General features: G+C 67.5%; 1 protein-coding gene across 1 annotated transcript; it reads left to right on the forward strand.

Annotated features, from left to right (window-relative positions):
- Window positions 1–6,811: 6,811 nt before the first annotated feature.
- On the forward strand, window positions 6,812–59,395 carry AHDC1 (AT-hook DNA binding motif containing 1). Its single transcript, XM_075722073.1, has 4 exons — window positions 6,812–6,947; window positions 52,694–52,862; window positions 53,932–53,972; window positions 54,363–59,395. Exons 1-4 carry the CDS (start codon window positions 6,812–6,814, stop codon window positions 59,393–59,395), a joined length of 5,379 nt encoding a protein of 1,792 aa, XP_075578188.1.
- The last annotated feature ends 8,454 nt before the right edge of the window (window positions 59,396–67,849 follow it).

A 67,849-nucleotide genomic window follows, 5' to 3' on the forward strand; every position in this document is an offset into this window, starting at 1 on the left:
AGGCTCGCTGGTGCCGTGGAAGCGGCGGCAGTGGGCGCCGAGGTCTGGCCACAGCTTTCGGGGCTGGCCCCTTTGGCGTGGGAGAAATCCCCGGACGTTCGCAAGCCCCGTGCCGGCTCCGGGCAAAAAAAAACGCTGCCGAGCGGGCCTCACACGTCGGGGCCTGGGCAGCACAGGGGAGACCGCAGCCCCAGGCTCGCTGGTGCCGTGGAAGCGGCGGCAGTGGGCGCCGAGGGCTGGCCACAGCTTTCGGGGCTGGCCCCTTTGGCGTGGGAGAAATCCCCGGACGTTCGCAAGCCCCGTGCCGGCTCCGGGCAAAAAAAACGCCGCCGAGCGGGCCTCACACGTCGGGGCCTGGGCAGCACAGGGGAGACCGCAGCCCCAGGCTCGCTGGTGCCGTGGAAGCGGCGGCAGTGGGCGCCGAGGGCTGGCCACAGCTTTCGGGGCTGGCCCCTTTGGCGTGGGAGAAATCCCCGGACGTTCGCAAGCCCCGTGCCGGCTCCGGGCAAAAAAAAACGCCGCCGAGCGGGCCTCACACGTCGGGGCCTGGGCAGCACAGGGGAGACCGCAGCCCCAGGCTCGCTGGTGCCGTGGAAGCGGCGGCAGTGGGCGCCGAGGGCTGGCCACAGCTTTCGGGGCTGGCCCCTTTGGCGTGGGAGAAATCCCCGGACGTTCGCAAGCCCCGTGCCGGCTCCGGGCAAAAAAAACGCCGCCGAGCGGGCCTCACACGTCGGGGCCTGGGCAGCACAGGGGAGACCGCAGCCCCAGGCTCGCTGGTGCCGTGGAAGCGGCGGCAGTGGGCGCCGAGGGCTGGCCACAGCTTTCGGGGCTGGCCCCTTTGGCGTGGGAGAAATCCCCGGACGTTCGCAAGCCCCGTGCCGGCTCCGGGCAAAAAAAACGCCGCCGAGCGGGCCTCATACGTCGGGGCATAGGCAGCACAGGGGAGACCGCAGCCCCAGGCTCGCTGGTGCCGTGGAAGCGGCGGCAGTGGGCGCCGAGGGCTGGCCACAGCTTTCGGGGCTGGCCCCTTTGGCGTGGGAGAAATCCCCGGACGTTCGCAAGCCCCGTGCCGGCTCCGGGCAAAAAAAACGCCGCCGAGCGGGCCTCATACGTCGGGGCCTGGGCAGCACAGGGGAGACCGCAGCCCCAGGCTCGCTGGTGCCGTGGAAGCGGCGGCAGTGGGCGCCGAGGGCTGGCCACAGCTTTCGGGGCTGGCCCCTTTGGCGTGGGAGAAATCCCCGGACGTTCGCAAGCCCCGTGCCGGCTCCGGGCAAAAAAAACGCCGCCGAGCGGGCCTCACACGTCGGGGCCTGGGCAGCACAGGGGAGACCGCAGCCCCAGGCTCGCTGGTGCCGTGGAAGCGGCGGCAGTGGGCGCCGAGGGCTGGCCACAGCTTTCGGGGCTGGCCCCTTTGGCGTGGGAGAAATCCCCGGACGTTCGCAAGCCCCGTGCCGGCTCCGGGCAAAAAAAACGCCGCCGAGCGGGCCTCATACGTCGGGGCATAGGCAGCACAGGGGAGACCGCAGCCCCAGGCTCGCTGGTGCCGTGGAAGCGGCGGCAGTGGGCGCCGAGGGCTGGCCACAGCTTTCGGGGCTGGCCCCTTTGGCGTGGGAGAAATCCCCGGACGTTCGCAAGCCCCGTGCCGGCTCCGGGCAAAAAAAACGCCGCCGAGCGGGCCTCATACGTCGGGGCCTGGGCAGCACAGTGGAGACCGCGAACGTCCGGGGATTTCTCCCACGCCAAAGGGCCAGCCCCGAAAGCTGTGGCCAGCCCTCGGCGCCCACTGCCGCCGCTTCCACGGCACCAGCGAGCCTGGGGCTGCAGTCTCCCCTGTGCTGCCTAGGCCCCGACGTATGAGGCCCGCTCGGCGGCGTTTTTTTTGCCCGGAGCCGGCACGGGGCTTGCGAACGTCCGGGGATTTCTCCCACGCCAAAGAGGCCAGCACCCAAAGCTGTGCCCGGCCATGGGCCCCCACTGCCGCCGCTTCCACGGCACCAGCGAGCCTGGGGCTGCGGGCTCACCTGGCCCGCCTATGCCCCGACATCTCTGGCAGGCTTGGCCCTGTTTTTTGCCCGAGTCTGGCGCGGCTAGGGCAAAGCTCAGCATCCAGACCTGGATGCTCTGGCCCCTTCCCCTCCGAGCTGACCGGTTCCTGCAGTATCGCAGGCAGCGCTGCAGCATCGAGCCCTGGCTGCAGTAGCTTCGGGGTAGGAGGCAAAAGCAGCTCAGCATCACCTCCCCTGCCCTCACTCTTCCTGCAGCCGAGGGCCGAATCCAGCACCAGGCTGTGGCATCAGGTCCCTCTGATGCTCCCCCAGGACCCGCTGTCCCCATCGTGCCCAGACCTGCCTTCCCTCCTCCTTGCCTGCAAACCCTGCCCATGCCTGCCCGGCCCACGCGGTCCCGCTCCGGCTGTCTGCTCTGCCAGCGCCGTGCCAGCATCGGTTCCTGCAAGCACGGCGGGAGCTCGTGGGTGGGGGGGTTCTGGAGCGAGCACGTCCACCCGGTGCCAAGCGGGCGGTGGGCACAGGTGTGAGACCGCTGCAGATGGCCAGCGCTGCAGACCCTGGCACGAGGGAGCCGCGGCATTGCCACTCTCCCCGGGGCGGGGGGGTCACCTCAGCCATAGCTGCTGCCGGGAGCTGTTTCTCCCATGTCGTGGGGAAGGAGCCATCCCCACCCAAAGCAGGCCTGGGCACCCGGTCTGTCCGTGTCCCCTTTGGCCCAAGCTCCCCAGGGATGGGCAGAGCCCGCAGAGCTCCTGGGTCGTGGATTGGAGCCACGTCCCTGCAGTGGCAATGGCCAGACAACAGTGGAAGATGGCCAAAAATGTGGTTTTAGGCTGAACCAGGCTTGGGACTGCTGGTCCAGGCCTGCAGGGACTGTGTCCCCACAGGGGAAACTGAGGCACGGAAGGATTTATCCACAGTCACGCAGCAGCCCAGCACCACTCACTGGGAGGGGACACCTTTTTCCATGGAAAAAAACAACTGAGGTTTGGGAAGAGCCATGCACCGGCCACAGCAGGATCTGTGATGGCAACTGGGGAGCAGCAGGATTTGGGGACAGAGGTTTCTTGGCTGAAGCAAGCCGTGGGGACGGTGGGGTCACGGCGCAGACGCGCGTGGGTGGGGAGGAGGCGCAGGGGGAGCCTTGCTCTGCCCAGGGCACAGTGCTGCTCGGGGCTGCTCAGGAATGGTTGCGCTGGGGAGAAATCCGGGATGGTTTTGCTGCTGCTCTGGGGCAGCACAGGGCTGGAGTTCAAGGATGGATGGATGGGTATCTTCTGCTGCTTACATTTATCGGGGTAAAATCCGGATGGCCCCAATCCTCTGCAGATGCTGGAGGCGCAGGATCCCCCCAAACCCAATTGGTGTCTCTGGACCGCACTCTTCCCAAAGGCAGCTCCTGTATCCCAGCAAGGTGTCAAACACTTTTTGCATTCCCCCTCGACCCCCTTGCCCCCCCTGTGCCTGCGCACCCCAGCTCTCCCCCGCTGCACCCCGCTGCCTCCAAACTCCCTGCTTCCACCCCAGGGAGCCGGTGGCTTTCGGGGTGACGACTGCTGCCACCACCCAGCCAAGCCAACCCGGGCTTTTGGGGGACAAACCCCGCTGGCCTGGTCCCGGCAGGGGTGATGGCGAGCGGGGCCTTCACCCCCCGGGTTTGGGGGGGTGCGGGGGGGGTTGGACTCCCTGGGCAGCCCCCCGCAGGGTGCGGGGACACGGGCTGAGAGCCGGGGACAGCGGTGGCCCCGGTTCGGTAAAGCAGCCACTAGATGGTAGCGTAAGTCCACGCCAACGCTGCTGACACAGCACTTGGCTGGGAGAGGGGACGGGGTGCCCGGGTGACCCGGGTGGCCCTGGGGACCCGCCTCCGCCACCCCCCTCCCCCGGTAAAAGGAGATGCAGGCGGGGCTGAGCACCCGCGGAGTTGTGACACGGGTGGCATGGGCACGGCTCCCCCGCCCCGATGCCGCCTCGCCAAGGGCCGCCGGCTGCTTTTGGAACCGGGGGCGAGGGGAGGCCCCCCGCTCCCAACCCACCGCATCCCACCTCCACCCCAAAGCACCCTGCGCAGCCGAGCTAGGGACAACCACGGGGCGCGAGCCTGGATTTGAGGGGGGACAAACCCAGGCCTGGGGACAAGCAGGGTGAGCCGCGAGGCACCCAGCTCAGCGTGGGGGTGCTGGGCACACGCGGGGAGCCTGGCAGGGCTGGAGCGTGGGTGCTGCTCTGCAGGGACCCTGCTGCAAAGCGCCTGGCTTTGCTCCTCATCCTCGCTCGCAGCCCTGCCGAGGGCTCCATGCCAGACTGATATATATATTTTATGATAACTATGGAGATGCACTTCAAACCTGACAAAGGACTTTGACAGTTTTAAGCATCTCTTTGATTAATACATGACCTTTTAATGCTTCGGATTAAATTAATAAATCTTTTACGTTCTAACCATTCTGCTTGCAATGTAATGTTTTTTTTGCGCGACCTCCTCCTCCTCTCCCCGCCCGTGCAAGGCAGCTGACCCGTCCCTCTGTCCCGCTCCCCCAGTGCACGCGCAGGTACGGCGATACGCAGCCTTGCAATATTCATAGGGCGCAAAGCCCTGCAAGGCGAGAAGGGAGGGACCCTCCTCGTTTTTTTTGAACCGTCCCTAAAAATAGCAAGAAAATTCAAAGCTGACATTCAGGGCGAGGGGACGAGGAAGGCTGCAAAGTTGCTCACTCAGCCACCAGCAATTGCAGCGATCCTGTCTGCGTGTGCAGATTCCTCTGCTGACCGGGCTGGAGCCCAGGCCTCCTCTCCGCACCGCTTCCAGGAGCGATGCAGACCGGTCCCCACCCTTATCCGGGGTGCGCGGAGCCCAGCCGGTCCCCGATCCATCCCCATCGATCCCGCTGGGGTGCACGGAGCCCGTGGATGGAGCCGCCGGCTTTTCGGGTGCACTAAGTCCCTGCTGGAAGACAACTCTCAGCTTGACCCCGGCTCACCAGTTCATCCCAGTCTGGCAGCGAAGCTGGGGTGCCCGGCGGCGTATCCTGGGCGCAGCTTCGCTCCTCGCTGCCTGTTGATCCGGAGACACGCATCAAAGCCCGACCTGCACCACGCAGGCGAGGCGGAGGGCTGCCGTAAAGCCAGGTGCTGTGTCTCTCCCTGCACCCATGTGTTATTTCATCGATGACTCACGTGTTATTAGCAGCCAAGCAATATTCCCAATTCCCTGGAGTTAACCCTTCACTCGTCACTCACAAAAACACAATGTCATAACAAACATGAGTGGTATTATCTACTTTAATTATATTGTATCTACCCGGCTGCGGGAACATTAACATTGGCGGAGACTTGGAGGGAAGGAGCTGGAGAGATGCTCGATGGAGCCATGGGGAGGGAGGTCACGGGGTGCTCAGGGAGTTGGGGGGCAGCTCCCCGCTCTGCCACCCCTGTCCCGAGGGGACCTCGGTCACCGCTTGCCGACCCGGCTGAGAGGGGACGCAGCGCCGTACCCCAAAGAATGCGGAGGAGCCGGGTGTTAGCAAAGAGTGAGGAAGTTTCCAGGCCCCAGGCAGAGCTTTTGCTTAAAAAAAAAAAAAAAAAAAAAATTAAAAGCGGAGGGGGCGGGGGGAGGAGGGTGTTTGGGGAGCTCCGTGGGGGTGCTGAGCTGGACAGGGTGCAGATGTGCACCCCGGATTGTGGCAGGGGGTGGGTGGGTGCGGGGGGGGGTGTCCCTGCATCTTTAGGGAGGGGGGTGCGCAGTGCGGGTGCAACCCGGGAGAGGGCAGCAATGCCCTGTGCATCCCATTGGGACCTCGGGGGGGGGGGCACCTCGGGGGGGGGGGGGGCAAACCACCTTCGGTGGTTTGCCCCCCCCCCCCCGAGGTGCCCCCCCAATAGCCCCTTCCCTAAATGTTCTGCTCCCTAAATGTCTTCCTCCCTAAATGTTCTCCTCCCGAAATAGCCCCCTCCCGAAATAGCCCCCTCCCTAAGAAGCACGCAACGGAGGCGCGCCCGCTTCGCGCCCCTCCCTGCGCGCATCGCTACGGCGGGGAGGAGAAAGAGGGGCGGGGGGGGGGGGGGGGGAGGAAGGAGGGGAAAAAAAAAAAAAGGGAAAAAAAGAAAAAAGGGGTGGGTGGGTGGGGGGGAAAGAAAGGAAGGACTACAAGGCCCGGCATGCCCCGGCGGTGCTGCACGGCTCCCCGGGGTGCCGGATGCTGGCCGTGCCGCTGACAGCGGAGCGGAGCCGCGGTCCCCGCCGCGCACGGAGAGGAGAGAGGGGCAGGGCGCGCCTCGCCGCCGGCTCCGGCTCCCCCCCTTTTTATCCCAGCCCCCACAAAGCCGGGAGCGGCAGAAGGCAAGAGAGAGGGGGGAGGAGGAGGTGGTGGAGGAGGAGGAGGAGGAGGAGGAGGGAGGAGGAGGAGGAAGGGGGGAGGCAGCGGCAAGCCAGGGCTCTGCTGCGCTGTGTCTTTCTTTGCTTTCCGCAGGCGGCGAGCGGCGGAGGCGCAGAGGGGAGGTCGGTTCCCCTCCGCCTCCCGCTCCGCTGCCTTTTGTGTGTGTGAGAGGCGAAGGGGGGGGGGGGGGGGGGGAAGGAGGAAAAAAAAAAAAAAAAAATTAGGGAGGAGGAAAAAAAAAAAAAAAAAAAAAAGCTAAGCGGCAAAGGGGAGAGAAAAGCCCGGAAAAAAATAAAATAGAGGGGTGGAGGGGGGGGAAGAGGGAAGGAGGAAAGCGGAGAGGAAAGAGCAGGCAGGGGACGGAGGAGGGGGCGGGCTGGCAGGAGCGGAGTTGCCTGGGGAGAATGTGAGCAGGAGGCGCTGGAAATGCTCTCGTTGAAGGTGGCGAGCGGTGCCGAGGGCTCCGGGACTCCCGCGGCCGGTCAGGAGGCGGCCCCGCCGGACGGCAGGAGCCTCCCCAAGCGGGCGGGCTCCGGGGGGCTCGGAGTGCAGGAGCCGGTGGGTGAGTACCGGGGACCCCCCGCCTTTGTGTGGGGCGGGGAGGCGGGGGGGGGGCGCACACACACGGGACACCCCCTTCGGGCAGAGCTTTTTTTTTTGGGGGGGGGGGGGAGGCGGCGTGTCCCCCCCCCCCCCCGCCCCGCGCCGTCCCCTCCGCTGAAGTTGCGCGGCGAGTTGGTGCCAAAATTGCAGGAGTTTAATGGCACTTGGGGCGGGGAGGGGCGTGCGGGGGGGGGGGGGGGAGGACCGGGGCGAGCCCCCGACGGTGGCGGAGGGGGGGGGGGGGGGGCTGCGATCTCCACGAGTTCGACCGCCTCCCCCCTCCCGTCCCCCCCCCCCTCCCGCCGTACCCCCCCTCCCCCCCCCCGTTTCCCCGTTGCGATCGCTGAGTGACAGCTGTCAGAGCCGGCTCCTCCGCTAGAAGGCAGGCCGCCGCCGGAGCCGAGCGTGGCAACAACATTTGGGGTTACCCGGCCTTCTCGGGGGACGTGGGGGGACCCCCTCGGGGCAGAGCATCCCACCCCCCTTCCCCTGGCAGCCAGGCCCCGGGGAGCAGCGCGTTGGCCCACGGCGGGCAGCCCCGGAGGGGTTTCGGAAGGTTGGGGGGGGGGGGGGAGTGTGGGTTGGCAGGGGGGGGGTCTCACCCCAGCCCCGCTGGCGAAGTTGCGTGGTCCGCGGCGCAGGGCTCGGCGAGCGGTTGTCGCTTCGGTGCCTGTCATCCCCCCTCTGATTTGTTTTTATCGATCAGCTGATTTAAATCCATCCCCCCCCCCCCCCCCCCCTCCCCGCACACACACACACCCGGCACAGCCCCTCGGTGCTTGCACGGCAACGGGGACCACGGGGGACCGGGGGCTTTTGACGGGGACTGGAGCCACCCCACGGGGTCACGCTAACGCCGGGACCCTCTGCCCACCCCGGGGACGTGGTTGGTGTCCCCAAGGCTGGGGCAGGTGGAGACACCTGGGTCCCCGCTTGTTTTCGTGCCAGGGGAGGACGTGGCCCTGGCTGCGACCAGGTGGCCTCGTGCATCCAGCCCCTCGGCCCGTGGCTGCCAGAACGGCCACCGAAAGCCACGGGCTGAGCTCATTGTGTGCCGCCGCGAGCCCCCGGCGCGCGGTGGAGTCGCTCCAGATTTATCCTGGCGTGACAGAGAGCAGAAGCGAACCCCCGGGGCGACGGGCACAGATCCTGCCCGCTTCGCTTTCCACCCAGACGCCGGCGGGCGCTGGGGGCGCGGGGTCCGAATCGGCGCCCCCCCCCCAGGCCTCCCCCCTTTCCTCACCCCCCCAGGTGTCCCCTTACACTGGCTTCTCCTGCTGGGCTGAGGAATTTGCAGGGGAGGGTGGTGGTGGTGCTGGGGACGGGGAAGGGGGGGGGGGGAAGAGGAGGGCGGGAGGGGGGGGCTGGAGAAGGGATGGCGCGGCGCCAAATTCCGCTCTGCCATGTCTCTGTAACCTGAATAGGCCAATTCCATCCCCGGTGCGAGTCCCCCGGGGCTCCACCGCGCTCCGATGCAGTCAGGCGGGAGGTGGCTTTCGCCCAGCCGCCAGCCTTTCCCCCCCCCGCACCCCCCCCACACCCCGCCTTCCCCGTGAACCACAGTCCGGTTCCCTCCCTCCGTCGTCCGGCGAGCGGACGCCGGCCAGAGCCACCGCGCACCCGCCGGAGCCACCGCATGCCCGCCGGGAACCGAGCCGGCAGGAGGTGGAGATGGCTGGGGTTTTTTTTTTTGTGGGGTTTTTTTTTTGGGGTGGTGGGGGGGGAGAAGCGAAGGGCTGGCACCGTGGCGGGGACGGGGTAGCCAAGGACACGCCGGGAGCGGGGCGGCCGGCGGAGGAGAAGCGATGGAAGCCCGTGGAAGGTTACGGGAAGCCTGGGGGGGCTGGCGCTGCCCTGGCCTCCTTAGAGGAGGCAGCAGAGACCCGGGGCAGGCTATTTCTGCTGAGATCCCGAGGAAAGCTCTGGGAGAATTGTGGGCTTCTATAAATAGTGTGTGTCAGCCGAGTGGAAACAGGGCCTTGAAATGCTCCTGCTATTCTCCCGAGTGCTTGGAACCAGCTCTTGGTAAACAGGGCAGCGGTGGGGAGGGCTGTTTCCTTCTTCCGGGCTCGTTAACCGGAGCGTGGTGGGGGGGGAGCGGGAGGGACGGGGAGGGGGGCGGATTTTTGCCTGGCAATAGGGCCAGGCTCCCCCCTGGGGCCGGCCGGCTGGATGCTGGGCTGTGGCCGAGCTGCCCGGATGCGGGATGGCCCCTGAATGCGTCGCAGATGTCGTCCGTCGTCCCCCCCCGCCCCGCCGCCGTCCCCTCCCCAACCCCGCCGAACTTCGGAGCTGGGATGTGCCGTGCGGTCCGGCTGCGGTCCTCGGGGAGCCGGCGATGCCGCGGGCGGTTCTCGGGGCGTGAGGGCTCGGCTGGCCGGGAGATGCTCTGCAGGCCCCCTCCTCTCGCTGGCGTGGGGGTCCACGGGGTCGCAGCCCGGTTCTTCTGCTCCCCGCCGCGTGTCCGTCCGTCCGGGCTGGAGCTGTTCCTGCTCTGCCTCGAGGGGCACGCGCTGAGCGATGCCTCGGCCCAGCGCGTGTGCCGGAGGACAGGTACTTGGTCCCGTGGGACCTTCCCCAGGCAAACCCAGACACTGGGGACCCCCTCCCTCCGGGGTCTTTGCGTGCAGAGGGGACGCGGGTGACGTGCGTCCGGGGTGTTTGCGTGGCTCCGGGGTGCATCCCCAGGGTCCCAGCACCGCGGGTGAGCGTTTCGGCTTCACACGAGGACCCGGCATCGCGCGCAGCGTCGCGTCCCCTCGCACCCGCGCCCTGATATTTACCCTGTGCCGCAAACGGTGGCTCGAAAGCCGCGTCGTTATTATTTTTCCCTTCAAAATAACACAGAGGGGAAGCAAACGGGGTGCCGCTAAGGTGCCTGCTGTGAGTTTTTAAGGTGATGTGCGGCGGGCTGCATGGTGAGAGGCATCCGGCAACGCTTGCGGTGGGATTTGGCGTTGCAAAGTGAAGCAGCCAGGAGTTCGTCGGGGTGTCGCGGGGCTGGGGAGCCGGCCCCGGCCCCCTGGGCTGGCTGACCCGGGCGCAGGCTGGGGCGCTCGGTGCCGGCGCAGCGGAGCGTGCCGCTCTGCGTGGGTGGGAAGGGGCGAGCGCCAGTCCGTATTTTTTTTTTTTTTTTCCCCTCTCCATCTTTTTTTTTTTTTTCCCCTTTCTTTCCTTTTTTTTCTTCTTTTTTTTTTTTTTTTTTCCCTCCCGCTCTGTGGGTTGAGCGTTGGGGCGACAGACAGGGAAAGTCTGAGCAATGGTCTCCGCGCTGGTGCTGTCTTCAATCACCGCGTCCCAGAATCCCTCGCTCTGGGCCTTCTAGGCACAAGGGCTTACAGCGAAAATCGGCAGCTGCAGCTGCGAGTGAAAGCACAAGAGCCCGGCTGGGTCTTTGGCATCGGCAGGAGAGCAAAAAGCTGGGGGAGGCGAGGAGGGAAAAGAAGGGGGGGGAGAAATGTGCCCTGTGGTTTTTTTCCAGGCTTGCCACCGAGGGTTGTGTTTCAGAGCATCGGTTCCCGGGCGCGGGAAGAGGCGGGAGCGGGGAGGGGGGTGCAGAGCGATGCCTCCGGGGAGCTCATTAAAATCTGTCGGCTCCCCCCTTTTGCCGGCCGAGGGAGGCTGGATACGGAGGGGAAGGAGGGAGGGACGTGCTGGGAAGGAACATGCCTGCAAACCGGCTGCCCGGTGGGGACAGTTCCCGGCCCAGGCAGGAACGCTGGCCCGGGGGCTCACCTGTTGCAGCACGCAGGACGCCTGCGTGCCAGCGGGGCCGTGACAAGGGCGGGCGCACACCGCCACGCCGGGGACTCCCTCCGCGGCAGGGCAAACCCCCCCACCGGCGACGCCGAGCTGGGCTCGAGGTGCGATGAGCTGCCGCGGTGCGAGGGGGGCTGCGGCGGATGGGGCTTGCGGTGGGGGGGTGCTGGGGTGGGGGTGCAGGGGGTCAGCGGGGCGCGGGCAGGCAGGAGGGGGTGTTCGCGGGAGGCGTCGGCACGTGCGCGGGCAGGGTTTGGCGCGCGGGGATGGGGCTGGCGCGTGGAGCTGGGGGGTGAAGGTGGGTCCGGGCAGGTGCTGGCAGGGGACACGCCACGGTGGTGAAAACGCCTCCTTCCCCTCCTCGGGGAAAGGGACAGGGACAGACAGGGGTGGGGACCCCCCCTTCCCCGTCGCCAAAGCCCACCCCGCGCAGGCGTGCGCGCGGGTGAGCGCTGATGCAGCCTGGCCTGGCGTGATGCGGGGAGACGGGGGAGCGGCGAAATGTGGTATTGATCCTCTCGGAGGGAGAGCGAAGCAGTTCTGGCATCCGCCAGCTCCAACCTCTGCCCTTCCCGCCGCTAAACGAGCTCCAGGCGGAGGGAGCAGCATCCCATCCCCATCCCATCCCAATCCCATACCATCCCATCCCTGCGCCGCTGCCGCCCCCGGGGCCCCGAGCCCCGCGCACGCTCTTCGCCTCCTGCTGACTTCAGCGCATCAGCTTGGGCTCGGCGCCTGTACATTCCTCGCAAAACCTGGGCCTAAAATATCTGGAGGAGGACAGAGCGCCTTGGGCGAGGGAGATGAGCTCTTCAGCTGCGGGAGAGAGGGAGGCTGCTCAGCCGGAGGCAACGGGGCCGCCCCGTTCCCTGCCGGCTGCCGGCCCCGCTGGCCCCCTGGGAATTCACTGGGAATAAATCTCGCCCGGCAAACTCGGTGGCTCGGTTTGGGATGGATGCGCCTGAGCAGAAGCAGGGGCAGGAGAAGAGTGTGGCAACCCATGCGCCGCCGGCCGAGTGGCAGGGGAGCGGGGGTGACGGGGAGCGGGGTGACGGGGAGTGGGGTGGCAGGGAAGCGGGGGTGGCGGGGAGCAGGGTGGCAGGGAGCAGGGTGACGGGGAGCGGGGTGATGGGGAGCGGGGGTGGCGGGGAGCGGGGTGGCAGGGAGCAGGGTGGCAGGGAGCAGGGTGACAGGGAGCAGGGTGGCAGGGAGCGGGGGTGACGGGGAGCGGGGTGACAGGGAGCAGGGTGGCAGGGAGCAGGGTGGCAGGGAGCGGGGTGATGGGGAGCAGGGTGGCAGGGAGCAGGGTGGCAGGCAGTGGGGTGGCAGGGAGCAGGGTGACAGGGAGCAGGGTGACAGGGAGCAGGGTGGCAGGGAGCAGGGTGGAGGGGAGCAGGGTGGCAGGGAGCAGGGTGGCAGGGAGCAGGGTGGCAGGGAGCGGGGTGGAGGGGAGCAGGGTGACAGGGAGCAGGGTGGAGGGGAGCAGGGTGGCAGGGAGCAAGCTGGGGCTGGGTGGCTGAGGAGGGACAATAAATGCCGAGAGGGAGGTGCTAGGCGGGAGCTGTGTGAGAACCAGTTTGCGAGGTCCAGATTGGCAGCAGATCCTGAACCAGGAGGAGCTGAGCATCCATACGGCCCCTGCCGAGATCAGACGAGACGACAGCGACTCGGTTTGGGGGAAGAAATTGGAGGCGGGGGAAGCTTTTTTGCTGAAATGAAATTTGAACCCCAAAGTGGGAGGGAAGTGGAGGTGGGGGGCACGGCTCTCTCCACATGGTTATTACTGCTGTTTTCCACCCAGCTGAAAGGAGAATGTAGCTTAATATGGACCCGCGGGGAGGAGAAGCGATCGGGAACGGGGATTTGTCAGGAGGGAGCTGGGAAACAGCGAGAGAGACGTAGAGGTGAGAGTGGCCAGCGCATTGCCCAGGGAGGTGTTTGCAGCCGGGCAGGAGAGGCCGGAGCCGGGCTGGAACAAGGCGCTATTGTTCTTGGCGAGTGGGGGGCCGGCCCGCAGCCCCCCCAGACCCGCAGAGCTGGCGCGGATGCGGGGAAGGTTTTTGGGACTGTTTTTGCTGGTGGATTGCCGGCGGGGAAGTGGGAAGAGCTTGGGGTGTCGGGGTGCACCAAAAAGAGCGGTCGAAATGCCGGGAGAGGCGAAGGGGCGGCGTTGCCGGGGCCTGGCGGGCGATGGGGGGGTGAGGGCAGGGGAGCCGGGGAGAGGACAGGGGCGAGCCGGGGGAGTTGGGGTGCAGCGAGCGGGGAGGGCGGGGGCGGCGGAGCGGGGGCTCGGCAGCCGGGGATCGGCACGGGGCTGGGGCCGTGCGAGCGGCGGCGGGGCAAAGCCCGGTGTCCCTCGGCTGGCAGGTGCGGCAGCTCCTCCTCGACGCATGCGCGGGGCTGGGGAGGGCGAACCGGAGGGGCTTTCCCCCTCGCTGACCTGGGGACCCCCGTCACCCCGCGGTCCGGGTCCTGCTGCGATCCCCTCTTGGCTGTTGGCATCTCCCCAGCAGCCCCCCAGCCCATCGCCGCCATCCCGCGTGTCCCCTCGGTCCCTCGCCCCAGTGCCTGCCATCGCCGCCCTTGGCACACCGCCGCTGCCATCGGCGCCTCGCTTTCTGCCCTCAGCGCCGAGCGCGGAGGTGTTGGCAAGAGCAGCGGCCCCGTCCCGCCGCCGGCATCAGCCGCTGCGTTGCCGCAGCCGCCGGCTGTTCCCCGGGCCACGCCGGTGCTTGGGGACACCCCAGGGTGCCAGCAAGGCGTGCAGGGGCTGGAGGAGGAGGAGGAGGAGGAAGAGGAGAAGGAGGAGGAGGAGGAGGAGGAGGAGGGAGAGACGCGCAGCCCCATGGGGTCTGGGGGCTGTGGCCGGGGAGGAGGCAGCGAGGCAGGAGCCAGCCTTTGCATAGCTCGGGGCGAAGCTGAGCTTGTCCCAGCCCTCCCTGGGCTCCCTGTGCTGTGGGGGGGGGGGGCACGGAGAGACCCCCGCACCCCCCAGTGCAGCCCTGGCATTTGCTCCCCACTTCCTCCCCCCTCCCCAGCTCCCACCTCTCTGATGCTTCAAACGCGGCGATGCCCTAAAGGCAGCAGAAGCACCTTAGCAAGTGCACACTAAATATTTGAACACGCATGGGTGGCTTTGGGTTCGCCGCTGCTTTCGCCCTTCCCCAGCCCCTTCCCCGGCGTCTGCCTCTCTGGAGCCCCCAAATTTGGGGGGGTAACCGCAGGGGCTTCTCCTCTCGTCCAGGACAGGGGTGTAAGGGGACAGGGGTGTAAGCTCGGCAGCTCTCGCTCTGAATTATTTGCTCTGCTCCGACCGAGCGAGCGCGGTGTTCGGCATTGCCGTGCCACCGTGGGTGCGTGTCATCGTGTCCGTCTGTCCCCCCCCACCCCCGCCAGCCCACCCGCTGCCAGCCCTGGACACACGTGGTACCACCACAGCATCCGCACGACGCCCACCTCCCCATCCTTCATCCCCGCGCCTTCCCCTCCTCTTCCTCCCAGCCTCAGCACCCTGCAGCCGGGCCGGGCGCCCGTCGGGGCGGGGGGAACAGCGTTCCCCTCCCCTCCCCGGCATTCCTTGGGAGTGAAACACAAGAGCTGGCAGGGCACTCCTGCTTTCTCTGGCCTCCGCTCCTCCGGTGCCTGAACAAAGCCCTCCTGCCTCTCCCGGGAACCCGGGGTTTGAAACAGGAGAGGCGGCTGGTGCTGCGTGGCAAGGCGAAATGTCCTCCTCCAGCCTATTTTGGGTTTCTAGAGGGGGACGACAGAGGCGGGCACGGTCCCCGCGGTCCCCACGGAGGGCAGCTCCGGCCGGGGTACCCCGGCCGGAGCTGCCCTCCGTGGGGACCGCGGGGACCGTGCCCGCCCCGTGGCATCCTCCCCAGCGTGGGAGATGCCGGAGGGCTGGCCGCTGGCCCTTGGCTGGGTTTTGCATCCCCGCCATCTCACTGCCGTCGTATTGCTATGGAAACTGAGCCCCGGAGAGGACCGCTTCAACCCCAGTTTGGCCCCAGTTTAGTCCCAGTTTGACCCCAGCTCTCATGCACAATCCATGGCGATATAGGTTGGTGTATCCGGACCAGCTTTACCCCCCCTCGTCCTGCGATCCGGGATGATGCATCCCAGAAGGAGCGAGCGCTCCGGCTGCCTTCCCAAAGTCCAACACCCCCCCCCCCTCAACCCTGCAGAACAAAGCCCCCCCCACCCCTCCCCACCGCCCCCGGTGAAGCAGGCCCCTGTCGGAGCGCAGTCCCCGACAGCGAAGGTTATTTTAATGGATGCATTACTTTAAACGAACCCTCCGCCATCTGTTCCACCCCCTAATTACGCATGCAAAAAAAGCCCATCTCACAGCCAGCGCAGGAGAAAGTAAAGATATAAGTGATTTAAATGCATGTATCCGCAGCTCCGCCGGCAGCTGGGCTGGGCTGCGCTCCTCGCCTTCCTCCTGGCTGCCAGGCGAGCCGGGCAAGTTGCAGGCAAGAAGGCAGAGGGATGGTTCTCCTGGGTCCAGCAGCTGCCGACACCTCGGGAAGGGTGGCCGTGCTGCCGGACAGCGGGTGCAGGCAGGGGTTAGAATTTGGTGGCTGCGTCCCCCCGCCGCCCTCCGTTGCCGCTCCCCGCTGCCCCCCTGAAGGTTAGCTCTGCCCGCCGGCTGCCAGCCTCGGCGTGGCAGCGGCTGAGCCTTCAAAGCGTGGGGACACGCCGCCGTCCCCGGGCTGCCGCGGTGCATGGCGGGGATTTGGGGGGGAGCACCCCCGGGCTTGGCTAGGCTCCTCGCCCTGCCGCCGTTCGGTGGCGGCTGGCGCGGGCAGGGTGTCCCGCAGGGCCGGCTGTGGGTGGGCGCAGCCCCCCGCCGCCCCGGGTGACGCTGGGGTGCTTGTCCCCTGGGAGAGGGGCCGGGGAGGGGGTTTTCCCCCCGGGCTGTGCTCAGGGGCGCAGGGCTGTTTCCCAAGCAGCAGCTGCGTTTCCATGAGCCGTCCCAAAATCCAGGGATCCTGGATCCTCAGTGCCCGCAGACCCTCGGTGCGCCCGGATGATGTTCGACCCTGGGGGGTCTTGTCCTTCGGGGCTGCGGAGGGTGAGAGCAAGGTGGGGGGGTCTGAACGAGCCCCCCCTGGAGAGGCAGAGCCCGTATGTGTTTGAAAAACCCCATTTTGAAGTCAGCCTCCCGGTTTGGGGCGTCCCAGCGGGGGGGGTGACAACGCGCCGGGGCCGCGGTGCAGGGGGCTGCGTCCGGCCATCGTCCCCAGGGCTGCCCCAGCGTGACTCAGTTTCCCCCATCCCCAGCGCAAACCCTCTCCTTGTGCCACCACCCGTGGGGCCGGGGTGGGTGAGCGGCGTGGCTTTGGGTGACCCAAGGGTGACAACGCGGGACCGCGACCACCATAGCAGGGCCACCGCCTGGCACCAGAGCCGGCGGCGGTGCTGGGTGCCGGCATCCCCCCCTCTCCCTCAGTCTCCCTCTCTCCGTGCCTGACTGCAGCAGATGCGCCAGCTCTGCAGGAAGAGGGAATTAAGTTGGGCTGGAGGAATTTTAAAGATTGCTGCAGGCCTGAGGGTCTTAGATCCCCCCGCGGAGATGGGCAGTCATGCAGAATTAATCCTATCGGCAGCCTGGCTCGGCTTCAGCCGGTGCAGAGCTCCAGGAGAGCGCGAGGGAGCGCGGGGGGCGATGCTGGGGGCGGCTGAGCGAGCCCCGGCGCCTCTCGGCGTCGATGGGAAATTAATAATGAAAAATTAAAAGCCCCAACTCAGCCTTCCCCCCCCACCCCCCGCCTCCCCAGCCCGGAGGTGGGACTCGTGGCGGGGGGAGGAGGCGGGAGGATTCTGCAAAGCTTAAGGAAAACCTGTTTGCCGTAGCAAACGGAGCCCGGTGGTGTGAGAAAACGCCGGGGCCACATCCTGCTCTTGGCGAACGGTGCTGTGGTACAGCCGGGGCTCTGCCCCCGTGCTGCGGTGGGGGGGGGGGGGGCTGGCTGGGTCGTGGGTGGGGGCACCCCTTTGCTGCCATCGCCCAAACCCATCTGCAGCGGGCGCGTGCGGTGGCAGGAGGCAGCTCGGGGGGCCACGCCGGCGCGGGGGACACGGGGCCGCACCGGCCGTCCCCAGGGTCCGCACCAGCCCAAGGGGACGCCAGGGTGGCAGCTGGGTGCCCCGTGGCTCTGCCAACCCCACGGGCAGCCTCGTCCCCGGCGTCCCCCCGGCCGCTGGAGCTGCGGTGCCACTGTGCCAGCGGGCTCGGTGGCTGCGTGACGCCGGGCAGGGTGGCCCGCGAGGGCTCTGCAGCTGCTGCCGAGCCCTCTGCTCCTCCGGTTTATAAATAATGCAGCGCCGAGGCGTGTTGGCAGCGCCGCGCACACGCCTGCAGCCCCGGTGCGGCGGCGGGTGCTTCGGGGGCGAGCGCCGGGTGCTGTCACCCTGTCTGGGTGACACCGGGCTACGCCACCCCGGCAGGGAGGAGGCGAACCCCAGTGTCCCCGCACCCCCTTGCTCCCCCACGCCGTCCCCCAGCCCCACATGCCCGGAGTGGGTGGTGGCGGTGGCGGGTGACCCCACGCGCGGGGACGTCCCCGCGCCTCGTAGCGGTGGCGCCGATGGCGGCGCGCAGCTTGCACGGTTGCCATGACGATGTGCCGGCGCTAACGAACCCGAGTAAACATTAACGAGGGAGAGCCCCACGCGGGTGGGAGGGTGGGGGGCCGCGGTGCTTGGGTCTGAGGACCCAGGCGTCCTGCGGGACTGGGTGCTGGGCTGGGGGGTCATGGGATCGTCCGTGTGTCTTAGGGTGCACCCAGGAGCATCGCCCCGGATGCCTGGGTCCCCTCTAGGCGCTGCGTGAGGCTGCATGGCCAGACTGGGAGCTCTGGGTGCTGGGTAAGGTCCCTGGGGGCAGGACCCCTGGGTCCCCTTCCCAGCTTGGGGGGCACCCACCGTGGGCAGGTCCCAACCCCGAGGACCCAGGGGTCCCGTCCCGCCTCCGTGCAGGCGCGGCTGCAATGCGCGGCACCGCTATGCAGCACTGGCCGCCATCACCCTCTCCATGCAGCACCCATGGGTGCAGGCGTGGCGGTATTGGGGAGGTGCAGCCACGGCCGGGTGCCCCCCCCAGGGCTGGCGGGGAGCTCGGGGCGTTCCTGGCAGCAGCTGCCACGCGGCCCTGCCACCGCCGCTGCCTGCAGTTGTCACCATGACTCAACTCCCTGCGTCCCTCCCTTTCCTCCGGCCACGCCGGCACAGGGACCCGCGCCATGGTTTGGGTGGGGGTCAGGGTGGGGGTCAGCCCTCCCCACCAGCAGCCCCACCGTGCCCAAGGTCCCCTCCAGCGTTTAATGGCGCTGCAGCTCATTAAACAGAGGTGCAGGTGCCCCGGGTACCTTCCTCCTCCCGGAGGGCTCTTAATGAGCGGCTGCTAACGAGCGCCTGCGCTCCCCGCTCGCCTCCCCAGCCCCGGGAAGAGGCTGATTGGCGAGCAGGCACCCGGGAGCCATGCACGGGCTCCTTTCAGGGGCTTTAAGGGGTTGAGTGACCCCACGTCCCCCGCCGCTTTGCTGTGCCGCGGCCTTTGCGCCGTGCACCAGGGGCCCACGTCGCCGGTGCCGGATGGTTCACCAGCTCGATGCCAGGGTGCGCCGATGGCTCTTGCAGCCCCGTCGTCTGTCAGCCCGAGAGTGGGGGCCGAGAGCGTGGCAGCTCCCTGCCCGCAGCCTGCCTGATTCTGCAGCAGAGCACCGTACCTGGGGAGAGGGCTGAGCGCTGTCACCCTCCTCCCCGGCGCGCGCGGACGTGGCAGCGCCGCGGCTCACCCTGCCTCCTCGGTGCAGGGCGGCTGCGGGATGTGCGTCATGGGCACCTGGTGCCCCGTGCCTCAGTTTCCCCTCCCGGGGACACAGGGTCCTGGGGGCAGGCGCCGGGGCTGGGCAGGCATGGGGGGGCATGGGTTGAGGCTCGTGTTGGTCCCCCCAGCCCCATTTTTTGTCCGCATAGTCACATCGTACAAAGCCACCCCACCCCTGGGGAGTCCTCCTTGGGTCTGTCTGCGCGGTGGACTCCGGGGGGGCTGTCGGTCGAGGGTCCGTGGCTCTCGTGCACCCCAAAAATAACCCAGTGGCACTGATGCAGGGGTGCAGGTCTGTGGGTGCCCCAGAGGAGGTGGGCTGGGGCCCGCCTGGCTGGGGGGTCCCTTGGGCTCGTCCCCCTCCTTTGGGGGCTGCAGGGGGGCACAGCCCATCCCGCACAGAGCCATCGACCTGCTCCGGGGCTGGGTCCCCCAGCACCCTGCCGAAGGGAGCCCTAATCCTCTGTGACACGGTGCCCGGCTCCGCGGTGGCTAATTGCAGTGTCCCCAGCTGAGGATTACGGTTTAAAGTGGGGAAGGAGCAGCGGGAGCAGATGAGCTCCCGAGCAACAAAGCTCCTGTTTCCCTGCAAAGCGACTTTTATTAGGGGTATAATTAAAAGCTGACAGGAGGCAAAAATCACGGGGACGGCCGGGGCGAGGGCTGGGGTGAGGGATGAAGCCACCCGAAGGTCCCCGTGCCCCCCCAAGGCATCCGACCCGCCAGCCCCCCTCTCCGACCGCAGCATTTCTGGCAGGGCAGGAGGCAGCGAGGTGCTGGGCTGGCAGAGGAAATCCAAACTCGGCCCCTATGAAAGGGGCTTTGTGTGCCCGGGAAGGAGCAGCCCTCCTCCTTTTTCTCCTCCTCCTCCTCCTCCCCGGCCACAGGGCCGCTTTCCCGCCTGGGGGTGGCCTGGCCGTGGTTGCCGGAGGGAAACTGAGGCACGGGGCAGCACGGCAGCCCCATGGCCTCCTGTCCTTCCGCAAGAGCTTTCCTCTGTCGCTTACACCCGCGGCATCGGCAGGGCCACGCGCTGCAGGTGAGCCGGTCCCTGGGGACGTCCTGGGCTCCCCCATGGGTGCCCCAGGCGCTGCCATCCCTGCAGGGTCCCCAGAGTGGGTCCTCCCTGGCCAAGGCTCTGGGAGCAGGGAAGGAACCGCGGGGACAGAGGGACATCGCGGGGACAGAGGGACATTTTCGCCTGTCCTCTTCATGCCTCCGTGATTGCCTTTTCCCCGGCACCGCCATCTGCCTCAGTTTCCCTTTCTGCCCTTGTCAGCGCCATGGCTGCCGTCCGGCATGGCAGGACCCCGGATCGCTCTGGGGGGGTTCAACCCGCGTCGGTGGCCCCGGCTGCCCCCGCGGACGTGGCTGAGGTCCCCTGGGAAGGGGCACACATTGCAGCACCCGGTATTTTGCACATCCCTGGGCAGAAGCTCTCAGGAACGTCCCTCCCGTGCTGGTCGGGTCCCATTGCAGAGAGGAGGGTGGGTGCAGGCAGGGCCCCCCGGCTGGGTGCTGGCCCACCGGCTGCCTTGCCCCGGCCCCGGCCCCGGCGGGCGGTGGGGGGCTTGTTCTTTGCCTGGACAGGAAGACGAATGAATTCCATTACGGGATCGCGATTTTATTCCACGTGTCAGGGAGCCTGAGATTAACTTGCTCACCAGGCTGTGACAAACCCAGACACCCCCGTGCACGCGCTCGGGCGCGGGGGCTTCGCACGCTCGCCGGGCACGGAGCTGCCTGAGACCCCGCCGTGCCCCCCGGGGCAGGCAGGGCCGTGCCCGTCCCCGCTGATGCCGGTTGGGAGCCCTCCCGGCACCTGGGAGGGTGGCACCGGCCAAGGCAGGGGCCTGGTGCTGCCACCGTGCTGTCCCCTGTCCTAGAGGTCCTTTGGCCACCCGAGGATGCAGGGCTTGCAGCTGAGCGAGGGGTGAAGCATCCTCCCGGTACAGCTCCTCAGCACTGTGCCGGGAGGCCGCGTGCTGCCAAAAAATGGGCTAGGAGGAAGGTGGGGAGGGGGACACGGGGGGCTCGGGGGGCCTGTCATGGTGGCTAGCGGTGCCGGGGACACGGCAAGGCCAGTGGACCGCTCTCATCTCACCCCAGCCGAGCGGCTGCCCGCCCCGGGAGAGCGCGTCGGGGCCGTGCATCCGTGTCGGGGCTGTGCAGCCGCGTGCACGGAGCCGTGCCGTGCCGTGCCGTGCCGTGCCGTGCTGTGGGGCCGGCTGCTCTCCCCTCGCTGCCCCCCCTGCGCGGGCGCAGGCAGCTGGCTCTGTTTGCTGGAGGCTTTGCACATTCCAGTTCGTGGGTCACTCGCCTTCGAAACCTCTCCGGGGACGGAGGCAGTTGGGAGCTGTAACAAACAACCCAAGGGCTCCAATGACGCCCGCGCCCAGCGCTGCCTGCCAGCACGGGGGGGGGGGGGGGCTGGGAGACAGCCCCCCGCTCCCCTGGGGTGCCGGAGGGGAGCTTTGGGGTGGTGCTGGAAGCTCCCAGTGAAAATAACTGGGGAGGGGGGACATGCCGAGCGGCTCTCCTTTGCAGGACGTGGGAGTGATCGCTTTTTGGGGAGCGGTGGGGTGCGCGGGAGGGATGCTGCGGTCCCCTCTGCTTACGGGGTGTCAGGGCTGGGGTGCAGAGAGGGGTGCCGGCAGCGGGGCGTCCGTTGGGATCCGTTTGGGAAGGGGTCGGGGAGCCGGCGGGGCACGGCGCGGGCAGGAGGGCGGCGCAGGCAAGCGGGCAGCCAGCTTGGGGTGGCCGGGCTGGGGCTTGCGCGGGCTGGTTAATGTGTCCAGGAATGTGCGTCGGAGCCGTCCCGGGGAGATCAAGGGTCCGGCGGAGCGGCGGGAGCGCGGCGTGGCTCGGGGGGCCGCAGGGCCGCGCGCCGGGGAGGCTGGGTGGCGCGGGGAAGGTCAGCCTTGGCCAGATGCAGCCACTCCACCCTCCTCCAGTGCTTTGCACATTAATGCAAATGCACTGGCCTGAGTGGTTCATTAGCAGCATGTGGAATGGAATAATGCATCCGCATCCCATTAGCCTAATGAAAAAAAGGGAGCCGGCACCTGGAACAAAGCTGCCGACTCTTGGCTAGTGCTCTGGCTCAGCCATGCTGGGCCGTGGGGCCCCCCCTTCCCTTCCCGTCCCTTCCCCTCCCTTCCCTCCGCCACCGTGACTATCGCCTGCCCGGTCCTCCGAGCATCCTCGAGCATCCTCGCACCCAGCGCCGCGTTCGGGGACACCACCTCCAGGACGTCGCCGTGGCGGGGTGCAGCCCCGCGGGGACCCCAGGGTGGGCACAGCCGGTCCCTCTGCATCCCAAGGTGGGGGGGGGGGGCCGAGCCGGGAGTGCCGCAGAGGCGCTGGCCGGGTGTCGGTGCCGGGCGGCGAGATGTCCCCGTGTCCCTGGGGCTGGGAGCGGGGAGCCTGAAGGATTAGAGGAAACATTGCCAAACAAACCAGGCTGTGCCGGAACCAATTAGCCTCCAGCAGGCAGAGTTTCAGATGCTGTTATTTCTGCCTCTTCTCTTTTCTCTCCCTCCTTCTGTCTCCCCCTTTCCCCCTCCCCGGCCCTCCCCAGCCCCTCCTGCCCGCCCCCAGCATCTCTGCTCTCGCCATTCCTCTCCGTGTCGGAGCTTGTTTTGGGCACTGGCTCTGGAGTGAGTCATGCCGCGCGTAGGGGATTTTAAAAGCTTTCTGCTGTCGCTGGGAAGCCGGTTTGGGCTGCTCCGACGCTGGGGGTGGAGCGCGATGCCTCGCAGACAACCCTCGTCTGGGGAACCCAAAAAAATCCCCCACCCCGGCGCCCCGAACCCCCGGGGTCCCACGGGCCCCCGCTTGCCGGGGCCGGCTCGGTCACCCCAGCCAGCGGTTGAGTCACAGCCGAAACTTTCGAGCCGTTGGAGCTTCCTCCGCCGGGGCCCCTCTCCGAGGAAGTGGTCTGCCGGGGTGTCGAGCCCGACGGGGCGGTTGCCCTGGCCCCGGCGGGTGCAGCACGCAGGCGCTGGAGGTTGAAGCGTGGGAGATTTTTTTTTTTTTTTTCCCCCCCACCCCTCCCTCCTTCCCTCCACCGCCGCCTCCGCCAGCCCCGTTGCCAAGCTCAGGGTTGGGGGGGGCCCTTCGGCGTGACCCTCCTGCCGGTCCGCAGCTGGCCCCGGTGTCCGTCCCCCCCGCCGCCGCTTCATCCTCCTCCTCCTCCTCGCCTTGAGCTGCGCTGCTGAGGGACTGCAGCTCCTGTGGATCAGGAGGAGATTTAGGTCAAGCGCTCGACTGAGTCGAAACAGCCATCTGTGTGCGGAGGAAACCGGCCACCCAGAGCCCCTGGCGCGGCCGGCCCCGGTGCTGCCGCCAGGTCCCGGCACCGCCAGCACCCTCTGAACCCTGCGGCCGGGCACGCAGGCTGCCTTTGTCTCCGGCGAAGGGAAAAAAAAAAAAACCAACAAAACCCCACCCAACGAATAAATAAATGGGGGGAAAGAAAAAAAAAAATCCCCCTGCCCACCCCTTCCGTCACCCCCGGCTCTGCCGTGGGCATCGCCGCCGAGCGCCGGGAAGCTTGGCACGGAGCGGCAGCGGCATGGCTCCAAGGTCGGCCTGACACGCCGCGGGAAGGTGCGCGCCCAGGGAGGGAGGCCAGCGGGAGCTGGGCTGGGGATGTGGGTGCCGAGGGCCGGAGCTGGCCCCGGGCGCCCGCGGTGCAGGCAGGGGAGCGCAGGGCGGGAGGCGCAGGCAGGAGGGAGGTGCTGGCTGCCTGCCCGGAGCCCGGACTCCTGGGTTCCTGCAGGAACAGGGTGGAGCAGGAGGAGGCCGGGGAGCTGGTGTCATCCTGGCTGCGGCGGGAGGGAGCGTTTCCCTCGCCGGGAGGGTGGGGGGGCTCCACACGGACCGCGGGGTGCGGAGCTGCTCCCCGCCTGCCGCCGTGCCTCAGTTTCCCCAGGCGGGGAATCGCTTGCGGAGCAGCCCGGTGCCGGCAGCGTGGGCAGGCGCCCTGGCAAGGTGGGGAGCCCCAGATGCCCCTTTGCACCCCGCGCCGGGGCGGGGGTGGCTGCGGCCCCTCCTGCTCTCCACCTGCCAGCTTCTTCTCGCTTTCTCCATTTCCTTCCGGAGCCTTTTTTCACTCGCCGGTGTCTCTGTCGCTGCGCCTGTGCACACGCCCGTGCGCAGGGAGAGGAAACGCCGCCGGTGCCGTGGGAGGGCTGGCGTGCGCCGGACGGGACTTCCCGCCACGGTCGGTTCGGCGTGGCCCAACCGTGCAACAAGTTGTGCCCGGTCTCGGGCCGGAGCCCGGCCAAGCGTAGGGATGCTCCCCGGCACCTCGCCCCGTCCGCTGCCCGCCCGCTGCTCTGCCCACGCCTCGCCGGGCCGCTCAGGAGCCCGGCGATCTGCCCGTCGCGCTTGGTAAGGAGCTTTGCCCGCAGCCTGTTTGCATGGTAATCCTGCCTTGGCCGGGGGGATTATGCGTGGGGAGAGCTGTGGGGGGCCCAGAGCGCCCAGCGGCTGGCAGCCGGCTTTTGGAGGTCGGGTTTTCCCTGGTTGCTGCGGGTTTTGGTCGGGAGGGTGATGGGGACGTCCTCGCACCGGAGCGGGTCCCACCGACTGGGGACCGCCGGCGTTTGCCGCTGGCTCGGCCGGTCAGGGGGCAAAGCAGGCAGGAGCTGGGCGTCTCTGCAGAGCCTCAGCAGGCAGAGTGCTGGCAGCCCCGTGCCGAGCCGTGCCGGGGCTGGGGCCGGTGCTTCCCTCCGGCGGGACCGCGGCAAGCGTGCCTGCATCCTTCACCTGCATCCCTCCCTCCCCGCAGCGCGCTGGCGTGGCAGCGTGCAGGCACGTGCGGGCAGCGGCGAGGCGAGGCAGCTGCGAGCGGGGACATGCAGGCTGCGTGCGACGGAGGTGGGGATGAGGGAGTTGGGCTTGGGGATGGGCTCTGATCGGGGGTCCCGTCCCGGCTTCCCCACGGCACCGCGGCCCCGGGGGGGCTCGGAGGGGGCTGGTGGATGCCGGGAGCTCGGCGGTTCTTTATGGTCTCAGAGGGCTCCATTAATTCTTTAAATATCCAGCCTTTCCAGGTGGGTTTTGTTGAAAATTAATTTCCGGAGCTATTTTAATTTTGCTGTATTTAATTTGCTGTTTATTTTAATTAATTAACGTCGGGAAAATCTCTTCTCCCGAGCATCCTGCAGCCGTCTGGGGTGGCTGCACCCAGGAGGCGAGAGCAGGGAGTGTCGCGGGGGCGAGGGGCACTGGCAGGGAGGGTGCCCGGCCCCCACGGTGCCCACCCGGCTCTACCGCACCCGCGCCGACCTGCCTGGGCGAACGGGCTGTCGGCACCCACCCGCTCGCCGGGGTGGGCATGGGGAGGCGGCAAGCTGGGTCTCTTCCCCGCTCCAGGCCTCATCCCGGGGTTTGTTGCCGGCTCCCCAGGATGGTCATTGCATCTCCTGGTTGGGAGATGGCTCGGGTACCGCTTGCAGCCACCTTCCTCTTCCTCCTCCCACTGCTGGCTGCGGACCTGGGGGTCCGGCATCCATGGGGATGCAGCGTGCAGTGGGGCAGCCGCGCCGTGCTGTGCTGTGCCATGCCAAGCCGTGTCAAGCGGCAGAGCCCCGGTTTAAAAGCCCGGCATGGAGCTGTTTCAACCCACACCCACGCAGAGGGATTCGGGGCTGAGCTCAGCCTCGCGCTCCCATCCCCGCATCCCCCCCGGTGCTCGATGCTCCAACCCCGGGGCTGACCGGACCCCTGCGAGGGGGTCCCTGGGGGAAGGCGGGCGAGGAAGGGGGAAGGGATGGAGCCGCCTTCCTCCAGATCAAGGCCTCTGGTCTCTCGCATGTCTAGACGCTGCCACACACACCTAATGTGGTTCTTGGCAGGAGCCGCGGCTGCTCTCTTGAGGTTAATTGCTGCGTGCGGAGCTCTGCAGACAGATAGCCCGGCTCTGTGCTGCCCCCAGGATGCCCGCCTCGCCCAGCTCCTGCATTGGCTGCAGCCCCCCGGGATGCTCAGACCCCCCCCAGGGATGCTCGGAACCCTCAGGGGATGCTCGGACCCCTCCAGGGATGCTCGGACCCCTCCAGGGTAGAGAAGCGGATGCGGGATGCGAAGGAGCTGCTGCTGTGCCCAGCTGGGCAGTTTGGGATGCAGCACTGAGCAATGAGGGGGGGTCCCCCCGTTTTGGGGAGCAGGCAGGGATGGAGGAGAGGTGCTGTCGGCGCTTTGCAAGGGGCACCGGCGGCCCCCGGGGCTTTGGAGCCGGAGCAGGAGAAGAGTTAACAGGCTCTCCCTCGCCGGCTCGGCGCTGCTGCCGCCCTCCTGCCTGGGCTGCTCTTGGCAAGGCGGCTGGGCCAGATAAGGGGAAGCGTGGCGGGGGGAGCCGGACAAAGGCAGAGCCTTATTCAGCCTGCGTGGTCGGATCCAGCCTCCGGAACGGGAGCCGGGGAGAGACGCGGCGGGGACCGGGGTGGGAAGAACCGTTTCATCCTCCGGCCCCAACATCTGGTGGAAAGGAGGGCTGGGGAGTGGGGAACACCGGGGGTGCCGCGGGGATGAGCCCTGGGGCTCGGCCGGATCCGGAATCCTGGGATGGGCTGGATGAGCCCGTTCCGAGCGGCTGCTCCTAAAAGGAGCCCAGAGGTGTCCAGGACCCGCAGGGAGCTCAGGGCAGGCAAACACCAGCACCTTCCCGGGAGCACCGCGGGTGACCGCTGCCATAATGCCACACTCAGAGCCACCGGCACCATGAGCCCGGTCCCCGTATGGCCCCGTGTGTGGGACCGGCTTCCCCATGGCAAACCAGCACCTTGCCGGGCCCGTTGCTGGCTCCCACGTGCCGTCGTCGAGGCCGGGCGGTGCAGAGCAGGGCTGGAAGTGGTGCATCCCAAGATGGGAAGCACATTGGGTCACCAGAGAGAGATCCCCAAAGTGTGACGTCCCCTCGCCTTGCGCACGGCTGGCGCTGGCGTTGGGGTCCGGGCTCGGTCCTGTGTCCCGGAGCCATGTGGGGGTGAGCTCCAGCCCCGGGACCTGCCCTGCACAGGATCCCTGGGGAATTGGGTGAAGGTTTCAGTCTGAGCTGTGTTTTGGTTTGGGGTTTCATCATGTTTTCATGGCAGGGAATTTCCGTTCCTAACCAAAGACAAGAGAAAAAAAAAAAAAAAGAAAAAAACAAAAAAAGAAAAACCCCAAAAAAACCTGCATTGATTTTTTGCCAAAAAAATGGGATGTTTCCATTCTTGTTTTGGCTTTTGGCAGCCCCAAACTGCAGCCAATGGAAGAAAATATCTGTGTGGAAATGTTGCTGGCCTCCTCTGCGCAGTGCAATGGCTGTTTGAGGGCCGGCCGGGCTGGGACCTCCTGCCCCTGCGGCTGGGCGGCTTTGAGGGTTTTGGGTGCGGAGGGAGACTTTTGGCATAAGGAGAAACTTGCAGAGAGCGTGAGAAGGAGTGCGGACCCTCCCAAGCGCGGCGCCGGCCACCGCTCCTCCAGTGCTCTCCTCCCCGCGCCGTGCTCTTTGCAGAGGACATTGCCATGAGAACGGGATCGTTGTTTTGTGGGGAGCATCGACACGGAGCAGGTGAGCGGCTGCAAGGACACCGGTGGCACATGGAGCTTGCGGTTCCCACTTGTCCTTGCAGCGGGTCGCTCTCTCCTCCCCAGCTGGCGGCAGAGCCACGTTTGGCTCCGGCGCGTGCCGTGCAACGCCGTCCTCCCGCTGCGTGTTGCCTCCCCTCCCGGCATCACCCAGCCTCCCCCTGCCACCCTGCTTCGCCCCCCGGCTTTTGGGGGACCCTCTCTGGGGCCGCGATGCTGCGGCGGGTGGGGTTGGGAGGAGCGGAGCGGCCGCTGCAATGCTTAAATGAGCTTGGTTTTTTGGGTTTTGGGTTTTTTTCCACCCCCCCTCCAGTCCATGCTAGGAAGAATTACAGTCGCCCAGGCATCTGTTCTGGCAGAGTCGAGCTAAAGAGCTTGTCCTGGGCTTGGCAAACCAGCCGGCGCAGCCGACAGCTTTTCCAAGGGCAGCCTTGGCGGATGCGGAGCAGCAGGTTGACATTGCAGGGAGAGGAGCAGCTGCGCCGCAGGCACCGGCCCCGCGCCCCTCTGCCCCTGCCTGGGTGGGCTGCGGGGGTCCTGCGGGGAGGATGGGTTACGGAATGCTGCAAACCCCTTCCCCAAAAAGTAGCGTCCTCTGGCAGGTCTTTGTTCCGAGCGGGGAGGAGGGCGGCCGGCGCCAGCGCATCCCGGGCTCCTCGTCCCCGGGCAGGGGGGACGGCTCGTGGCACCCCGCACCCAGTGCAGGCAGAGCCACGGCGCAGGGCCGGCCGTGGGAGCGGGGCAGGATCAGTCCCTGAGCAGCCCCTTGCGTGCCCGTGGGAGTGGGTTGCAGAGCCCTGCAAGGCACCATCACCAAAAAACCCCCCGTTAGCCGCTTCTCACATGTGCAACCGGAGAGGTCTCCCGGCGTCCCCAAGCTGCGCAGCCTCCCCCGTCGCTGCCACCCCATCCCCGCACCCCTCGCAGCCGCCCCACGGGTCCCGCCATCCCCTGCCGTCCCCGGGAGCACCGTGGGTGGGTATGGCGGTGGCACCGGGAGATGCCAGGAGCACGGTGTGCGTGGCCGGGAGCACGGCCGCCCCTCGTTGCCTCCCCCAGCCCCTGCCATGCCCCAATCCTGCCCAGGCCTGCGAGCGCAACCACAGTGCGGGTAATTAGCAGTAAATCTCCGTGTGCAGCTCTGCTCATCAGCTCGCGGGAGCTGGGCTCAGCACGGTCGGCAGGGAGGATGCTGTTTGAAGGCACCTTTGCAGCCGGTGCCCGGCACGTCGCCATATCGGCGGGCCGTATCCAGCGGCAGCGGTCGAGGCAGGGGGAGGCGAATCGGTGCGGCTGGGCAGGGAGGTGGGGGAGTCCTGCCGGAGCGCCCGGCTCGGAGCTGGAGCGTGTCAGGCACAGATGGGATCGTTGGTGCTGGTAAAAATTATCCAGCCCCTCTTAAAAACCCAGGCGCAGCAACCTGACCCTGCAGGCTCCGGTGGCGGCAATTCCCGCTGGAGCGGCGTCGGCGTTCGCTTCCCCTGCTGTTACCGTCCATCCCTGGGCCGGGAATGAGGGCCACGGCCGCCCTTCGCGTGCCACCACGTCCCCACCGCCTGGTCCCAGGCGAGGTGACGCCCTCGCCTTCCCCCCTGCTCTGCTGGGGCGCGGGCTCGCTCCTTCCCCCAGCCCTGGGACGGGCACCCTGACCCCGCACCCATCCCAGCCCCGGTGCTGCCGGCGCTTGGGTGAACCCCATCCCGGCGGGCACCGCCGCCCTCCGATCCGATCCACCCCGCACAATTTCCTATTTCTTTCTTAATGCGCCCGAGCCTCCTGTTTGCTTTTTTAACTGCAGTAACCACAAGAGGGAAGTTTTGGAGCAGTACGAGCCCAGCTCCGCTGGGAAGGGAGAGCCACCGCGACGCTGCCACCCATCACCGCGGCACCGCAACCCGGCGCTTCGCCGGCACTGCCGGTGGCAGTTCTGCTCTCCATCCCCCTCTCCCTGCCCCTCATCCCCAGCCCCTTTTCTCTTCAGGGCGGCGAATTTGGGGCTGGTTCGGCGTCGCCAAAGACACTCAGGCCCCCCCAGCGCCGATCGATCGCTCTGCTCGCTCCCGCTTGCTTTTTTTTCTGTTTGTTTGCAGCCGCTTGAGGGCTCTTGTGATGAATCCAGCCTGGACAGATTTCAAGAACAGCTGAAACGCAGCCCGGGGTGGGGGTGGGAGTGGGAGGGCAGCGGGGCCGGCCAGCACCAGAATGCAAAATGGTGCAGCGGGCAGAGCTGGGACGGCGGGACGGGCTCGCGCCACGTCCCGCTCGAGGACCGGAGAGGGACGGGGAGCGATAGCAGCGCTGCCCCAAAGCTCTGGGCTCCGTGGGTTGGCGACGTGGGGACCGTCTGGCTTCAGTGGGGCCGAGGATTTGGGGTGGTGCGTGGGGGGTGGGCTCAGCCCCCCGCACCTGCCTGCTGCCCACGGCCGCCGCCGGGAGCTGGGCTGCGCTCCAAGCCAGCCCCTAATTGCACCGGCGAAGGGCCGGTCCCACTGGCCTGGCGCGGCTGGGCTGCGCCGGGGCTCGGGGTCGCACCTGCGAGGGGCCGGGGGGCCGCGCCGGCTCCACCGCCTGCCCCGCCGCGCCAGGTGCCGTCCATCCCGAGCGGCCCCGGCGACTGGCCGCCTGGCCTTCCGTCGCTGTAAAATGGCGGCTTTGAATAAAAAAAAAAATCCTCCCCAAAGCCCCGGGACAAGGAGGAGGGTGAGCATCTCCCCGCGCCCCAGCCCACGGCAACCGGCTTTGCCAGGGGGGCGATGGCGGCGAAGGGGGGGTGCACAGCTGCACCGGGGGGGGGCAGAAACGCAGGAGGCAGAAGGAGAACCAGAGCCTTGGAGGAAATCTTCCCCGGCTGAGGCGGTGCCGATTGGCAAGGCGGCGGCTGCCGTGGTGCTGTGTGCCGGGGTTGGCTGCGATTTTGCAGCCGTGACTCCGGGAGAGAGCGGGACGTGCGTGTGCACGCGAGTGTGCGCATGGGCAGGAGGAATAATTAGTTCCTACCATAGCCCTTCTCGCTCAAAGTGCTTTTTAAAAGCCTCCATTCATTAGTCTTCATGGCTCCCCCAAGGTGTCGTGTCCCGGTTCTCTCCCCACCTTCCCCGGAGCAATTGGGGATCCTGAGCTGGGGAAGGGGAGGGTGACGCTGCCGGCAGACGCCGGGTCCTTGTAAAACGCGAGGGCGCGGCAGCGGGGCTTTAGGAGATTGTCCCGGTGTCCCCTGGCCCAGCGTCGCGGGCACATGGGCATCGTTGGAAAGTTCCCGTCAAGGCTGAGCTGTGCCGGGTTCGGAATGCCGGGAAGGAGAGTGGGATGGCGGGAGAGGGCCGTGGGTCCGGTGGGTGCCACCGCCAGCTGCACCCGGGGAGAGCGGTGCCCCTCACCAGCGTGCCGGGGAGCGGCACGGCAGTGCCGGTTTCCAAACTACCCAGAATGTGCTGGGCTCCCAGGGGTCACCACGCGGAAGGACGGAGGATGTCGGAGGGTGCCGGTGCCGCTCAGCCCCCGAACCCGAGCATCGCCACTGGGCGAGGGAGCCGGGGGGGTGCCCGGGCGCGTGCCCCCAGCGGGGCGCGGAGGCAGGCAGGCACTGGCGGAGGGCCTCCTCTGCAAACCCTAACCTTATTTTCCCAGGTCCGACGCCAGTTTCCATGGAAACAGCCGGGAGGAGAAACGGGAACCAGAATCCAGAAATGCGAAGCCTCGAGCTCCTCTTTGCCTTCCTGGATTCCCGCTCCCCGTGGCCCCAGGCTGCCGGCTGGGTGCTGGCCACAGGGCACCCACGCTGCTCCCACCGTGTCAGGGTGCAGGGCTGGCCCGCCTGGGCACCCTGTGGGGTTGGGGTGCTCCTATGTCCTTGCACGCTGCGGCACCTGTGCACGTTGCCCGGCGTGCGGGGACGTGCGCGGTGTGCACAGCAGCGTTGTGCAGTAGGCAGGGGGTATCGCGGGCAGGGGGTACCGCGGGCAGGGGGTACTGCAGGCAGGGGATATTGCAGGCAGGGGATATTGCAGGCAGCACCGTGCACAGGCAAGTTCAGACAACATCTGCACACATCTGTGCGTCTCGATGGTGCACCAGGGTGGGTGCGTGCTGTACGTTTCTACGCGCTCATGCATGGACGCGTGCACTGTATAGGTGTAAGGGGGGTGCAGGCGCAGTATGTATCAATAATGTGTGGTCTGTATGTTCAGTGTTACTGGTGTGCACTGGGAGGATGCCAGTCCCGTGGTGTTTCCCAGTCCCATCCCTGCCCTGACGTCCCCATCCTTGCCCTGACGTCCCCGTCCCCAGGACGTCCCCCTGCAGAGGGGCAGCAGCCGCCGTCCCTGCCCGCGGGGACCTGGGTGCTGGGTGCTGCACAGGAACCCCGGCGTGTGGCTGTGGGGGGAGGCTCTGCTTGGCCCCCCGGCGCTGGGAGCCCCCCAAACTGTGCCGGGCAGCCCGGCCCTCCCAGCCAAAGCGGAGCCTCACGGGCCACGTTTGCGTCCCGCAAAGCCGAGCCCTGCGCTGCGCCGTGCCGTGTCTCTCCAGCCCGCGCCTTCCCGCTGCCCACCGACCTCCTGCACGCGTGTGCTCGCCTCGCACGCGCGTGTGCAAGCCTCACCCCGTGCTCCCTCGGGTGTGCAGTGGCACGTTGCGTTCCCGCATGAGCTCGTAGGAACCGGAATCTGTGGGGTAGGACGCCGGCGTCCCCCAGCACGTCCTGGCCGGTGACAGGGATCGCTCAGAGCCGTCCCGGCGCAGGCTGGCCCCATCCGCCCCGCAGCATCCCGCCACTCCCCGCAAGCCGATTTCACCACGCTCCCGGCGGGTTGGGGCACGGCCGGAGCCGCTCATGGCTACCGGATCCCGGCACCCATCCCTCACTCCCGTCCCCATCCCCTCACCGCACCCCGGGGGCGACGGCAGCACCGTCGCGACGCCTTCCCCTCCGCGGCACGCGGAGCCGTGGGTGCGGGCACCGCCGCCATTGTGTGCGCTCACCGTAATACATCATTTACAGACGGACAGGTATTAAGATACATTATGGATAACTCACAGAGAGAGACGCTATTAATAATACAGACACATACAGAGGGAAGAAAGTGCACACTTGATTTCCATGTTGCTACCAGGAGTTGTGAGGCTGGCTCTGGCTGCCTCTTCCCACACGTGACTGCAACACAGTGGGTAGCTGACAGCCCAGAGAGCCTGGCTTGGGGCCAGGAAAAAGCAGAAAACACAATGTCTGTGCATATCCTCTCTCTTAAAATAACACTCCAACACCGTCTGAGACGAATTAAAATAAGATCAGGAGCGGTCTCGCGAAGAGAGGAAGACGAAGAGGGAAAGGCAGGCAGGGGAACGGCCGGGGCTGGGCAGCTTCAGACCTCGGCAGGGAAGGAGGGGGCTTGTTTTGCAGGGTTAGAGTTTAAAATAAAAAGGCTGAAGGAGAAAGAGAAGGCGAACGGGGAGAAGCAAATCCCCGGCGGGGAGGGGAGCGATGCCGGCGGCGGTGCTGGCTGTCCAGCACATGGCTGTCCTTTGGAGGGGAGCCGCGGCAGGGCGGGGGATGCGAGCGCAGGCTGCATGATGGAGAGCATCAGGAATTTCCTGCAGCTGAGGAACACACCAAATACCAGAATGCAAGAGCGAGCGGAGGAGAGCAGGGTGCCGGGGAGGGAATGGGGCGGGGGGGGGATGCAGAGGGCTTGAAATAACCGGCGGGGAGAGCAGCGAGGGCAGGGGGCAGCGGGGTGGGGGGCACCGGGAGGGAAACCTGGCGCTTTGGGGCTTTTTCCATCTCTTCGCCTTGATTTTTTTTGCTGCTTTTTTGAAGGAGGTGCCCCGCGGTGCTGCCTGCACCCGCAGGCCCCTCTGCCTCCTACTCGCTCCCTGCCCGAGCAGGGGTTTGGTGGATTTTGGGGGTTTTACGTCTTTCTTCTTCACCCCGGTTATCTGGTGCGGCGCCGGGGGACGCGGGGATGGGTGATGGCGGGGCGAGGGGTCCCGCAGCCCCCTGCCTCTCCCGTGGGCTCGGATCCGGGCTCAGGGAGCCGGGAGCAGCCTGGCGAACGGGCACATCCCTGCGGGACGGTGTCATGGGAGAGCGGGGGCCCTTCGGGGGGGCCCCGCCGTGCAGGCAGCGAGGGCACACGCTGCCCGCCCGGCAAGCGCGGAGCCCCGAGGAGCCATGGCAGCACCTCCCACACATGCAACGAGTTTGCCAGGCGCCCTTTGGCCGCGCTCCCGCTTCTCCCTGGGCCAGGCTGGGTTAAACACAACAACCCAAAATCCCCAGGCAGGCTGCGAGCCCCCGAGGCCGGCGCTGCATCCAGGTGCAGCTCGACCTCTCCCTCCTCCGCGGCCAGCCCCGGCTCCCCCCTGCATCCAGCTCCTGGCTGCATCCAGCCCCGGCTCCCCCGGGGATGCTGGGGGGCCGGAGGGGAGGGGAGATCAGAGGGGGCATCTTGCAGTGCCGGATCCAGGTAGCCAGAAGGTCGCACTGAAAATCTGGAAGTGGAGTTTGGAGCTCAGCAGAGCAGTGAAATCCGTCTTGCTTTAGGGCAGAGAGGAGGAGGAGGAGGAGGGAGAAAGATGCAGCGAAAGGAGCAGCAGGGAGAGGGGCTGCATCGCCCCCCATCTTGGGGCACTGGGTGTCCCCAGGTAGACGCTGGGCCCTGGCCGGGGCTCTGCCGAGCATCGCAGCGAACGGGGTGGGGAGCATTTTGGGCGGGGGGGGACTAAAAGGGGGATGAAGAGGAGGCAGCAGACCCCGTGCGAGTGCTGGAGCCCGGCCAGGCGATGCCGAAGGCTTTGCAGCCCCCTCGCCAGGTGCCTCCCGTTTCCAGCGATTCCAGGCCGCCGCGTCCCCGCCATCCCGGGGCGAGCGGTGACCCACACCTGCCAGGGCCCCGCCGGGGCTGGGGGTGCTGAGAAAGGGCTGAGCTCATTAGCGGGCCCCAGCCTCCCCAGCACAGGGGGTCAGAGAGCAGCGGCCCGGGGCGGGGGGCGCGGGGAGCGCGGCCGGAGGCGCTTTGTGTGGGCTGGCGGCCCCCGCCATCCCGCTTGCCGGCCCGCCAGCCATCCCGGCTGCTGCAACGCTTGTCCCCAAGGCTGGCGGTGCAGCGGGTACCGGATGGGGATCTAGCAGGCGCGGTGGGTGCAGTGCCGGGGGGGGTCCCCAGGGGTTCCCCCCACCCAGCGCTGCACCCTGATGTGGTTTTGCCTCCCTCTCTGTGCCCCCCCCCAGCACACGGGTTCCTTCATTGCAGACCATGAGCCCTTGATCGGGGTGCGTGGTGGGCGGGTGGGTACCCGTGCCCCCCAGGTGTGCCGGTGCCCTGTCCCTCCCTGCCCGGCACGGAGCGGGGTGCCTCCCGGAACCGTTGCGTGCCGGGAATCCCTCCTGGCCCCGCTCACTGAGCCAGCAGCGGCCCTTTGATCTCCAGCACCGCCGGCACAAGAGGGGGGCCAGCTGGGGTGCAGAAAGATTGGGCTGCAGGCTAAGGGGGGGTCAGGCACCCCAGGATCCCCCCCACCCCCGGCTAACGAACCTTGGGACATGCCTGGCGTCACCCTGCCTGGGCAGGAGACACAAAGCCTGTGCTCGCCCCAAAGTCGGGGTGTTTCTCGTTAGGCATCAGCTGCTAATTGGCCCCTCTGCAAAGTTGTGCAATAACAGGGGGGGTCACTTCCCCCAGGTGCCTCCCCTGGATCTGCCCCATGCCGGCCGTGCCTGCCTGGCACGGGGCAGGGGCCCCCATCATTTTGGGTGGGTGCCTGGCGTAAAGGCCCCGTGGGCTGCCCACGGGGGGACACGGCCCCTTCGCTTGCACTGCGGGCTCCAGGCACGCTCCTCCGTCCCCGGTTTGGCCGCAGCGTGCCGGGAGGGTGCAGGCAGGATGGTGCTACCTGTCCTTGGGGTGGGGCCGGGAGGGGATTTCACCCCGCAGAACCCCACCAGCAGATCACAGGGTGCCGTGGTCTCCCTGGCCCCCCCTGACCCCCCCTTCCTGCCTGCACATGCCCTTGCTGGGGGGCTGGCTGGGGGGGAGGCCGCCCCGCAGCCGGGGGCAGGCGATGGCGGGGAGCTGGAGGGGAGGGGATGATACTGGCTGGAGCAAGTCTGAACCTGGCATCTGTCGAATGTCACCTTACCCAGACAGTCTGTGCTTCCCTGTCTCCATATCAACCGTTCTGCTCCAGCCACCTGCGGGGGGGTGGCAGGGAGCGCCTTTGGGGAGGAGGAGAGCTCGCCTCGCTGCTCGCCGCAGCCTCCCTTTCCCCTCCCTGCTCGCCCCCCGGGGTGCGAGGCCCCGGACTATAAATCCTGGCGCAGGCGCACACCGGTGCTCCTCCAGCCACCTGGGATGTGCTTGGGAGTCGGGGCGTGAGCGCGACCCCACATTGCATCGTCTGGCTCTGCCCTGCCTCAGTTTCCCCTCGCCGCAGCGGAGGGGCTGGGGCGCAGCGAAACCCCTACCTGGGCCGATGCCCCCGCGCCTGCCGGGCGCCTCCGCTCCCCGCCGAGCCCCGGCGCAGCTGCGGCGCAGGAGGGATGCCGGGGCTCGCTCCACCCCAGCCTCCGTGGCGAGGGCCTCTTCCAACAGCTCTGCACATTTCCCCGGACTGTCCCTCTTCCCTGCGACCAGATGTTCTCGCCCTCCTCCCCCTGACGCCGTCCGGGCCAGAGCCAGCTCGCCATGGCCGTGCCGGGACGGACACCGCCAGCCAGCATCCCTCCTCCTGCCCCGCACCTGGACGGCGGCTGGGGACAGGGGACCGGTGTCCTGGCTCCCAGTGCTCCCCAGTATCGACTTGTCCCGTCCCAGTCAGGCTGCGACAACCCCAAAGCCAGCGGGGAGCTGAGCTCCTCGGTCCCATGTGTGCGTGGGGCAGTGCATCGGGGACGGGGCTGCAGCAGCAGGGCTTTGTATTTGGGGGGATGCTGGAGCATTTGGGGGGATGCTGGAGTATTTGGGGGGATGCTGGAGCATTTGGGGGGAATGCTGGAGCATTGGGGGGAATGCTGGTGTATTTGGGGGGATGCTGGAGCATTTGGGGGGATGCTGGAGCATTTGGGGTGGGGATGCTGGAGCATTGGGGGGAATGCTGGAGCATTTAGGGAGATGCTGGCCTATTTGGGTGGATGCTGGAGCATTTGGGGGGAATGCTGGAGCATTGGGGGGAATGCTGGAGCATTTAGGGAGATGCTGGCCTATTTGGGGTGATGCTGGAGCATTTGGGGGGAATGCTGGAGCATTGGGGGGAATGCTGGAGCATTTAGGGAGATGCTGGCCTATTTGGGGTGATGCTGGAGTATTTGGAGGGAATGCTGGAGCATTTGGGGGGAATGCTGGAGCATTGGGGGGAATGCTGGTGTATTTGGGGGGGATGCTGGAGCATTTGGAGGGAATGCTGGAGCATTGGGGGGAATGCTGGAGCATTTAGGGAGATGCTGGCCTATTTGGGGGGATGCTGGTGTATTTGAGGGGATGCTGGAGCATTTGGGGGGGATGCTGGAGCATTGGGGGGAATGCTGGAGTATTTGGGGGGATGCTGGCATATTTGGGGGATGCTGGAGCATTTGGGGTGGGGGTTCTGGAGCATTAGGGGAGCTGCTGGAGGACTTGGGGAGATGCTGGAGCATTTGGGGAGGTGCTTTAGCATTTGGGGAGGTGCTTTAGCATTTGGGGTGAGGCTGCTGGAGCATTTGGGAGATGCTGGAGCATTTGAGGTCAGGGTGCAGGAGCACTGGGGGGGATGCTGGAACATTTGGGAAATGCTGGAGCATTTTGGGTGGGGGTGCAGGAGCACTGGGGGTGATGCTGGAGCATTTGGGGGACGCACAGTGCTCCTTGCTGGTTTACACCTGCCCCAGGGCTGGGGCAGAGCCGAATTCCTGCGCCGGAGGTGCTGCGGGCAGACAGGTCGGGATGGGCCGTGCGTGTGCGTACGAGCCCCTCGCGGGTGCACGTGCACCGCGTGTGCCGAGCCACGCGGGCCGCGACGCTGGGCCGCATGGATGCCGCTCGCGCGGCCGCATGGATGCCGCCCCGCGCTCCAGCGGGAACGCCTGCGCGGCCGCGCGCTCCCGGGGCACCTCGGGAAGGCACGGGGAGTGCGGCAGGCAGGATGGACGGACGGACAGCCGGGGATGGACACGACCGCCCGTTCTCTCCTCTCCCGACCATGCGCAGCGGCTCCTGCGAGTGTGTAATTTCACCACAGTGCCTAAACGAGGGACAGAAGTAAATTGACCTTTTAACCCGTTTTCCTACCAGGGGGATTATAGCCTGTTTCCTGTTAAATCTCTCCAAGAACTGGCTCCATCCTGCTCACGGAGCGGGGGGACACCCACCCAAAGCGGGGGGCTTTAATACCCCTCCCCACCTACCACCTAACTCGCCTTTCCCACCCTATCTCCTCTCCCATCTCCGCCACCTCTCTTCCCATTCAAGTCTTCGGGGTGCTTTCGCCAACCCCGGGAAAAACCAACGTGGAAAATTGCTGGGAGGAAAGAACCGAAGGCGGAGAGTGATAAATATTGAAAGGGTGGGATTTCGATGTAGGCTGCAACAGCTGTGCCGGTTACAGTGTCACACTATCTCTCCACAGGTTTACTGACCCATTTCCATTCACACGGCTGCCAGTATCTTAGCAACTGCAACAGTCCCCCAAGAACAGGCATATTGCCTGCTATTAGTGACTGCTGCAACTGTGTCAAGGTTAGCTCTCTCCCTCCAAGCCCTGCCGGGTTTGTTTTTCGCCCAAAGCCAGCGCAGGCTGTTTGGGGATACATCCTTCCCCCCCCGGCAGCCGTCGTGGGTATTGGGTGTTCATCCCTTCCACAAAAAAATGCCGGCGGGGCTGGAGCGGTTGGCGGGTGATGGATGGGGTTGCGGGGTTGGGTGGTGGGATGGGAGGGGATGCGGGGTTGGGTGCGCCGGGGGATGCTGCGGGGTGTTGGTGATGGCGTGGGTGCGTGGCGCGTCCCCGAAAATTAGAAGTGCTGGCATCCGTCTGGGCGTCACCGTCGCCCCTGCGCAGGACCGAGCCCCGGGAAGTCACCCGGAGGTGGTTGGGGGCTGCGCGGATCCCACCCGGGGCCAGCCTCAGCCTGTGCCCTCGGTGGCTCAGCGCCGGGTGCTCCCGGGGCTGGGCACGGGCAGGGGGCTGGCAGGTGGCCCTGGGCTCCGCGGCGGCACCGGCGGGCTCGGAGCGGGAGGCACGCGTCTGCCTGTGCTCGCGAAGCCCGGCACCACCGTGCGCTGGCTTGGGACAGAAGTGCCGCATCAGTGGCACCCGCTGTCACCACCTGCGGGCACAGGCTCAGCTTCGGCGAGGGCCCCCCGCAACCCTTGCCCAGCCCCAGCACGGCCTGAGAGTCAGGGCCGAGGGTTTATCTTACCAGGGCTGGACATTTTGGGGAAACTGAGGCACCGACAGGGTGCTGTTCCCACTGCATCCGGCCCTGCAGGGCGTGGGGTGCGGAGCCAGCCCATAGCCACAGCAATTGAAGGGACTTGTGCTCCCTCAGCATCTCCCAAAATGCAGCGATATTGGGGTGACCGAACCCGCAGAGCAGGGAGAGCCCGTGCAGGGAGGGAAACTGAGGCACAGGCACCTGCCAGGCAGGCAGAGTACCCCATCACCCAGCTCCCGGGTGGGTGCTCTGCTTGCTGGGGCCTCGCAGCCGCCCCTGGGCTGCACCCATGGGTGAGGAGCAGCGAGGTGGGTGCTGGGGTGGGTGCTGGGGCGGGCAGGGTGCGTGATGGCCCCCCCGTACCGGCTGCCCCCCTCCCCGGCAGCGCTGCAGACAGCAGGCTCCACACCAGCACGGCCGCGGGGACGGCTGAGAGGGAAGCCACAAAAATGATTTAAGGGGCTGGCGGGATTGATTTATTAAGAACAATTAAAAGCGCTAAATACGCTTAGCTCAGCCAGACGCCGAGCAAGGGAGCCTGGGGGGAAGAGACCTGTCTGCTGCATCCGGAGGGCGAGGCTGGCAGCGCGGGGACCTGCGGCACTTGGCGGGGGGACGGGGTGGCACTGGGGTGGGCTGGGGCGGCCAGGGAAGGCGAGGGGTGCTGGGGTTTGGCTGAAAGGCGATGTAATGGGGCGCAGCGCCCTGGGGCTGGGTTTGCACCCAGGGGTGGGTCTGCACGTGGGGTTGGGTTTGCACCCAGGGCTGCATTTGCACCTGGGGATGGGTTTGCACGTGGGGTTGGGTTTGCACCCAGGGCTGAATTTGCATCCAGGGCTGCATCTGCACCCGGGGTTGAGTTTGCATCCAGGGCTGGATTTGCACCTGGGGTTGAGTTTGCACCCCGGGGATAGGTTTGCACCCAGCTGGAGGGTGCATGTTGGGATGCTGGCAGACAGGAAGGTCCCCAGGCAGCGCCGAAACTGGAGGAGCTGCTTAGGGCCGGTGCCAGCTGCAGGTTGCCCAGTATGACCAGTAAGCCATACTGGGCAGGGTGTTGTTGCCGCAGCCCTGACGGTTCTGCCCTGGGAGCTCTGCAAGGCCCCCAGCAGCCGGCTCGGGGCTGGTGCTCGCCGAGTGCCGGCGGCGTGCCAGGCCAGGCGTTCGGCAAAGGGAGGAGGCTCAGCGGGTGCGACCCACGGGACTCCTCGCCAACGGGTGCCCGTGGGGCCGCCGGCTGCGTGCGTGGGTCCGAGGAGCTGGCGGAGCAGAAATCACAGAGTGTTGCGACATCCACGAACCCGCGTCCCGCTCAGGAAATCCCAGCCGAAAGTCCTTGGAGGCTGGGAGAGTCCCTGGCCTTGTACAGACCTGCCCGGCCCCGGCTCCTCCCCGGGCACCGGCGGCGGCTGCGGGGGGGACGGGAGAGCTGCACCCACCATGGCTCTCCTGGGGTCCCGGGTGCTGACACCCTGCGGGGTGGGCTTTGCTGGGGGTGGCGGTTCGGTGTCCCCACCGTGCTGCCGGGACGCTGGGACGCCGGGGAGGGGAGCAGCGGGCTGTGCTCTGCGTCCTCCTGGTCCCCATGGCCATCTGCAGTGGGAGCACTGGTTTTGTAGCCGTTCCCTGGTGCAGTGCAGGATCGGTCCCCTCCCCTGGGCTCAGCGGGCTGGCTGCGCATTGGGGCAGCGGCTGGGGACCCGGGTGACACTCAGGGACATGGTGGTGGGGAGCCCTGCTGCCTTCCTCCTCTCGCCCCCTCCCTCCGCCGCATCCCAGTGCTGCCGGGGTGGGTGGTGTTTTTTGGGGGTGCGGGTTCAGATCCCCTACGCAGAGCAGCCGCCACCTCCCCCTGCTCACCCCACCATCCCCACCACTGCCCCGGTCCCCGCGCTACGAGCCCCGCTGGGCACCTCCCGCCTTGCCCAGGAGGCTTCTGCTCGCCAAAAACCACAGTATGGGGAGGGGGGGACCCTGCCCTGGCCCCCCCAGAGAGGAGCCCCGGGAGGTGGCGGGAGCTGGGGAAGGTGCTGAATGGGAACAAAAGGTCTGTGGGGCGGCTGGCAGGGGCGAGCGGAGCTGGAGGCTTTCTGCTGACCCTGCTCCGGCTGCCCCGGCCCCGGCCTCCCCCCGCCGCCCCCACCCGCTCCTGCCGACGTCAGCGCTTCCCGGCAGCGCTCCCAGGTAAAGGAGCTGGCCAGGAGATGGGAAAGTCATATCTGCCTCTGCCTCGGCGCTTACGCCTCCGCCAGCCCTGGCAAAAGCCTCCTGGGGCAGGGTGGGTGCTCGTGCCTCGTCCCCGAGCGTCACTGCGGGGCCACGCGCCCTTTCCCCGCGGGGCCGGAGCTGTGGCGAGGGGCAGAGGGCGGCACAGGTTGGGTGGTGGCCACGGCACGGGCGCTGCGTCCCCCTCCGCCTGCACCCGCACCCCGCTGCGCTCGCCAGGCGCGCCCGTGGGGACCAGGGATGGAGGCAACCGGGGATGGAGGAGACCGGGGATGGAGGGGACCAGGGATGGAGGGGACCGGGGATGGAGGGGACCGGGGATGGAGGTGGCCCTGTCCCGGTGGCCCTGGCACCGCCAGCGTTTGCCTTCGCGCTCCCGCTTGGCCAAGTGCTGTGGCAACCGCAGGCAGCGGGGGCAAAGCCGGAGCCCGTGGGGCAAGGAGAGGGGCTGCCTGCGGTCACCCCGCTGGCCGTGGTCACCAACTGGGACGCACTGGGGTCCCAGTAGCCACGCTGGGGGAAGGTCGGCGCGGGAGCAGCACGGTGACTTGCCCGGGGCCGTGCAAGCAGGGGGGTGGCAGAGGTGGGACTGACCCAGGGTGCTCGGCAGCAGGTCCCTGGGTGCCCCCGACCTCGGCAGCACACCCGCTGCCGGCTGCCCAAGGGTTAACGAGAGTTTGCTGCTCCTGCAGACAATTAGTGACATCTTTGCTGACAACGCCACACTGAGCCGCTCGCTGCCTCCCCAGCAGCACCAGCCTGGCCGCCCCCGCGCCCCTCGCAGCCCCCGCACCGCCGCCTGCCTTTGCCACCGTGGCCCCGCCGTCCAGCCCGGCACCTCGCCCCGGCGGCTTTTCGGCAGCGGCGGCACAATTGCAATCCCGAGCGGAGCAGCCGGCTCCCCTCGCTGCCCTCTGACCCGCTGTTGCTGTGGAAACTGCATCCCACGTAGGATTACGGAGCCTGAATCCGCAGGCTCCCAACTCCCCTCGAAATCCAGACGGCCGCCGGGGTCCCCATCCCCTCCCTGCCCGCCGTGCCAGCCCCCCTGCCCGCAGTGCCTGCGGCAGCGCTGCCCACGGGGTACCTGCCCGTGCCTGCCATCCCTGCCGGGTGGGAGGGTGGGTGCCGGAGCCTGGGTGCTGGAGGAGGTGGCAGCAGCACTCCTGGGTCCCCTGGTTTGCACCCACAGGCCGGTAACGCTGCCAAAAGTGCCATGGTGTCAGCATGGGGCTGTCGGTGACCCCTGGCACCTCCGCTCCCCCGTGCCGTTGCCTGAGCGTCATCTCCCGGTGTGCCGCCATCCCGGAGGGGTGGGGAGAGGTGTGGGGCACCGGTGGGACCCCCCCCAGCCACCACCAGCAGCCAAAAGCACCCTGGGGAGGTGGGTCCACCCCAAGGAGCCATCCCCAAACCGTGTGCCTGTGGGCACCCAGCACCTCTGGGGCAGCAGCAGGAGCCGGGCACCCACCAGAGCCCCCCGCATCCCCGGGGACGGGCAGCGAGGGTCCCCCAGGCCTGGGTGCCCGCGCTGGGGGAAGGGATGGGCGCGGGGGAGAGCGGAGCCTGTTTGGGGAGCTCTGTGGGCTGCGCTTCTGTCTCAGCATCTCTCCCTGCCACCCAGGGAGGTAGGAGCTGAATTAATCGCAATCAATTAGTGCTGCTTGCAGTCCCCGGCTTCCTCCCTGCACCAGCTTTGTGCCGTCGCGCCCGGCGAGGGGGGCCCCGGCGTCCCCAGCCGCACCCGGGCACCATTGGGGACCGCGGCCCCTCCGGACCCCCCGGGATGGAGACAGGGGACAAGTGGGGCGTCCCCCAGCCCGCGTGGGCACCCGCAGCCCCAGCGAACATCCGTGGCATAAAATTTGGCGGGGGCGACGGTGCGGGGATGGGGAGGGGACGCGTGAGCCCCTCGAAGCCCCGCTGCCAAGGCTGGAGCGGGACGATGCGGGGGTCCCGAGCGAGTGGCCGGATCCTGCAGTATACTGCAGCAAATGCCCTGCAATCTGCATCCGAATGAATCCCACCTTCCTTCCCCCGCAACGTGCTGCCCTGGGCTACAGCTAATCTATTGTGCGCTGGGCTGCAGCCAGCACAAGCTGCAATACAGTAAATCCTTCTGCAGTATCCTGCAAGGGGACCGAGCCCAGCCGCAGCCGCTCGCCGCCTGCCAGACAAAGCCGGGGGGCCCGCGCAGGGACGGGGCGCAAGGGACGGGGACGCGGGAGGGTGGCAGGCACCCCTGGCTTCGTGCCGGCGAAGCTGGGAGGATGTAGCCCCTGACCAGAGTGGGAAGTTCCCCGGGGAGTTTTGGCAGCGCCGTGCCCTGCGGATCCACCCCCTCGCCCCCCAAATCCCCGCCGCGGGCCAGGGAGATGCTCCGTCCTCTGCTCCCCCCCTGAGCGTGGGGTTGTCCCTAAACCCCATCACCACCATGGTCCCCCCCAAGGTTCCGGTGCGACGCAGGGGTTTGCATCCCCGCCCTCTCCCCGTGCACGGTGCAACCTCCGTCGTGCCTCAGTTTCCCCACCGGCGCAGGGCCCTGCCAACCGCCTCAGCCCCTTCCCACGAGCGGGCTCCGGCGCACGTGAGCCCCACTGCCCTTTGCCAAGGGATTTTGCTTGGATACTGTTATTATCGTTATTATTACTATTATTATTATTATTATTACTACTATTATTATTATTATTGGGATGTTGGTGGGGCTCTGCGGCTCTGCCGGACCCGTCTTTGGAGAGCGAGGCATCCTTCAAAGGGAAGGCGCTCTGTCACCGCCCCACAGCAGCTGCGTTCTCCTCAATTAGAAGAGGTAATGAAGCAATTTATGGGCATCTACAAAGTGATGTGTGAGTGACAGGCTGTGTACGATCCGCGCCGGGGCTCTGCCGGCAAGTTGCGTTCTTCCAATTTTAATGGAAAGCTCCCCGGTGAGGTGGGGGGAAAAAAAAAAAAAAAGAAAAAAATAGGTGTATCTATAGGTGTGTGCGCTCTGAGGCTCGCGCGTGGCTGGATCAGTGGTGCCGGTGGGTTGTGGCGGGGTGTGGGGGGAGCTGGGTGCCCTCAGCACCCGTCCCCGGGGAGCCCGGCTCCCCAGGACACGCCGTGCTGCAGCCGGGCCCAGCCGCGGCTGTAACCGGAGCCGGGAGCGCAGCTGGGTGGGAGCAGAGCCGGGGGCTGGGGCGGCGCGGGACGCCTGGGTGCCCTGGGAGAGTTGGCTGCAGCTCCCCGTTTCCATCTGCACGCCGGGCACAGCCCGCCCTGCTCCCTGCCTCAGTTTCCCCATGCGTACCCATGCGTATCGCTGCCACGCCCCGGGTGATTCCCCTGCGCCCGCGCCTTCCTCACGCCTCCGGCTTTTCGGGGGCCGCCGCGGCCTCTCCAAGGGGAAGGGAGAATTGTGGTTTGGGATCACCCGCTCCGATCGGGGCAAAACCCAGCGTGCCCCCTTGGCACGAGCTGTCAATGGCCTCCTGCGTCTGCTGCTGCGGGGTGGGGGTCTGCGGTGCCGGCCTGGCCGTTTTGGGGACCCAAGGGGTCCCTGCACTGCGGGAGCCCATGGGTGCTGCCGCAGGGCCGCCCTGGTGCATTGGACCGCCGAGTGGGTGCCATCCTGCGCGTGCACGGGAGGTGGGTGCCGCGCACCCATGCGCCGGCACACCTGCGTGTGCGTACCTGTGCGCACCCGCGTGTGCGCCCGCCTGCGTGCACGCCAGTGCCTGCGCGTGTTCCTGTACCTCTGGGTGCACCTGCACCCACGTCGGTGCGCGTGTGCACCTGTAACCCGTGCTCGCCAGCCTGGGCGCACCCGCGTGTGCACGGTCGTCGCCCCGTGGGTGCACCTGCGCGTGCACAACGCATCCCATGGGCACACCCGCACGTGCCCAATCTTCCCCCCCCCGTGCGTCTACCTGGGCACGCTCCTGCGTGTGCACAACCGCCTGGCGCACCTGCAGCCCCGTGCACGTGCACGCCTGCACCCATACCTGTCGGTGGGTGCATCCCCTGTGTGTGGGGTGCCAGGCTGCCGGCGTGCCGGGGCGGGGGTGCAGGGAAGGGGGCTGCCCTCCTCTCCGTGCCTTTGCCCCGGCACGCCGGCGCTGGCATCGTCCCCAGTGGCTCCCACACCCCAGCTCGGCCCCAGCCGGCCCCGCACCGCGCCGCATCTCCCAGGAAACAGGATCCGCAGCCAGGAGTTTCCGCTCAACTCGTGTGTGCCTCCCACAAAAAAAAAAAAAAAAAAAAAAAAAAAGAAAAAAGAAAGAAAAAAAGAAAAAAAAAAACCACCCTGACACCAGCCTGGCCGTAAATCCTGCCCGGCCCATTCTGCTTTTCTTGTCTAGCCAGTTTCTAAAATTGGCCAAGGGAGGCAACTGGCTGCTCTCCCCCTGCCCGGACCCCCCGGTCCCCACCTGGCTGCCCCGGCGCGGTGTCGGCACCGAAGGGGTGCAGCAGCGATGCCGTGGGCTTGGCCGGTGCTCCTGGACCCCGCTGCCGCCATTCCCTGCGGTGGGGCTGCAAGCGAGCGGGGGGGGGGGGGCGGCGGTGCCCGCGGGAGGGGTGTGGGTGGGTGCTGGGTGGCCCGGGACCCCGGCGGGCACATGGTCAGCATCCCCGCATCCCGGCGGGCGCCCCTTTGCTGCCCTGGGCAGCCCCCCAGCCCCAGCGCCGGGGGAGCATGGCTGTGCCGAGCGAGCCTTCGGCACGGGCACGCGTCCATCTGGCGCCTTCCAAATGTTACTGGCCTCGCAGGATCCCGGCCCTGCTTGGCGTTAACCCGCAGCGCACCGCGGCCTCGCAGCCGGCTGGCGACGGGGGAGAGCCCAGCATCGCCTCCGTGCCCACCATGGGGGTCCCCCAGCAGGGTTTTGGGGGGCGGGGGGCTGCGGAGCCACAGGCCGCGGGCGGGGGGTGGCATGGGGCAGGGGACGGAGCTCCCCTCCGCGCCGGCGCGGCCGCGGGTGTTACATGACCCGGCGTGGCCGGCACTGGGCAGGGACACACCGGGGCTGTGACTCATGCTGTGGCTATAACAGGGAGCCCAGAGAGGGGGGCCGCGGCCATCTGCGCAGCCTCGGGCCTGCCAGCTCATTGCGGGGGGGCCCGGGGCACGCTCACCGCGCTGGGGCAAAGCACCCCGTGGCTCCGCCGGGAACAGCCAGCGCACGGAGACGGGCGTGCAAAAGTAACCGGCACCCCCAGGAGCCCGTGGCACCCTGAGCTGGCAGCCCGAGGGATGGGTGCTGGGGTGCCATGTGTCCCCCCCTCCACCCCGGCAGGGAGAGGGCAGAGGAGGGGGCCAGGCCGGCTGCTCGCCTCCCGCGCCGGCTCGACGGGGCGGGGGAACAAAGCTGGCACCGAGGAAAGCAGCTAAATTTAGCCCGTTTCCCTGCTAGCTCTGAACTGCGGCTCTGGGCTCCAGCCGGCCGAGGTGCCACCGTCTCTGCAGTCCATCTGTCGAGCGGTTTCGCCGCCCCACCTCCCCCAGCCCCACCGCCGCCTCCTGCCCCCCCCCAGCCAGGGAGGGGGGCCAGGCCCCTCTGGGGCCAAGGGGGCCGGGGTGGGAGAGGGGGCTGCATCCGCGCTGGGCGATGCCGCTGGGGCTGGGGGCGTTTGGGCATGGAGGGGAGTGTGCCCCCCGCGTCCGTGTCCCCGGGCGGCTGCGCCCACCCAGGCCTGTGGCGTGGGGGGAGAGGGTCCTCGCACGGGGAGGTGGTTTCTTGCAGGGGGAGAGGATTGCAGGGGAAAATGGTCGTTGCAGGGTAGGTGGTCGTTGCAGGGGAGATGGCTTTTGCAGGAGGGATGGCTTTTGCAGGGGAGATGGTCGTTGCAGGGGAGATGATCCTTGCAGGGGAAAATGGTCGATGCAGGGGAGATGGCTTTCGCAGGGGAGACGGCTTTCACAGGGGAGATGATCATTGCAGGAGGGATGACTTGCAGGGGAGATGGCTTTCGCAGGGGAGATGGTTGTTGCAGCGGAGATGGTCATTGCAGGAGGGATGGCTCTTGCAGGGGAGGTGGTCGTGGCAGGGGAGATGGTTGTCGCAGGGGAAAATGGTCGTCGCAGGGGAGATGGCTTTCGCAGGGGAGATGGTTGTTGCAGGGGAGATGATCATTGCAGGAGGGATGGCTCTTGCAGGGGAGATGGTCGTGGCAGGGGAGATGATCCTTTCAGGGGAAAATGGTCGATGCAGGGGAGATGGCTTTCACAGGGGAGATGGTCGTTGCAGGAGGGATGGCTCTTGCAGGGGAGATGGTCATCGCAGGGGAGATGGCTTTCACAGGGGAGATGGTCATCACAGGGGAGATGATCATTGCAGGAGGGATGGCTCTTGCAGGGGAGATGGTTGTTGCAGGGGAGATGGTCATCGCAGGGGAGATGGTCGTCGCAGGGGAGATGGTCGTCACAGGGGAGATGGCTTTCGCAGGGGAGATGGTCGTTGCAGGGGAAATGGTCGTTGCAGGAGGGATGGCTCTTGCAGGGGAGGTGGTCATCACAGGGGAGATGGCTTTCACAGGGGAGATGGTCGTCACAGGGGAGATGGTCATTGCAGGAGGGATGGCTCTTGCAGGGGAGATGGTCGTTGCAGGGGAGATGGTTTCTTACAACAGCAGGAATAGGGGCCTGACCAGGCATCCCCATCCCTGCCCACCTCGAGGGCACCATGACGTGTTACGGGGCCGAGGGCTGAACCCGTCAAGGGTCCCACCAGCTCCAGGACCACCAGGCCTGGAGGATGCCACCAGCCCGGCTGGGGACAGTGCCGCAGGAGACCCCGGCAGCAGCAGCACGCCTGGGGCCAGGCCCAAGAGAAGGGGCTGTGTCCCCCGACTCAGCATCGTCCCCAGCAGCGTGGGTCAGGGCATTGGTGTCCCCGGGGTCCCCACTTCCAGGGCCAGCCGGGATTTTGGAGCTGTTTCGGCAACGAGTTTCCCACCCTGCCTCGCTGCAGCGCTGGGTGGTTGGGGGGATGCCAAGACCTGCAGGCATCCCTTGCTTATAGCCCAGCGGTCCCAGAGCCCCCTCCCCAGTGCCGGGGTGGGTGCCTGAGCCTGCCCCAGGGACGTGGCACCCCGGGGTGTCGTGGGAAGGTGGCTGCCAGCCCCAGCTCCCCCCTCGGGGTCACAGCTCCCAGGTGCATTTGCCCCACACGCCAGCCAAGCCCTTCCCAGCAGCGCCATCTCCTCCCGCAGCAGCACTGCATCCCGGCACCATCTTGGGGGCACACATTCCCCCACCGGCTCCCTCCTTGGTGGGGGGACCCCAAAAAACCTCTGCTCTGGTGACCGACGGCCCCACGAAGGGAACCAGTGGCCGAGCAGCTCGGCTGGACCCGTTACCTAAGATGAAACCCAGGCGCCATCTGCTCCGTCTCCTAATTACCAGCGCGGCAGAGAGGGCAGGGCGGCGGGGGGACGTGGCGACGGACGGGTTTGAACCGCGGCGGGAGCGGGGTGACAACCAAAGGAGGAGTCAGGGCTGCCTGCAAGCACCCCGCACCCCTACCTGCAAGCACCCCGCACCCCCGCCTGCAAGCACCCCGCACCCCTGCCTGCAAGCACCCCGCACCCCCGCCTGCAAGCACCCCGCACCCCTACCTGCAAGCACCCCGCACCCCTGCCTGCAAGCACCCTGCACCCCCGCCTGCAAGCACCCTGCACCCCTACCTGCAAGCACCCCGCACCCCTGCCTGCAAGCACCCTGCACCCCCGCCTGCAAGCACCCTGCACCCCTACCTGCAAGCACCCCACACCCCTGCCTGCAAGCACCCTGTGCCCCAGCACCCATCTGTGCCCACCCCTCTGAACCCCCCGGCTCTCGCCCCGCTCCCAACCCGTGCGCCGGTAGCATCGTGGGGCGGTGATCCCCAAGGTGGGTGGGTGCCCCGGGAGGGTTTCCAGGTGGGATCCCAAAGCACCCCTGGTGCTGATGGGTGCCCCTGTTCCAGAGGCGGGCAGGGTGGTGGCAGGGGATGCCCGGCACGTGGGGTGCAAGCAGGGTGACGAGGTGCAGGGAGGAAGAGGAGGGAGCAGGACCCGCGTGCTTTGGGCTGGGGGCCGCAACGCCGAGGCAAGGGGGAGGCGGAGGTCGGGGTGGCGGGGGCAAAGGCGGGGGGTCCTCCTGCCTGCTGGACCCCCCGCACAGTGCCGGGAGGAGGTGGCCGGGGGCGGCGGGGGGGCTGGCTGGGGAACACGGAAACCCTGGGAAAGCGCCTGCCAGGAAGCTGTCACTGGAGGGGATTTTCCATTGGTGTCAGCAGGCGCAGGACGGGCTCCGGGGGGACTCTGGGGTTTGGGGGGGGGCTGGGTGCACGTCAGCGAGCGAGGCGGGTGCGGGAGTGTGAGAGGGACGGGGTGCAGAGGGGACAGCGGGGGGGTGTGCAAGGGAGCTGCACCTCCAGTGTGCCCCACGTGTGTGTGTGTGTGTGTGTGCAAGGGAGCTGCACCTCCCTGGTGCCCCACGTGTGTGTGTGTGCAAGGGAGCTGCACCTCCAGTGTGCCCCATGCGTGTGTGTGTGTGTGTGTGTGCGCGCGCAAGGGAGCTGCACCTCCAATGTGCCCCATGCACGTGTGTGTGCAAGAGAGCTGCACCTCCACTGTGCCCCACGCGCGTGTGTGTGTGTGTGTGCAAGGGAGCTGCACCTCCCCGGTGCCCCAGATGTGCAAGGGAGGGAAACCGCTGCCGTGCCCTGTCCATGTGCGAGTGGGTGTGTGAGTGTGCAAGGGAGAGGCACCGCCACGGTGTCCCCAGGCTCGTGCAAGGGCAGACGCAGGAGCGGGACACCCCCTGATGCCACATCACGTGTGTGTGTGCATGTGTGTGCAAGGGAGGGGGGCACCTCTGCAGTGCCACAGACCCCCCGATGCCACATAACGTGTGTGTGCAAGGGGGGGGCACCTCTGCAGTGCCACAGACCCCCGATGCCACATCACGTGTGTGTGCAAGGGGGGGGCACCTCTGCAGTGCCACAGACCCCCGATGCCACATCACGTGTGTGTGCAAGGGAGGGGGGCACCTCTGCAGTGCCACAGACCCCCCGATGTCACATCACGTGTGTGTGCAAGGGAGGGGGGCACCTCTGCAGTGCCACAGACCCCCCGATGTCACATTGCATGTGTGTGCAAGGGTGGGGGGCACCTCCGTGGTGCCACAGATGTGCACGTGCACACGCAAGGGACAGCTGGGACACGGGCGATGGGGGTGCCCAGAGACCCCCACCGCACCCATTGTGGGGGGGGGGGGGATATTTAGGGCCACCATGACCCCTTCTGGCACCCCACGAGCCTGGGAGGCGGCGGGGGGATGGCGAGGACCCCCCGTCCCCGGCGCTGCGGCCGCGGGCAGCTCGGCACGACGCCCCGGCGGGGTGGGAGGCGTCGGGGCCGGCGTGTCCCCATCTGTGTGGCGGCTGGGTCCCCGCCGCCTGCCTGTCTCCCGGTGGCATCTCCGGCCCCACCCTGACGTCTGGGTGGCCTCAGAGCCGGGCACCAAACCACGTCCGTGTCTTGCGGGGCCGTCCCTCGGCCGCAAGCTGCCGCCACGCCGGTGCCAAGCGAGCCCTTCCGTGCCCCCCCCACCCCCTGCCAGCGCTGGGGGTCGGGGCCGGGGGCCAGCAGCCTCAGGGGGACCCGGGGGGGGCCACGCAGGGGGGACAGCAGCCCCCTGTGCCCTCGCGGTGCCAGCTCTCCCACCCTCCAGCACCCCTGCCACCCAAGCGGGAGCCCCCCGGGAGCCTGCCCGGGTAAGTCGAGGGGGGGGCTCACGCCGCTCACCGCCAACCTCCGTCAAGCCTGTAAACCGTTAAACTAATTAAAGCTTTGCAGCAGCAGGATTAAGCCAGGGCAGGGGAGGTGGCGAGCCCAGGTAGTCGATTAGTTCACCAGGCGAGGATATTGGATTTCTGCGAGGCGAGTCAGCAGTCTTCGGGGGCTGTTATCTTTGCAGGGCTGCGGGGTCAGGAGGTGGGAAGCGGAGGTGACTGCAATCTCGCCCGCTTCCCCCCACCCTCCTCGCCGCTCCCCCCCCCGGCCCCGCCGCAGCACCCGGCCTCGCCGCCTCTCCCCCGCCCGCGGCGCCCATCTATCTCTCCCTCTTGCTTCGTTCCCTCCATCCCTCCTCGCTTGTGTGGTCTCGGCTGGTGTTTTGTAACCGGCGAGGAGAAAAAAAAAAAAATTTAAAAAAAAATTAAAAAAAAAGGGGAAAGAAAAAAAAAAAAAAAAAAAAGAAGGAAAAAAGGCCCTACCCCTGGCGAGCAAGCCAGGAATGGCGAAGTCCGGAGAGCCTAATGCGAAACATGTGGCGGCTGCCTGGGGCTGAGCAGGGAGGTGAAAGTGAGCGCGGCGGCGCGGCGAGCATCCCGGCGCGCCCGGCTCCCCCCGCGCAGCCCCCTCCCCACGGCCCGGGGCCGGGCTCCCGTCCTGCGCCCCGTGGGCCCGGGTGGGCGGTGGTGCGGGGATGGCGGGTGCTGCTCGTCGCCGTGGCGTGGCCGGGTGGGTGCAGAGGGGGGGGTGCAGGTGGTCGCTGCCGTGGGGGGCAGGCGGATGGCGGCGGTTCGGCCGGGGTGAGGGAGGAGCGCTGGCATGGCGCGGGGAGCGTCCCCCGCTTTGTCACCGGACGCGTGGCCCCGCCGGGGGTGGTGGCGGGTGCGAGGGCAGGAGCCCGACGCCGGCCAGCGTGGGGTGAGAGCCGGCTGGACGGGCAGGGGGGATGCACCCGGCGCCTCTGGCACCCGTGGGTGCATGCCGGTGGGCGCCGTGCACCCGGTCGAGGAGCCCGCGGGCATCCCACGGGCTTTGCCGATACATCCCCAGCTCTGTGCGCCGCAGGCAGGCGGGGGGACGCCGGCACAGAGGTTGGGGGGGCCGGCCGCGCCCCACGGCCTGCGACGCCTCGGTCCTCCCCATCGAGCCGTGCGCAGCGTGTGCGGCAGGGACCGACTCCCAGCGGCTGTTCTGGAAAACCTCCCGCTTGCTTCCTTCCTGCCTGCCTCCCCTTCAACAGCTCTCCGGGCACATTAGCAGCTTCATCAGAGACTAGACCGGTCTTTCTAGCACATATTTTCCTGCTCCACATTGCCCTTGGTGTAACTCTACACCGTGCAGGCAACGCGGCGGCGTTTGCCGGAGAGGTGCCCGCATCTTCTCCGTGCCAGCGCTGCGCCCAAAGGCTGGCTGGGAGACGGGGAAAGGCGGAGGGGGGGGGGGGATGCGGATGGACTGACAGGTTTGAATTCTTTTTCCCTGCCTTGTTGATAAGTTGTCACGCTAATCCAGACACCGGGGAAGAGCCTGGATCACGCCGAGCGGCTGCGTGTGTGTGTCTGCTGGGGGGGGGGAGCCAACAGGCCAGGATTCACACGCGGCTCCGGGGGGGAAAAGAGGCGGACACGCAGGCACGGGGGGGGGACCGCGATGGGTTGGGGGGCTCCGCCGTGCACCCCTGTGCCAGACGGGCAAGCTGCCTCGGGTGCCTGGACCCCGAGCACGCCAGCGTCACGTGGGGGAGCAGGGGCCCGCGCACGCGTGTGTGCCGCGCGTCTGCGTGGCCGCGCACACGCGTGTGCGCACACCCCTGCAGCCTGGCGGGGAGATGCCCTGCCTCGGGGGGGGCAGCCCCCGGCTTAAGGCCACGGTGAGGAGGAAAGGGGTGTCCTCCCCCAAAATGCCACCCTGTGCCCGGGTATCCCTTGATGGGCCCCATCCTGCGGGGCGGAGGGGACAGCATGGGTCCCTGGGCGTCCCCGTGGCTTTGAGGGGGAGGCGTGAACGGGGTGCGGGGGGGGTGGCACATGGTTGTGCCCAGCCCTGCGGGCACCCGTGCCAGCCCGGGGCAGGGGGTGCTCCCCGGGGAGGGGGCTGCCGGGCTGATACGCGGGGGTCTCTGTGCTTGCTCGAGCAGATGGGAGCTCGGTCGCCTGCCAGCCCGTCGCACTGGAGAACGGTGCCAGCCCGCCAGCCGAGTGGTTCCCGCGCACCCAAGGCTCCGGCCCCCGCCAGCCCGGCAGCGAGGGCGACGGCGACGGCAGGAGCTTCAGAGTGAACCTGCACTGCAAGCACCCGCGGCCCAGGTACCCCGGGGGGGCCCTCGCCCCGGGACCGGGGAGCGGGGGCTGCACCGGGGGCGGGGGGGGGAAGCAAATCTCGCTGCCTCTGCTCTGCCCGGCCCTGCCTTGGCGGGAGTGGGGGGGCTGCGAAGCGTCCCTGGAGATGGGGGGGGGGTGGGGGGGGGGGGGGGGCTCCGCAGCTTTGCAAAGCCCTTGGCTTGGGGGGCAGTGGGGGGCAAAGAGGGGTGCTTGCAGCCACCCCCTGTGCAGGGTGGGCTGTGCAATGGGTGCGTGGGCTCTGTGCCAGGTGCCGGGCACCCCTAACCCACCCGTGGGTGCCTGTGCGACACACCCCCCCTCCCCCAGACCTCGCTTACCGCCCCCATTGCCAGCGAGGGGAAACTGAGGCAGGCGCGACGCAGGGGGTCCCTGGGTGCTGCTGGCACCGGGCAGGTCCCACGGGTGGGGGGGGCAGCAGCTGTGCGTGGGGTGTCCACGGGTGGGTGGGAAGGAGGTTTGGGCGGGGGGGGGGGGGAGGGGAGGGAAGGGCGGGGAGGCGGAGGGGGGGGGGGGGAGCGGAACACGCTGAGGCACCTCAGCGAGCAAAGAACTTCCCCCCCCGCCCGCGCCCTGCGGTCTGTCTGTCTGTCCGTCCGTCCGTCGGCCGGGCCGGGGCGCTGGGCGGGAGCGCGGCTCGCCGGGGACACCTAGCGGCACGCGACCGCAGGGCCCCGCCGCCCCCCGGGCCCCCCCAGCGCCCCGGCCCCCGGGAGGGGGTTTTGGGTGGGTGGGGGTGGGTGGGGTAAACCTGTCCCCTCTGTCCCCCAGATCGGAGGCAGCCTTTCCCCACACCCCCCCCCCCTACACCTCCCTCACCCCCTTTCCCCGTCCCCGCCCCGCTCGCAGCCCCGACGCCAGGGTGATGGGCGCTCTCGGCTGGGGGAGCTCGGGAGGATCGGCCCCTGGTATGTCCCTTGTAGGGACTGGCGCTGCGAAGAAGCCGTGGGTGCGGTGGGCACCCAATTGTTCTCCCCCCCCCCCTCGCCCCCCCCCGCAGCTCGGGGCTAACCCTCCGCCCCCCCTTCCTTTGCAGAGAGCTCAAGTGCAACAGCAGGAGCAGCAGCAAAGCCGAGGGTGAGTCCCAGCCCCACGACGCCCCCGGACCCCCCAGTGCAGCCCCACGGGGACCAGGGCAGCCCAGACCCCCACGGGCACCAGCCGCCCCGCTTCCCCTCGGAGCTGGCTCTGCGAGCCGGGGGCTGGCACGGGTGGTCGTGGCGTGGGGAGGGCGTCCAGCCCCCCCTGAGCAGGGGAGGGGGCCGGACCCCATTTCCCCACCGCTGCGGTGGGCAAGGGAGGAGGCTGGGGGTGGCGGGGGCAGGTTGCCCGGTGCCAGCCAGGTCCTCGCTGGTGGCGGGGCAGGGGTGAGCCGGGTGGGCGAATGCAGGCAGCAGGGATGCAGCAAGCACCGCCGGCTGCTCAGCACCCTCGGAACCTCACTGTCCCCCTCTCTGCCCCACGCAGGTCCCGGTCTCACCTTCCCCGACCCCCATGTCAGCAACTGCTCGGCCAAGCGGCACGCGGGGGAGGAGGAGGTCAGGATGCGCGTGAAGCCCCCGGGCCCAGTGGTAACGACCAGCGTTGTGCGTGGCTCGCCCGACTACGTCCGAGACCCCAAGTTCTACCCGCCGGGGCACCCGGCGCAGCGGCCCCCGGCCTGCCCGGCGGAAAAGGCCTTATCCTGCAGTGTGCTGAGCTTCCCTGAGGGCTCGTGCCCCGCGCTCGGCCGGGAGCACCAGGCAGGCTCGCTGCTGCACGGCGACCCAGCCGACCGGTGCCAGAGCGTGCACGGGGGCACCAAGGCGGCGGAGGACTTGCTGGGCTGTGCCGGCGAGCCCCGGATCCTGGGGGGCAGCGCAGAGGAGGCAGCCGCCCACGATCGGGCGCCTAAAACCTTCCCCAACGCGACGCTGGCCTCGGGCCGCTGCAACGTCGACAGCATCCTCGCCTTGCTCCGCAGCAAGTGCGGCAACGGACACATCAACCTCCACCCCGTGGTGCAGCTCATCGACATCATGAAGGACCTCAACCGCCTCTCTGAGGACCTCAAGAGCAGCGGGGTGCACCTGGACTGCGGCAGCCTCCGCGGCGGCGGCGGCGGTGGCCACGAGGACAGCCGCCTCCTGCCCGCCGACCGCGACCTCCAGTACAGCTTCTTCTCCTCGCCCTCCCTGGCCAACAGCATCCGCAGCCCCGAGGAACGGGGGGTGCTCTGCAAAACCGAGCCGCCGCGGCATCCCCGGCCCCCGGCCCGCGACGGAGAAGCCGACAGCGGCGGGGGGAGCGCACCGCAGCCCCCTGGCCACGGCGTGGGCGTTGGGGGGGCCTCCAAAGCGCCGGCGGAGGAAGCCAGTTGCTCGCAGCCTGACGCCGGCGATTACTCGGACCTGGCCGAGGCGGACATCCTGAACGAACTGGCCTCCCTGGCGTGCCCGGGGACGCAGCTGCTGGAGTCGCAGGCGATGGAGCCGCAGCCCCAGTTGCTGCCAGCCCAAGAGCTGGACTCCCAGTCCCGGCTGCTGGATTCCCAGTCCCTCGAGTCGCAGCCCCAGCTGCTCGATTCGCAGAGCCTGGAGCCGCTGCCAGAGTCGCTGGAGCTGCAAAACCTGGAGCCGTTGGGCTTGCAGTCGCTGGAGCCGCTCTCTGAGTCGCTGGAGCTGCAGTCGCTGGAGCCGCTCTCCGAATCGCTGGAGCTGCAGTCGCTGGAGCCGCTGGCGGAGCCGCTGGGGCTGCAGACGCTGGAGCCGCTGCCCGGGGCCCTGGAGCCACCGCTGCTGGACGCACGGGGCCCGCTGCTGCCCACCGAGCCCTCGCTGCTGGAGACGCAGCCGCTGGGGCCCGTGTCGGAGCTGCTGGAGGCGCAGCCGGGCGCCGGGGACCCGCTGCGGCCCCACGGGCTGCAGCCCCGGCTGGCGGGGTGTCCCCTGGGCAGCGTGGTGAAGCGGGGCCCCTGCGGGGGCCGGGGGGCCGGGCGGTGCGGCGAGGACCACCGCAAGTACGCCCTGCGCCGGACAGACAAGCCAAAGATGTTGTGCCGCCGGAGGAGGGCAGGGCGAGGCCGCCGGGCGGACATCACCCCTGAGAGCCGCGTCCTGTCCCCCCTCGCCCTGCCCGCCGAGGTGCCCCCGGGGCCCGAGGAGCCCAGCGCCCCGCTGCTGGCCCCCCTGCCGCCGCCCCCCACCACCCTGGACCCCGACGAGGTGCCCAAGGCCCCCGCGCCGGGGAAGAAGAGCAAGTGCCGGGGGGTGAGGAAGATGGTGGTGAAGATGGCCAAGATCCCCGTGTCCCTGGGGAGGAGGAACAAGACCACCTACAAGGTGTCATCGCTCAGCAGCAACCTGAACCTGGAGGGCAAGGAGCTGGCGGCCAGCAGCTCCATGGAGCCCACGCCGCTGCTCAAGATGAAGAACAACGGGCGCAACGTGGTGGTGGTCTTCCCCCCCGGCGAGATGCCCATCATTCTGAAGCGTAAGCGGGGCAGGCCTCCCAAGAACCTGCTGCTGGGCCAAGCCAAGCCCAAGGAGCCCGTCCCAGAGGTGAAGAAGAGGAGGAGGAGGAAGCAGAAGCTGGCCTCGCCCCAGCCCTCCTACATCGCCGACACCAACGACAGCAAGGCCGACTACTCGGACGTGCTGGCCAAGCTGGCCTTCCTCAACCGGCAGAGCCAGTGCTCGGGGCGCTGCTCGCCGCCCCGCTGCTGGACCCCCAGCGAGCCCGAGTCCATCCACCAAGCCCCCGACACCCAGAGCATCTCCCACTTCTTGCACCGTGTCCAGGGCTTCCGCCGGCGCGGCGGCAAGGCGGGGGGCTTCGGCGGGCGCGGGGGGGGCCACGCTGCCCGCGCTGCCCGCTGCTCCTTCAGCGATTTCTTCGAGGGCATCGGGAAGAAGAAGAAAGCCCCCGCCGCCCTCCACGCCGACACCGTGCACCCGCGCAAGCGGGGCCGGCTGGAGCCCGACCCCGTGGGCAAACCCAAGCGAAAGCGACGGGCCCGCAAGAACGGCGCGCTCTTCCCCGAGCCCAACCCCGGGCAGAGCTTCGGCGACGGCCCCACCGAGTGGGCCGGGGGGGAGAAGGGCAGCCCCTGGGCCCCCCACCACGGCCACCCCGGTGGCCAGGCTGGCCGCAATGGCGGCTACCAAGGGGCCGAGGCGAGGCCCTTCCACGCTGCTGGGCTGGAGTCGGGCTCCTCCGGCCGGGCCGGCTTCTACGCCGGGAGCGCGCCATCCTCGCAGACGGAGGCCGGCCCGGAGAGACACAGCCTCTTCACCGGCTACTTCCGCTCCTTGCTGGACTCGGACGACTCCTCCGACCTGCTGGACTTCGCCCTCTCGGCCTCCCGCTCCGAGTCCCGCAAGACGGCGGCCACCTACACCGCCCCACCGGCCGCCCTGCCAGGCCAGCGCGGCCTGGCCGCCTACCCGTCCCGGGGCGGCAAGGTGGCCGCGGCAACCCCCAGCGCCGAGGCCGCCTTCCACGCGGCGATGCAGGGCCGGCCGGCCTTCCCGCCCGGCCGCGCCGCCGCCGCCGGCTATGGGGTGGCCCAAGGGTCGTCGGAGTGCCGGGGTGCCGAGGCCTTCCCCAAGTTGGCGCCGCCCTCGGCCGTCTCCCGGTCACCCACGGCTCACCCGGCGGCCAGCGGCACCCCCGGCTACTCCCCGTACGGCAGCTACGGCGCCGGGCAGAGCGTGGCACCCGCCAGCGTCTTCCCGCCGGGGAAGCAGTACCCATCGGCCCAGGACTGCCCCAACAGCAAGGACTGCAGCTTCGCCTACGGCAGCGGCAGCAGCCTCCCGTCCTCGCCCAGCAGCGCCCACAGCGCCGGTTACGCGCCGCAGACGGCCGGTCCCAGCCTGCCGCTGGGCAAAGCCGCCTTCTTCAACAGCGCCGAGCAAGGGGGGCAGTTCTCCAGCGCGGCGCACACCCCGTTGCGTTGCGACAGCCGGGCCAGCACCGTCTCGCCGGGCGGCTACATGGTGCCCAAGGGTTCGGCCTCCTTCCAGCCCTCGCCCGAAAATTGCCGGCAGTTCCCCAGCACCGCGCCGTGGGCTTTCCGGCAAGGCTACGGTGGGTTGGACTGGAGCTCGGAGGCCTTCAGCCAGCTCTACAACCCGGGCTTCGAGTGCCACCTCAACGAGCCCAACGTCATCCTGGACATCTCCAACTACACCCCGCAGAAAGCCAAGCAGCAGACGGTCTCGGAGACCTTCTCCGAGTCTTCCTCCGACAGCACCCAGTTCAACCAGCCGGCCGGCTACCGGCGTGCCAACAGCGAGGCCTCCTCCAGCGAGGGCCAGTCCAGCCTCTCCAGCCTGGAGAAGCTGATGATGGACTGGAACGAGGCGTCCTCTGCCCCGGGCTACAACTGGAACCAGAGCGTCCTCTTCCAGAGCAATTCCAAGCCTGGTCGGGGCCGACGGAAGAAGGTGGACATGTTCGACACCTCCCACCTGAACTTCTCCTCCTCTTCCTCCTCCTCCTCCGTGTACCCCTCCAAGAGGAGCACGGGACCCCGGCAGCCCCGGGGATCCCGGGGGGCTTGTGCCTCCAAGAAGGAGAGGGGGACGGGCAAGGCCAAGTTTCCCACCAAGTCGCAGGCGGTCAACCCCCTCTTCCAGGAGAACACGGACCTGGGCTTGGACTACTACAGCGGGGACAGCAGCATGTCCCCCCTGCCCTCCCAATCCCGGGGCTTCGGGGTGGGCGAGCGGGACCCCTGCGACTACGCCGGCCCCTACTCCATGAACCCCTCCACCCCCTCGGACGGGACCTTCGTCCAGGGTTTTCAGAGTGACTCCCCCGGTTTGGGGCAGCCGGATTTGGAGAGCAAGCACTTCCCTGCCCTCCCGCACCAGCTGGCGGCCCCCGGCCAGCAGACTGTCTTCGAGGCCGGCTTGCAGAAAGCCTTCTCGCCCAACTGCTCCCCGACCTTGGCCTTCAAGGAGGACCTACGGGCGGGCGACATCCGCAAGCTGCCCGCCTGCGACTCGCTCAAACACAGCATGCAGGGGGGGGCCCTGCCGCACGCCCCCCACCTGGCTTGCCGCGATCTCCCCATGCCTCAACCGCACTACGACTCCCCCAGTTGCAAAAACCCCCCGTACTGGTATTCCCCCAACGCCAGCACCCGTAGCCCCTCGTACGACGGCAAAGCGGGGGCTGGCATGCTGGTGGACTTCATGGGCAGGACGGACCCCTCGTGTCTCAACCCCCACTTGAGCAGCCCGAGCGGCACCCACCCCTCCAAGGGCGAGAAGGAGCCCTTGGAGATGTCCCGGGCTCACCACCGAGGACCCTACGCTTGTCCCTTGATCAATGACTTGAACATCTCCCCCGTACCGAGAGACTCAATGCTGCAGCTGCAGGACAACTACAGGTACCCCAGTTTTGCACCCCAAGGGCACCCCGTCATGGCCCCCACCCAGAAGAGCGGGTTTTTGGGACCCATGGTAGAGCAACAACACCCCGAGGACACTTTTACGGTCACCTCATTGTAGTGTCTGCTGACGTGCCAACCGGACAACGAGGTTTTGTTACAGGGTAGGTGGGGGAGCCCCTCGGGGCGAGGGTTGGGGGGCAGCGGGGGGGACGGGGCACCCCCAGGCCCTTCTCATCGTGTCCCTCCCCCCCCTTTCCATGTTGTGTTTCTCTTTCAGAGGTAATTTAGCCAGCACTTTTTTCTGGAACACTTTTCAAGTTCTGTATTTAACTGGGATTGGAACCGTTTGTTTGTTTTCTAAAAAAAAAAAAAAAAACAAAAAAAGGAAAAAAAAAGGAAAAAAAGAAAGGAAAAAAAGAAAAAAAGAATTAAAAAATGAAAGGAAAAAAAATAATAACGGACGAAGAGAGAAAAACCCCGTCTTTTCCCCCCCTCCGCACTCAAACCTGCTCCGCCTGCCAACCGCCTGGCTCTGCTTTCCGGGACTGCCGCTCCCACCTCCCGCCCCGCAGCAGGACAATCGGACGGACGGACAGACAGATGGACGGACGGACGGACGGCGCAGCCCCCGCCGAGCCCAGGGCAGGGGTGCAGGCAGGCTGGGCAGGAGGAGGCCGCAGGGCCTGGGGGGCAGCGGCTGGGTGCCCCTTGCCCGCAGCCCGGCCGGGGGGCGAGGGCACCCCCTTGGCTGCCCCGGGGGGGGCTGCTTGGGGATTGGTTTTTTTTTTTTTTTTGTTCTTTTCCCTCCCCGTCCGCTCGCTTGCCGGGGGTGTTTTTCTTGCCGGATGGATGCCGATGGGTAGAGCTTCGCCAGCGGGGCTCGGAGATGCCACCGTCGCCCGGTAAGTGCCACCCAAGTCCCCTCGCTGCCCGATGCCCCTCGCCTGGGTGGGTGGTGCGGGGCTGGGGGCCGGGAGCCCAGGGAGCAGCGGGGGTGCGCTGGGTGCTCCGCGCTTTCCGCTGGGGTTTCTAACCCAAATGCACCCAGCGAGGTTCACCCACTGGGTGCCCCCAGCCCCTTTTGGGCTGTGAGCGCTTGCCCCGGGTGTTGCCCCACGGCCAAGCGTCAAACTGGGCACCCCGTCTGCCCCAGTGTCTGTGGGTGGCTGGCGCCCAGGGTGCCGGACCCCAGGGTGGTGGGGTGCTGGACCCCAGGGTGGTGGGGTGCTGGGTGCGGACCCCAGGTGTGCCAGAGCTAGGGGGGTGTAGGGTGCCCCAGAGCCCTGGGTATGTGGGTGCCAGACTGGGGGTGCGCAGGACCCCAGACCCCTGGGTACATGGGTGCCAGACAGGGGTGGGCAGGACCCCAAAACCCTGGGTGCATGGGTGCCAGACCCCCGGGTACGTGGGTGTCAGATGGGGAGTGAGCAGGACCCCAAACCCCCGGGTATGTGGGTGTCAAACCTGGGGTGTGCAGGACCCCAGACCCCTGGGTACATGGGTGCCAGCTGGGGGGTGGGCAGGACCCCAAACCCCTGGGTACATGGGTGCGAGACTCCTGGGTATGTGGGTGCCAAATGGGAGTGGGCAGGACCCCAGACCCCTGGGTATGTGGGTGCCAGACCCCTGGGTGCATGGGTGCCAGATGGGGGTGAGCAGGACCCCAAACCCCTGGGTATGTGGGTGCTAGATGGGGGGGTGAGCGGGACCCCAGACCCCCAGGTACATGGGTGCCAGACCCGTGGGTGCCAGATGGTGGGTGAGCAGGACCCCAAACCCCTGGGTGCATGGGTGCCAGACAGGGGTGAGCAGGACCCCAAACGCCTGGGTATGTGGGTGCCAGACCCCTGGGTGTGTGGGTGCCAGCTGCAGGGTGAGCGGGACCCCAAACCCCCGGGTGTGTGGGTGCCAGCTGGGGGGTGAGCAGGACCCCAAACTCCTGGGTACATGGGTGCCAGCTGGGGGGTGAGCGGGACCCCAAACCCCCGGGTACGTGGGTGCCAGCTGGGGGGTGAGCGGGGCCCCAAACCCCTGGGTATGTGGGTGCCAGACCGCCGGGTACGTGGGTGCCAGCTGGGGGGTGAGCGGGACCCCAAACCCCCGGGTACGTGGGTGCCAGCTGGGGGGTGAGCGGGACCCCAAACCCCCGGGTACGTGGGTGCCAGATGGGGGGTGAGCGGGACCCCAAACGCCTGGGTACGTGGGTGCCAGATGGGGGGTGAGCGGGACCCCAAACCCCCGGGTACGTGGGTGCCAGCTGGGGGGTGAGCGGGACCCCAAACCCCCGGGTACGTGGGTTCCAGCTGGGGGGTGAGCGGGACCCCAAACCCCCGGGTACGTGGGTGCCAGCTGGGGGGTGAGCGGGACCCCAGACCCCCGGGTACGTGGGTGCCAGCTGGGGGGTGAGCGGGACCCCAAACCCCCGGGTACGTGGGTGCCAGCTGGGGGGTGAGCGGGACCCCAGACCCCCGGGTACGTGGGTGCCAGCTGGGGTGAGCGGGACCCCAAACCCCCGGGTACGTGGGTGCCAGCTGGGGGGTGAGCGGGACCCCAGACCCCCGGGTACGTAGGTGCCAGATGGTGGGTGAGCGGGACCCCAAACCCCCGGGTACGTGGGTGCCAGCTGGGGGGTGAGCGGGACCCCAAACCCCCGGGTACGTGGGTGCCAGCTGGGGGGTGAGCGGGACCCCAAACCCCCGGGTACGTGGGTGCCAGCTGGGGTGAGCGGGACCCCAAACCCCCGGGTACGTGGGTGCCAGCTGGGGTGAGCGGGACCCCAAACCCCCGGGTACGTGGGTGCCAGCTGGGGGGTGAGCGGGACCCCAGACCCCCGGGTACGTGGGTGCCAGCTGGGGGGTGAGCGGGACCCCAAACCCCCGGGTACGTGGGTGCCAGCTGGGGGGTGAGCGGGACCCCAGACCCCCGGGTACGTGGGTGCCAGCTGGGGGGTGAGCGGGACCCCAGACCCCCGGGTACGTGGGTGCCAGCTGGGGTGAGCGGGACCTCAGACGCTGGGCGCAGCTCCATCCCTCCCCCGCGGGGATCCGGGGCAGGGAGGGCTCCCAGCCGCCCGGTTGCCACAAGCCACGCCAAGCGGGTGCCCCGGCGGGGTGCTGAGCCCCAGCCTCACTCCCGGCACCCGCAGCCGGGTCGGGGTGCCACGCTGGTGGGACGCTCACCCCTCTCTCGCCTCTCGCCCGCAGCCTGCCCGCCAGCCACAGCACCCTCGGCCCCGCGCCCCGCACCCGTCCCGGCCACCGCAGCAGAGAGGAGAGGAGGGGGCCGCTGCCGGGGGGGTACCCCGGCCCCGTCACCCCCCGCTTCGCCGCCGGCCCCCGCCTCGGCCGTGGCGCCGGCGCCGCGTTCTCTCTCTCCTCCCGGCCAGAAGCAGAGGGACTCTTTAATTTTTATTTTTTATTTTATTAATTTTCATTTTCTGCACAAAACCAGCAATTGTAAATACTTTTGAAGAAAAGAAGTTAAAAAAAAAAAAAAGTTTAAGGGGGAAAAAAAAAATCTAAAAAAGCTGAAAATTCACAAAAAAAAAAAAAAAAAGAGCGAGCCACGCACCGGAGGGAGAATCAAAAAGTGACGGAGAACAGACTTAATGCAACCGAGAGGTGAATATGCAGGAGAGAAGAGCAAAAACCCACCAGTATGCACTGAGAAAAATTTATTTACAGATCGATCGACAAAAAAAAAAAAAAAAAAAAAGAAAAAAAAAGTAACAATAACCTATTTATTGTATATAATGTTTTATTATAAATCGTGTCTTGTATATTGCATTCTGTACATCTGCTGTGGTTTTGTGGTGTGCAACTTCCGCATGGGTTCCTTGGGTTTCCGTTGCCTTTTTTTAATGACGATGACGATGATTTGAGTTTTATTTTTATTATTATTAAGAAGAACGAGGCGGGTTTTTTTTGGCAGTACACACCCAAAGATCCAAATTTGTATAAAAAAAAAAAAAAGTTTAAAAAAACAAACAAAAAAAAACATTAAAAAAAAAAAAAAGGAGAAATCAATCACACACCCTCTTGGTGGGGAGGGGGAGCCGGGGGGGGGGCCGGGGCGCGGGCTGGGGCTAAGGGGGGGCCACCGGCTTTCCCGTGGCCCCCGACGCAGCGGCGGCGACGAGCTCAGGGTGTGGGTGCACATGTGGGTGCCAGGGGGGGCTCTGGACTCCCCTCCCCTCCCCTCCAGCCCGTGTCCCCTGTGTCGTGTGTGTGTGTGTTCCCCCCCCCAGGGTTTGGCAACTTCTGTACAGCTTTGTGGATTGTGCAAAAAAAGAAAAAAAAAAAAAAAGGAAAAAACACCCTGAAATGAAAAAAAAAAAAAGGAAAAATGCGGAAAAAAAAGGAAAAATGCAAAAAAAAAAAGGGGAAAAAAAAAAAAACCCCAGCCCCACCTGGTCAAAATACCCCCCCCTTGCCCCCCTCCTGTGCCGCCCCGCCCCCGCTGCCCCGCGCAGTGCTTGTGCTGCCCTGGCCGGAGTGGCCCCCCCGGCGAGCCCCCCGCTCTTCCCCTCGACTGGTCTTTTTGTGTTATTTAGGAAGGAATTTTTAATAGGCACTTTTTTTATATTAAAAAAAAACCTATATATTGAGCGATGCCCGCTGCTTTCTTGCTTCTCTTTGGGGGTGGCACGGCCAGGCTGTGCTGGGGGGGGGGGGGGGCTGGAGGGAGGCTGACCCCCCCTCCCCCGGATTTGGGATCCGGCCTAAGGTGGGAATTGCAGCGAGAAAGCTGAATTTTGGTGCAAATCGGGGCGCGCTACGGCCGCTGCTAAATCGGGGCACGCTGCGGCTGCTGCCCCCCCGGATGCGGTGCCAGCGGGGGTCCCGGGGCACATTTGCCAGGGGGGGCCGGTGGCACCTGGAGCTCGCCGGGGACCCGCTGGCCTCCTGCTCGGGGCTGTGGGTGCAGGAGTTCTTGTTTGGGGGGGGCTTTGCTGGGCAGGGTGGGTGCCCACCGCTGCCTGGCACCCATGGGGCACCCTGGGTTACACCGGGGGGGGGGCGGGGGGGGTCGCAGGGCTGCAGGCAGCTTCATGGGGATGGATGAAAAAACAGCGCCGAGAGCGTCAAGAAGGCAGACAAATAAGCAAAATAAAATTTAAAAAAAAATCAAAATAAAATAGCCCCGAACTTCCAGGACTGGGAAGACGAAGGCTGCAGCATCCTCCGGGCGAGGAGGAAGAGGGGGTTCGGGGAAGGGGGGGTCAGCAGGTACCTGGGGGGGGGAGGTTGGCGATCCCGGCGGGGTCAGGGGGCTGCCGCAGCGAAGCGCTTGTGCGGCGCTGGGGGGGCCGGGGGGGTGGCAGGGGGTTGCTATGGAGAAGAACACCCGGCGCATACTGATGGCCGGGGGGGGGGAGAAGGGAGCGGGGCTGCCAGCTCCGCCGCAGCCTGGGAAGATGTCGGTGCCGTGCGGGGAGAGCCGGGGGTGCTGGGGGACCCCCCCGCCTTGCTGGGCTGAGGGACCGGCAACCCCCCCCCCCCGCGCTACGCACCAAGGGGGAGCCTGGTTCAGTGCAGCCCCCCCCCCCCCCCCCCCCCCCCGCCCTACCCCCTTACAGGGTGCGAGGGGCACCCTGAGCCCCCAGCCGGGCGCGGAGCCGGGCTCATGGGACCCCCCCCAAACCCCCCCAGGGTGCCGGGAGGGAGAGGGGGGCGGCTGCGCCCCAGGTGAAGGCGGCTGGGTGTTTGGGAGGGACCATATTTCCAGCCCCCACCCACCCCAGGGCCCTGCAAACGGGCCTGAGCGCTGCAGGGTGGGTGCTCAGGGGGGCTCCAGGCGCTGGCGGGTCACGGAGCCCCCCCAGATCGGGCTGGGGATGTTTGGCAGCGTGGCCGTGTGGGGTGTCCCCGCTGGGGACGAGATGGGTCCCTCGGCGCAACCACGTCTCTGCAGGGGCCAAACTGGGGGGGCCATTGCTCCTCTGTGGCCCCCCCCGGGTGCCCCCCACATCGGGCAGGGTGAGCTGGGGGAGATGCTGCGGGTGGGGGGGCTCTGCCGGTGGAGGGGACCCTGCAGAGGGACCCTCTCCACCCTGGGGTCCCATGGGTGCCCGGGGACCGGCCACGCTCGCTGCGAGCACCCTGCTGCTGAGTGGTTTGGGGGGGGGGACACGGGGGGGACGCTGCCCTTGGGGACGCTGCTCGTGCCTGGTACAGCTGGTGTGGGTCCCCCCACCCCAGGGTGGCCGCAGCACTGGGGGGGGGGGGGCGCTGCTGGTGGGGAGGGGCCGGGGGGGTTGGAGCACCCCTTCCCATGGGTCTCGCACAGGGTGCTGCGGCTGGGGTGAAAGGGGACCCCCTCAGGGTGGGGGGGGGGGGGGGCCCAGTGCTGTGCTCTCACCAAACATCCCCAGCCGTGGTGTTGCTCAGTGGGGAAACTGAGGCAGGGGGGGAGCAGCCCTCCACGCTGCTCTGCCCACGCCGCGGCTGCGCCCGCACCCTGCACCCATCCCGTGGGCGCTCGACCCCGCGGCCGGCTCCCCCGCAGCCGCTCCTGGGGGGGGTCTCTTGGAAGTGCGCGACCATTCCCACCTCGGCTCCGACACGGTGCTTCCCACGAGCATCAGATTTGCTCTTTTCCCCTCATTTTTCCTCTCTCTCATTTCAGGTGGCAAAAAGCAGCAGCGAAGGAGGATGAAATCCGCTGTGGCCTGATTAACACCCCGGCAAGGCAGGGTGCAAACCGACGCGAGACTGGCAGCGGCACCACGGTGAGCTGGGAGAGAAATCCCCCCGGGAGGTAAATCCTGCCGGGAGGCATCGCCTGGCACGGCCGCAGCCTCGCCGGGCACGGCCGGCTGCTTAGAGCACAGCTTGATTTTATTTTTTTTATTTTTTTTTTTTTAATTTTTTTTTTTAAGACTCAATTAAATCTATCAAGCAGCGTGCGCCGTTTCTGAGGCTGAAAAGCCTCGTGATTGGCTTGATTGCCGGGGGTTTATCAGCACAGCCCAGCATCGCCGCCGCCGCACCCAGCTCTCGCCTGGGTTTTGCCAGCAGAGGCTGCTTGGGGAAGGGGGGGGGGGCGGAAAAAAAAAAAAAAAAAAAAAGGAGAAAAGCCTTCAAAATTTGGTGGGGAAACGGTTGGTTTGCTACTTCTTTATTTGCACGGCATGTGTTTATCGAAGGTTTCGGGGAGCTGCTTGTGGGGGTACCCGGGGCGAGCCTGGCGTGGCTGCGGTGCCACGCGGTGCCCAGGGTGACGGGGGACGAACGGGGAGAGGAAAGCCTGGTCCCCGGGCACCTGGCTGTACCTGCTCGGCCACGCCGCCTCCTCGGGATGGAAATGATTATTTTAATTAAGCAGCTCTGCTGGAAGGAGGTCTCTGGCCTCTCGGCGTGCTAACGATGCCGGCGCAGGTGATGGTGCTCGGGGATGCTGCAGGACGGCGGGACAAGGGATGCTCCGCAGCCCGGGCGCTGGCAGAGGGGTCCGGGGCTGACCCCGGAGCCGCTGCGCCGCGGTGAGCCGGAGCTTTGCCCGCCTGTGCCATGGGGAGCGCGGCTGTAGGGAGGCTCGCCGCGCTGCTGCCGGCGTCCGGCATGTGCCGGCGGGAAGGCAGCTTTGCCACCATTTCGACTTTTTCCATCCCCTTGGAAACAAGGCAGGAATTTGCCCTTGGACCCCTGCCCTCCCCTCCTGCCCATCGCAGCGGGACGGGGCCGGGGGGCAAGGCTGGGGAAATGCCCCGTTCCCGGGGAGGCGAGGGGCGATGTGCCGGGGCAGAGGGTGGCGTGCATGGATGCACACGTGTTGCACACCCAGTCCCGGCTGCGCCGGGAAGCGCACGGGATGCCCATGCCTGCGCCGAGCCCACCCCAGCACCGGCACCCGGCGCGGACGCTGCCCGCTGGCACCCGGCATGGGGCGAGGGCCGCGTCGCCCACCCCGGCCCTGGGGTCTGGCCCCGGGGGGCAGCGGTGGGACCCTGCCCTCGCCCCGCAGGGCCGGGGCCAGCGGAGCCGCCCGGAGCTGCCCAGGAGGTTTGGACACCCCCTTCTCCTTCAAATTAATGGCTGTGCCGTGAAGAAAATTGAAGCCATTATTCTTAGCTCGCATCCTTTATACCCACCAACTTCAACCACTTGACATGCTAATCACAAGCTAACGAGGAAGGGAGGCGATTTCCCACGTCAGACCTGCAATCCAGTGCATCTGGCAGCCGGGGTGGGGAGCGGCTCGTGCCGGGGGCCGCCGGCACCCCTGCCCCAACGCCGGCACCCCTGCCACCGCACCGGCCCTTCCTGCCGGGAGCACCCCAGCCGACAGCCCCTTTAGCCCTTTTGAAGCCCCCCACCATGTCCCCGCTGGCTGCCGGCCCCCCGGGACGGCCAGGGAGGGGGCACGGGGCGCTGGCGACGCTCCCCAGCACCGTCCCGGCACAGGCAGCCCGTGCCGTGCCACGTCCCCGCCGCGGGAATGGCCTCCTGTGCCGGCAGCGGGGGCGGCGCGCAGCCCAGCTGGAGAACCAGACCACCCCTGCTTTTCCCAGAGGAAGGGCCAGGCCTTCGGAAGATATTTCCACCCCCTCCGTGTCCCCCCGCCATCCTCC

The sequence above is a fragment of the Pelecanus crispus genome, chromosome 16 (assembly GCF_030463565.1).
Source record: "Pelecanus crispus isolate bPelCri1 chromosome 16, bPelCri1.pri, whole genome shotgun sequence".
Lineage (NCBI taxonomy): Eukaryota > Metazoa > Chordata > Aves > Pelecaniformes > Pelecanidae > Pelecanus > Pelecanus crispus.

What these genes read in the sequence shown, in the direction of transcription:
- AHDC1 (XM_075722073.1), top strand. Translation starts at nt 6,812, where the DNA reads ATGCTCTCGTTGAAGGTGGCGAGCGGTGCCGAGGGCTCCGGGACTCCC. An exon ending in CGGAGTGCAGGAGCCGGTGG is followed by an intron (nt 6,948 to 52,693) that starts GTGAGTACCGGG and finishes TTGCTCGAGCAG; the next exon opens with ATGGGAGCTCGGTCGCCTGC. An exon ending in GAGCAGCAGCAAAGCCGAGG is followed by an intron (nt 53,973 to 54,362) that starts GTGAGTCCCAGC and finishes TGCCCCACGCAG; the next exon opens with GTCCCGGTCTCACCTTCCCC.